The 72,089-nt window shown below is 38.8% G+C and overlaps 3 protein-coding genes and 1 pseudogene across 3 annotated transcripts; all 4 read left to right on the top strand.

Moving 5' to 3' along the window:
- The first annotated feature begins 17,550 nt into the window (after positions 1-17,550).
- On the top strand, positions 17,551-18,510 carry LOC140613461 (olfactory receptor 5A2-like). Its single transcript, XM_072791978.1, has one exon. It carries the CDS (start codon positions 17,551-17,553, stop codon positions 18,508-18,510), a length of 960 nt encoding a protein of 319 aa, XP_072648079.1.
- A 15,907-nt stretch (positions 18,511-34,417) lies between these two features.
- On the top strand, positions 34,418-35,356 carry LOC140613460 (olfactory receptor 5AN1-like). Its single transcript, XM_072791977.1, has one exon. The coding sequence runs from the start codon at positions 34,418-34,420 to the stop codon at positions 35,354-35,356; it is 939 nt and encodes a 312-aa protein (XP_072648078.1).
- A 23,806-nt stretch (positions 35,357-59,162) lies between these two features.
- Positions 59,163-60,101, top strand: LOC140613469 (olfactory receptor 5AN1-like). The gene has a single exon (XM_072791984.1). The coding sequence runs from the start codon at positions 59,163-59,165 to the stop codon at positions 60,099-60,101; it is 939 nt and encodes a 312-aa protein (XP_072648085.1).
- A 9,262-nt stretch (positions 60,102-69,363) lies between these two features.
- Positions 69,364-70,904, top strand: LOC140613459 (olfactory receptor 5AN6-like; annotated as a pseudogene).
- Positions 70,905-72,089: the final 1,185 nt, after the last annotated feature.

The raw sequence follows: 72,089 nt of genomic DNA, 5'->3' as shown, positions 1-72,089 counted from the left end.
TTCATTTTTGCTTTTGTTTCTTTTGCCTTCGTGGATGTATCTTGCAAGAAGTTACTGTGGCCGCGTTCAAAAGGGTGTTGCCTGTGTTCTCCTCTAGGATTTTGATGGAATCTTGTCTCACATTTAGATCTTTCATCCATTTTGAGTTTATCTTTGTGTATAGTGCAAGAGAGTGGTCTAGTTTCATTCTTCTGCATGTGGATGTCCAATTTTCCCAGCACCATTTATTGAAGAGACTGTCTTTCTTCCAATGGATAGTCTTTCCTCCTTTATCGAATATTAGTTGACCATAAAGTTCAGGGTCCACTTCTGGGTTGTCTATTCTGTTCCATTGATCTGTGTTGTTTTTGTGCCAGTACCACACTGTCTTGATGACCACAGCTTTGTAGTACAACTTGACATCTGGCATTGTGATGACCCCAGCTATGGTTTTCATTTTTCAAATTCCCCTGGCTATTCGGGGTCTTTTCTGATTCCACACATATCTTAAAATAATTTGTTCTACCTCTCTGAAGAAAGTCCATGGTATTTTGATAGGGATTGCATTAAACGTGTAAATTGCCCTGGGTAACATTGACATTTTCACAATATTAATTCTGCCAATCCATGAGCATGGAATATTTTTCCATCTCTTTGTGACTTCCTCAATTTCTTTCAGAAGTGTTCCATAGTTTTTAGGGTATAGATCCTTTACCTCTTTGGTTAGGCTTATTCTTAGGTATCTTATCCTTTTGGGTGCAATGGTAAATGGGATTGACTCCTTAATTTCTCTTTCTTCAGTCTCATTGTTAGTGTATAGAAATGCCACTGATTTCTGGGCATTGATTTTGTATCCTGCCACACTGCCAAATTGCTGTATGAGTTCTAGCAATCTTGGGGTGGAGGCTTTTGGGTTTTCGATGTAGAGTATCATGTCATCGGCGAAGAGGGAGAGTTTCACTTCTTCTTTGCCAGTTTGAATGCCTTTAATGTCTTTTTGTTGTCTGATTGCTGAGGCTAGGACTTTCAGTACTATGTTGAATATCAGTGGTGAGAGTGGACATTCGTGTCTTGTTCCTGATCTTAGGGGAAAGGATCCCAGTGCTTCCCCATTGAGAATGATATTTGCTGTGGGCTTTACGTAGATGGCTTTTAAGATGTCAAGGAATGTTCCCTCTATCCCTACACTCTAAAGAGTTTTGATCAGGAATGGAAGCTGTATTTTGCCAAATGCTTTCTTTGCATCTAATGAGAGGATCATATGGTTCTTGGTTTTTCTCTTGCTGATATGATGATTCACATTGATTGCTTTATGAGTGTTGAACCAGCCTTGCATCCTGGGGATAAATCCTACTTGGTCATGGTGAATATTTTCTTAATGTACTGTTGGATCCTATTGGCTAGTATCTTGTTGAAAATTTTTCATCCATGTTCATCAGGGATATTGGTCTGTAATTCTCCTTTTTGGTGGGGTCTTTGTCTCGTTTTGGAATTAAGGTGATCCTGGCCTCATAGAATGAATTTCCAAGTACTCCATCTCTTTCTGTCTTTCCAAACAGCTTTAGTAGAATAGGTATGGTTTCTTCTTTAAACGTTTGATAGAATTCCCTGGGAAGCCATCTGGCCCTGGACTTTTGTGTCTTGGGAGGTTTTTGATGACTGCTTCAATTTCCTCCCTGGTTATTGGCCTGGTCAGGTTTTCTATTTCTTCCTGTTTTGGTAGTTTGTGGCTTTCCAGAAATGCATCCATTTCTTCTAGATTGCCTAATTTATTGGCATATAGCTGTTCATAATGTTTTTAAAATCATTTGTATTTCCTTGGTGTTGGTAGTGATCTCTCCTTTCTCATTCATGATTTTATTAATTTGAGTCTTTTTTGTCTTCTTTTTTTTTTGTCTTCTTTTTAATAAGAATGTCTAATGGTTTTTCTATCTTATTAATTCTTTCAAGGAACCTACTCCTGGTTTTATTGATCTGTTCCACAGTTCTTCTGGTCTTGATTTCGTTGAGTTCTGCTCGAATCTTTATTAACTCTCTTCTGCTGGGTGTAGGATCTATTTGCTGATTTTTCTCCAGCTCCTTTAGGTGTAAGGTTAGGTTTTGTATTTGAGTTCTTTCCAGTTTTTGGATGGATGCTTGTATTGCGATGTATTTCCCCCTCAGGACTGCTTTTGTTGTATCCCAAAGATTTTGAATGGTTGTATCTTCATTCTCATCAATTTCCATGAATATTTTTAATTCTTCTCTAATTTCCTTATTCGCCTTTCATCTTTTAGGAGGATGGTCCTTAATCTCCACGTGTTTGAAATCCTTCCACATTTTTTCTTGCAATTAGTTCTAATTTCAAAAAATTTGGCCTGAAAATATGCAGGGAAGGATCCCAATCTTTTGGTATCGGTTAAGACCTGATATGTGACCCAGTATGTGGTCTATTCTGGAGAAAATTCCATGTGCACTTGAGAAGAATGTGTATTCAGTTGCGTTTCAATGTAAAGTTCTGTAAATATCTGTGAAATCCATCTGGTCCAGTGTATCATTTAAAGGTCTTATTTCTTTGGAGATACTGTGCTTAGAAGATCTATAGATTGTAGAAAGCACTACATTCAAGTCACCAAGTATAAGTGTATTATTATCTAAGTATGTCTTAACTTTTGTTATTAATTGATTGGTATACTTGGAAGCTCCCACATTCGGGGTATGAATACTGATGATTGTTAGGTCCTTTTGTTGGATAGATCCTTTAAGTATGGTATAGTTTCCCTCTTCATCTCTTAGTTCAGTCTTTGGGATAAACTTTTTTTTATCTGATATAAGGATGGCTACCCCTGCTTTCTTTTGAGGACCATTTGAATGGTAAATGGTTCTCCAACCTTTTAATTCAGGCTATAAGTGTCCTATGTCTAAAATGAGTCTTTTGTAGACAGAAAATAGATGGGTCTTGCTTTTTTATCCAGTCTGAAACCCTGTGCCTTTTGATGGTGTCATTAAGCCCATTCACGTTCAGAGTTACTATTGAAAGATATGAATTTAGTGTCATCATGATACTTGTTCAGTCCCTGTTTTTGTGGATTGTTCCCTTGGACTTCCTCTTTCTATTTCAGAATCCCCCTTAGTATTTCTTGTAGAGCTGGTTTGGTGGTCACATATTCTTTCAGTTTCTGCCTATCTTGGAAGCTCTTTATCTCTCCTTCTATTCTGAATGAGAGCCTTGCTGGATAAAGTATTCTTGGCTGCAGGTTCTTCTCATTTAGGACCCTGAATATATCCTGCCAGTCCTTTCTGGCCTGCCAGGTTTCTGTGGAGAGGTCTGCTGTTAATCTAATATTTCTCCCCATAAATGTTAGAGATTTCTTGTCTCTTGCTGCTTTATGGATCTTTTCTTTATCTTTGGAATTTTCTTTTTTTTTTTAATTTATTTTTTTATTGGTGTTCAATTTACTAACATACAGAATAACACCCAGTGCCCGTCACCCATTCACTCCCACCCCCCGCCCTCCTCCCCTTCTACCACCCCTAGTTCGTTTCCCAGAGTTAGCAGTCTTTACGTTCTGTCTCCCTTTCTGATATTTCCCACACATTTCTTCTCCCTTCCCTTATTTTCCCTTTCACTATTATTTATATTCCCCAAATGAATGAGAACATATAATGTTTGTCCTTCTCTGACTGACTTACTTCACTCAGCATAATACCCTCCAGTTCCATCCACGTTGAAGCAAATGGTGGGTATTTGTCATTTCTAATAGCTGAGTAATATTCCATTGTATACATAAACCACATCTTCTTTATCCATTCATCTTTCGTTGGACACCGAGGCTCCTTCCACAGTTTGGCTATCGTGGCCATTGCTGCTAGAAACATCGGGGTGCAGGTGTCCCGGCGTTTCATTGCATTTGTATCTTTGGGGTAAATCCCCAACAGTGCAATTGCTGGGTCGTAGGGCAGGTATATTTTTAACTGTTTGAGGAACCTCCACACAGTTTTCCAGAGTGGCTGCACCAGTTCACATTCCCACCAACAGTGTAAGAGGGTTCCCTTTTCTCCGCATCCTCTCCAACATTTGTTGTTTCCTGCCTTGTTAATTTTCCCCATTCTCACTGGTGTGAGGTGGTATCTCATTGTAGTTTTCATTTGTATTTCCCTGATGGCAAGTGATGCAGAGCATTTTCTCATATGCATGTTGGCCATGTCTATGTCTTCCTCTGTGAGATTTCTGTTCATGTCTTTTGCCCATTTCATGATTGGATTGTTTGTTTCTTTGGTGTTGTGTTTAATAAGTTCTTTATAGATCTTGGAAACTAGCCCTTTATCTGATATGTCATTTGCAAATATCTTCTCCCATTCTGTAGGTTGTCTTTGAGTTTTGTTGACTGTATCCTTTGCTGTGCAAAAGCTTCTTATCTTGATGAAGTCCCAATAGTTCATTTTTGCTTTTGTTTCTTTTGCCTTCGTGGATGTATCTTGCAAGAAGTTACTATGGCCGAGTTCAAAAAGGGTGTTGCCTGTGTTCTCCTCTAGGATTTTGATGGAATCTTGTCTCACATTTAGATCTTTCATCCATTTTGAGTTTATCTTTGTGTATGGTGAAAGGGAGTGGTCTAGTTTCATTCTTCTGCATGTGGATGTCCAATTTTCCCAGCACCATTTATTGAAGAGACTGTCTTTCTTCCAATGGATAGTCTTTCCTCCTTTATCGAATATTAGTTGCCCATAAAGTTCAGGGTCCACTTCTGGATTCTCTATTCTGTTCCACTGATCTATGTGTCTGTTTTTGTGCCAGTACCACACTGTCTTGATGACCACAGCTTTGTAGTACAACCTGAAATCTGGCATTGTGATGCCCCCAGATATGGTTTTCTTTTTTAAAATTCCCCTGGCTATTCGGGGTCTTCTCTGATTCCACACAAATCTTAAAATAATTTGTTCTAACTCTCTGAAGAAAGTCCATGGTATTTTGATAGGGATTGCATTAAACGTGTATATTGCCCTGGGTAACATTGACATTTTCACAATATTAATTCTGCCAATCCATGAGCATGGAATATTTTTCCATCTCTTTGTGTCTTCCTCAATTTCTTTCAGAAGTGTTCTATAGTTTTGAGGGTATAGATCCTTTACATCTTTGGTGAGGTTTATTCCTAGGTATCTTATGCTTTTGGGTGCAATTGTAAATGGGATTGACTCCTTAATTTCTCTTTCTTCAGTCTCATTGTTAGTGTATAGAAATGCCACTGACTTCTGGGCATTGATTTTGTATCCTGCCACGCTACCGAATTGCTGTATGAGTTCTAGCAATCTTGGGGTGGAGACTTTTGGGTTTTCTATGTAGAGTATCATGTCATCGGCGAAGAGGGAGAGTTTGACTTCTTCTTTGCCAATTTGAATGCCTTTAATGTCTTTTTGTTGTCTGATTGCTGAGGCTAGTACTTCCAGTACTATGTTGAATAGCAGTGGTGAGAGTGGACATCCCTGTCTTGTTCCTGATCTTAGGGGAAAGGCTCCCAGTGCTTCCCCATTGAGAATGATATTTGCTGTGGGCTTTTCATAGATGGCTTTTAAGATGTCGAGGAATGTTCCCTCTATCCCTACACTCTGAAGAGTTTTGATCAGGAATGGATGCTGTATTTTGTCAAATGCTTTCTCTGCATCCAATGAGAGGATCATATGGTTCTTGGTTTTTCTCTTGCTGATATGATGAATCACATTGATTGTTTTACGGGTGTTGAACCAGCCTTGTGTCCCAGGGATAAATCCTACTTGGTCATGGTGAATAATTTTCTTAATGTACTGTTGGATCCTATTGGCCAGTATCTTGTTGAGAATTTTTGCATCCATGTTCATCAGGGATATTGGTCTGTAATTCTCCTTTTTGGCGGGGTCTTTGTCTGGCTTTGGAATTAAGGTGATGCTGGCTTCATAGAACGAATTTGGAAGTACTCCATCTCTTTCTATCTTTCCAAACAGCTTTAGGAGAATAGGTATGATTTCTTCTTTAAACGTTTGATAAAATTCTCCTGGGAAGCCATCTGGCCCTGGACTCTTGTGTCTTGGGAGGTTTTTGATGACTGCTTCAATTTCCTCCCTGGTTATTGGCCTGTTCAGGTTTTCTATTTCTTCCTGTTCCAGTTTTGGTAGTTTGTGGCTTTCCAGGAATGCGTCCATTTCTTCTAGATTGCTTAATTTATTGGCGTATAGCTGTTCATAATATGTTTTTAAAATCGTTTGTATTTCCTTGGTGTTGGTAGTGATCTCTCCTTTCTCATTCATGATTTTATTAATTTGAGTCTTCTCTCTCTTCTTTTTAATAAGGCTGGCTAATGGTTTATCTATCTTATTAATTCTTTCAAAGAACCAACTCCTGGTTCTGTTGATCTGTTCCACAGTTCTTCTGGTCTCGATTTCGTTGAGTTCTGCTCGAATCTTTATTAACTCCCTTCTTCTCTTGGGTGTAGGATCTATTTGCTGTTTTTTCTCTAGCTCCTTTATGTGTAAGGTTAGCTTTTGTATTTGAGTTCTTTCCAGTTTTTGAATGGATGCTTGTATTGCGATGTATTTCCCCCTTAGGACTGCTTTTGCTGCATCCCAAAGATTTTGAACGGTTGTATCTTCATTCTCATTAGTTTCCATGAATCTTTTTAATTCTTCCTTAATTTCCTGGTTGACCCTTTTATCTTTTAGCAGGATGGTCCTTAACCTCCATGTGTTTGAGGTCCTTCCAAACTTCTTGTTGTGATTTAGTTCTAATTTCAAGGCATTATGGTCCGAGAATATGCAGGGGACAATCCCAATCTTTTGGTATCGGTTCAGACCCGATTTGTGACCCAATATGTGGTCTATTCTGGAGAAAGTTCCATGTGCGCTTGAGAAGAATGTGTATTCGGTTGAGTTTGGATGTAAAGTTCTGTAGATATCTGTGAAATCCATCTGGTCCAGTGTATCATTTAAAGCTCTCGTTTCTTTGGAGATGTTTTGCTTAGAAGACCTATCGAGTATAGAAAGAGCTAGATTGAAGTCACCGAGTATAAGTGTATTATTATCTAAGTATTTCTTCACTTTGGTTAATAATTGATTTATATATTTGGCAGCTCCCACATTCGGAGCATATATATTGAGGATTGTTAAGTCCTCTTGTTGAATAGATCCTTTAAGTATGATATAGTGTCCCTCTTCATCTCTCACTACAGTCTTTGGGGTAAATTTTAGTTTATCTGATATAAGGATGGCTACCCCTGCTTTCTTTTGAGGACCATTCGAATGGTAAATGGTTCTCCAACCTTTTATTTTCAGGCTGTAGGTGTCCTTCTGTCTAAAATGAGTCTCTTGTAGACAGCAAATAGATGGGTCCTGCTTTTTTATCCAGTCTGAAACCCTGCGCCTTTTGATGGGGTCATTAAGCCCGTTCACATTCAGAGTTACTATTGAGAGATATGAGTTTAGTGTCATCATGATATCTATTCAGTCTTTGTTTTTGTGGACTGTTCCACTGAACTTCCTCTTAAAGGGGAATTTTAAGAGGCCCCCTTAAAATTTCTTGCAGAGCTGGTTTGGAGGTCACATATTCTTTTAGTTGCTGCCTGTCTTGGAAGCTCTTTATCTCTCCTTCCATTTTGAATGAGAGCCTTGCTGGATAAAGTATTCTTGGTTGCATGTTCTTCTCATTTAGGACCCTGAATATGTCCTGCCAGCCCTTTCTGGCCTGCCAGGTCTCTGTGGAGAGGTCTGCTGTTACCCTAATACTCCTCCCCATAAAAGTCAGGGATTTCTTGTCTCTTGCTGCTTTAAGGATCTTCTCCTTATCTTTGGAATTTGCAAGCTTCACAATTAAATGTCGAGGTGTTGAACGGTTTTTATTGATTTTAGGGGGGGATCTCTCTATTTCCTGGATCTGAATGCCTGTTTCCCTTCCCAGATTAGGAAAGTTTTCAGCTAGAATTTGTTCAAATACATATTCTGGCCCTCTGTCCCTTTCGGCGCCCTCGGGAACCCCAATTAAACGTAGGTTTTTCTTCCTCAGGCTGTCGTTTATTTCCCTTAATCTATCTTCATGGTCTTTTAATTGTTTGTCTCTTTTTTCCTCAGTTTCCCTCTTTGCTATCAACTTGTCTTCTAGGTCACTCACTCGTTCTTCCACCTCGTTAACCCTCGTCGTTAGGACTTCTAGTTTGGATTGCATCTCATTCAATTGATTTTTAATTTCTGCCTGATTAGCTATAAATTCTGCAGTCATGAAGTCTCTTGAGTCCTTTATACTTTTTTCTAGAGCCACCAGTAGCTGTATAATACTGCTTCTGAATTGGCTTTCTGACATTGAATTGTAATCCAGATTTTATAACTCTGTGGGAGAGAGGACTGTTTCTGATTCTTTCTTTTGAGGTGAGGTTTTCCTTCTAGTCATTTTGCTCAGTGCAGAGTGGCCAAAAGCAAATTGTATTGGGAAAAAGAGAAAAAGAGAGGAGAGAAAGAAGGAAAGAAAAGAGAAAGAGAAAAAAAAGGGAAGAAAAGAAAAAAAACGAGAAAAAAAAAAGAAGAAAAAGAGAAAGAAAAAGAAAGGAGAAAAAAAAGGGGGTGGGGGAAGGAAACAAATCAAAAAGCAAAACAAAACAAAAACAAAAACAACAACAACAACAAAAAAAAAAAAAAAAAAAAAGAACCACAGGGGAGTATCTTCTGATTCTGTGTACTTTAAGTCCCTTGGCTTCTCCTGGAAGTTGTCAGTCTATCTTCTGGGGGAGGGGCCTGTTGTGCTGATTTTCAGGTGTTAGCAGTTGGGGGAGCTGCTGTGCCCCTGCCTGGTGCAGGGCTCAGTGGGGGTTGTTTACCCCGTGAGGCCGCAGGAGGAACAGCCCCAGTGGCGGGGCAGCTCTGGAAACCTGGATTCAGCTCCGGAGCTCTCCGTCTGCAGGGCCTGGAGGCTCCGGGGCGGGGCCGCTGATCTGCTCAGCTCGGGGCAGGAGCGTCCTTGCTGTCCTGGGCCCTCCCGGTCTCTGCCTGTCCCGGAGGAGGCGGGATCCTGGGCTGTGTCCCGGCGCCCTGTGCTCCGGAGCCTGCGCTGGTGGATTCGCGCTCCCGGGCCGCGCAGCCCCCTCCGCGGAGCCGCCGTCCGAGCCCCTCCGAGCTTCTCCTGGAACCGCGCAGCCCCCTCCGCACGGAGCCTCTTCCTCTGCCCGAGCCCCTCCGAGCTGCTCCCGGGGCCGCGCAACCCCCTCCGCGGAGCCGCCGCCTGAGCCCCTCCTGGCTGCTCCGGTCCCGCCGGGTCCCGCCGTGCGCGCTGCAGCCCTTGGGGAGCTCGGCGCACTCTCCTGGGCGCGCAGTTGCTCTGTTACTGTCCCAGGGAGCCCGAGGGCATCCCCGCCCTCCTGGGGTCCTGCTCCACCTCCCTGCGAGGCCTTTCTGCCCGGGCAGATTGGTGCAGCTCCTGATTCTTCTCTCCTGTCCTGGGGACACTCGCCCCGGCCTCAGCCCGGCTCCTCGCGGGGCCCCTCCCCCTTGGAGGCCTTTGTTTCTTTACTTCTTTTTCCCCGTCTTCCTACCTTGAGAGAAGCGCGAACTCTTCTCACTGTAGCATTCCAGTTGGTCTCTCTTTAAATCTCAGGCCGAATTCGTAGATTTTCAGGATAATTTGAAGGTTTTCTAGGTAGTTTGGTGGAGACAGGTGATTTGGAGACCCTGGTCTTCCGCCATCTTGCTCCTCCTCCCCTATCTTTGGAATTTTCAAGTTTCACTATTAAATGTCAAGGTGTTGAGTGGTTTTTATTGATTTTAGGGGGGAAGAATCTCTCTATTTCCTGGATCTGAATGACTGTTTCCCTTCCCAAGTTAGGAAAGTTCTCAGCTATGATTTGTTCAAATACATATTCTGGCCCTCTTTCCCTTTCGGCGCCCTCGGGAACCCCAATTAAACGTAGATTTTTCCTTCTGAGGCTGTCATTTATTTCTCCTAACCTATCCTCATGATCTTTTAATTGTTTTTCTCTTTTTTCCTCAGTTCCCTCCTTGCCATCAACTTGTCTTCTATGTCACTCACTCGTTCTTCTACCTTGTTAATCCTTTTCATTAGGACCTCTTGTTTGAATTGCATCTAATTTAATTGATTTTTAAATTTCTAAATTCTGCTGTCATAAAGTCTCTTGAGTCCTTTATGCTTTTTTCTAGAGCCACCAGTAGCTTTATAATTGTGCTTCTGAATTGGCTTTCTGACATTGAATTGTAATCCAAATTTTGTAACTCTGTGGGAGAGAGGACTGTTTCTGATTCTTTCTTTTGAGGTGAGTTGTTCCTTCTAGTCATTTTGCTCAGTGCAGAGTGGCCAAAAACAAGTTGTACTTGATAGAAGCATGAACTCTTCTCACTGTAGCATTTCAGCTGCTCTCTCTTTAAGTCTCAGACTGAATTTGTAGGTTTTCAGATTGATTTGAAAGTTATCTAGGTAATTTGGTGGGGACAGGTGACTTGGGGACCCTATTTTTCCGCCAACTTGCCCCCTCCCCGATATATTCATTTTAAAAGATTTATTTATTTATTTGAGAGAGAGAGCAAGCACAGTGGGGGTGGTTTGCAGAGGAAGAGGGTGAGAGAAACTCAAGACAGACGTGGGGCTAGATCTCATGACACTGAAATCACAACCGTGAACCAGAACCAAGAGTCAGATGCTCAATCAATTGCACCACCCAGGCACCCCTAGGATTCAACATTTATGATCTCCTAATGATTCATTTTGAGTTTAAGTCTTACCTAGCAATTCCAAGAGAGTCTAATATATTCAAGTATTTTCTAGAAGTATAACATTACATCATTCAGGAAAAGTGTTCATAGTAATACTAAGCTCAAAATAATAAAAAAATGACAGTGATAGCAATGACTGTTTATAAAAAAATATTGTGTCCAGATTTGCTAAACATGAAAGTCTCTTAAAAACTATGTCCGAATTAGTTGGCTTTTAATTAAAATGTGTACAGTAGTTAGTTGGTATTTAATGAAAGCTTAGAGTTAGCTGGGCACAATAATAGCATGGATTACTGGGTGCCTGGGTGGCTCAGTCAGTTAAGCAACTGCCTGCCTTTGGCTCAGGTCATGATTCCAGGGTCCTGGGATTGAACCCTGGGTTGGGCTCTCTGGTCAGCAGGATGTTTGCTTCTCCCTTTCCCTCTGTCCTTCTGTCTACCTCTACTTGTGCTCTCTCTCTCTCTCTCACTTGTGCTCTCTTTCAAATAAAGAAATAGAATCTTAAAAAAATAATATGGATTACCATGCATTTCTAATAAGCTGATATCAAACTACTATAGCTAGAGATGTTTCCTCTGAGACACATTGGTAATTTAAAAGTCAGAACAATAACTCATCCCATTTGAATAGTTTTTACCTAATGGTTTTCATATAGGTTTCACATATAATCCAACAGTCATAAATGCTGGTACACTCGGATGAATCTCACAGATGAAGGAAGAGGCGATATGAAGTCAATGGAGGTGTGCAAGACCACACAGATGGAAATAGGCAGAATGCAGACCTCTGTGCCATGTGTTAACACCACCATTTTTAATGCTTTTAACCAGCGATGGCTGTTCTTTTAGGCTATTCTTTTGTTATGTTATGATGCCCCTTTTTAAGAACTTAAAAATCTGATTTGTTTAAAATGTTACCATGAATGTGAATTTGTGCCTTGCCTATATTATACATCACTCTTATCTAAACATATTTGTTTTTTAGTGTTATTCACCATTTTCAATATGCTTAGTAAGTTGTCCATCTCCCTGCTCTGCTTTCCTCCCAGAATTTAACTGCGTGAGAGTGTTGAGTTAAGGTACTTGAGGGGCACATGGTACAGTGCATAGAGCATGGTGGGTGTATAATGTGCTTGAGGATAATCAGTTGTTATTGCTGTGGTAGCTTCTCAAGTGGATTTTGGTGCCCAAAGATCACCGAAGACTGACCCTACAGTTCAGACATACTTCCACTAGGTGGCAGCTACATTCCATGGGAGGGTCTGCAAGTAGTCCTCCCCTGTGCTGATCATGATTTGCTAATATAGTTATCTCAGTTGTAATCTTGCTGTTTGGGTTCTTAGAGGCCTTCCACTTTAGTTTTTTGTTTTGCAGTAAAAAACTGAGTCCCAGAGAGGTCAAGAACCTAATTTCCCACAGCAGAATGGGAATTGGAACACAAGTTGTATAAGTTCCAGTCTTTCCTTTCCTTTCCCATATGAAAGGAAAGACCACTAAAACCTCTACATGTGCATTTGTCTTGTATCATATCTTTGTTTGGAATGTCTGGTGGAAAGACTCTGGATCTACAAAAGGTTGACATTTATACTCCACACTAGTAGAAGATACACAAACCAAAATAACTTTTCAGACTCCAATTTGAGAATCAAGATTGTGTTTTATTGCCAAGGACCTTTGGATTTTTCTCTGGGCTTTCTTTGAAACAGTTAAAATAACCTTATTAAAATAGCTATGCTAAACTATTAAATAAACATGAAACCAAAGTATTTTAGGAGAAGCTGTCAGCAAACAAATATCCTAGTGAGTTAAATGTTGAGTTGACTCTTAAAGAGTTACCTCCTAAACATTTGTAATTCTATATGAAGCTTATTTTCTTTTATGTGCTATTTGCTTTCATACTTTTTAATGATCACTTTATCTTTCCAGTTTGAATTCTCAAATTTAATCATACATGAAATCTGATATTTTATTTTATTTTTTTGAAGATTTTATTTATTTATTCATGAGAGACACAGAAATAGAGGCAGAGACACAGGCAGAGGGAGAAGCAGACTCCTTACAGGGAGCCCGATGCCGGACTTGATTCTAAGACCCTGGGATCTTGACCTGAGTCAGAGGCAGATGCCCAACCATTGCGCCACCCAGGCATCCCGAAATCTGATATTTTAAAGTAAGGGTAATAAGAGTTTATGCATATATACAAGTGAATTTAATATGGCATTAATAAGGCAAGTTTCTTTCTTGTTCTTAAGTTCTTATAGAATAGGTTGACAAATACATCAAATGTCCCGACCCTACATTTTCCTCTCCAATGCAGATATTACTAATTTATAATTTGCTCTTTATTCTTGAGTTTCCCCGTCTTATTTTGCAGATAACCATTGTCACTATAATCAGAGTTGTCATGATGGATAACATCTACTACTATCCCTTATTATCAACTTTTCTAACTCCAAGAAAATGTATAGAGCATAATTAGGGACTACTTTCTAAATTATGAGATTTTAATTAAGTATTACTAAAACACTTTCATAGTTAGGCTTGATTCTCCTAGCCTCAGGATCTTCTGGGCCAGTATGCCTCCAATCCTAGCCCAAAATGCTTCTGTTAATAAAGAACTCACATAAAAGAAATAAAGATCTCACTTCACTTTTCTCCTTCACAGTCTATTTTTGGAGTCACTCATCTCTTTTTCTTTCAATGTCAGTTGCTAGATTTCTTTCCCTAAATTCAGCCTATTACCTTATGTGTCAAGAGTCTCAGTAATTATACTCTTTCAAATGGAGTTTATTTTTGTCATTTAATTAATTTTTATTCTCAGACTAGGGTTCTCTAACTTGATATCCATGAAACAGATTAATTCCTTTTTGGGCACTTTATTCTCATACAAAAAGCTTCAAAAAACAGAAAATTAGTGTCTCAAAATAGTAGACTTTCAGAGCTTGAGGTATCTTTGGAAAGTAAGCAAGCACTGTCCTGAAGCACCGTCCTGCAAGGTGGGGGAAGTGTTAATTGACTCACCCACAGCCACATATCTAGGTCATGGCAGTGGTGGAAATAGAACTCAAAATATTAAAGAGTAAAGAAACTGTTTTCATCACAATGAAATGTCAGATAGAAAGGAGCTCTTGGCCACAACCCTAGAGACAGAATTAATGATGTTATTACTCAACATTCATTGAGTAGTTTATATTCATCAGGCACTGTGCTAAGACCTTCCTATTCACATCTCATTGCATTATCACAAAAGCCCTTTTGAGATTGGTATTATAATTATTATACCAGAGCTATAAATGAGGAAATTGATATTTCAGAGATTAAAAAAAATTGTATATGTTTATACAGATAAAATGACAGAGCCAGAATTTGAACCCAACTCTCTTGTGTGTGGTTATTTCCAATGAAAGGTCTCGAAGTGGAAAGCCCTCACCAATGCCAAAAGAAGTCTTCCTGGAGCCATGTCAGGGAAAGCTCAGAGGAGAATAAGGCAGGGGACTGTAAATAAGACTTTGGCAATGGGTGGTTATCCCTATCCTTATCACCCCAGAGAACAATTACTGCTCAGAAATGTTTAGTTCTAATGATTTCTGGTCTTTTACTTTGGACCCAAGAGTGAATGACAGGACAACCACGTGGAGGAAAAGTGTGGCTACTCCTGCCCATTAAAATAGTGAACTCCCTAAGGCCATTTTGAAGACTTAGTAATAATGGAGCAGGGATTACAGAAGTGGATATTACTATTTGCATGAGGTCAGACTATAAAAAATTGACTGAGCCAGAAACCAGGCATAGAACAAAGGAAATGCAGATGAACTGAAGTTTGTAAAAAATGTTAGTGGAGCAAAGCAACCAATAATTGTTCTTCTGTAGGATGAGATCTCAGAACACTTCTGCCTGAAGTAATTCAGTAAGTTCAGCTCCTTCCTTTCCATCTCATTCATCCAACAACTGACAATTATAATTTACAGCCTATTCCACATTTCATCTATCAAAGGGGCAGAGTTAGTCTACCCACTTCCAGGGAGGATTAAATGAGTTAATATAAATCAAATCCTTAATAAAGTGCCTGGTACTCAATAAGCCTTGAATAAGTGTTCATGATTATACTATATATTTCATATTATATTACTATAATTGTTCAATATAAGCCAAACACATTGTGACACTCTGTAGATAGGTAGTGAAAAAATTCATTCATCCAACTATACTTACTGTGCCTATGTTCCAATCACTGTTGTAGATTAGTAATAGAATAAATCAATAAATAGATCAATAAACAGAACTCCCAGCCTGCCTTTGAATGCCTTACATTCTGATAGGGAAGATTTCATTAAGATAAGAGACACGAACCTCACATTATTTCCTCTTTGATAGGTTCATAGATTGATGTCATAGTGAAGAGCAGCCTTGGCTCTTCTCAATTTTGGTTGCTCAGTTGGTGACTTACTGTGAGGAGATTTAAAATTTTAGAAAACACAATACTAGGAGTAGTATGTATTTGTTTTAACAACTTTATTGAGAAATATCTTTAACATATAGAAATTATATATATTTAAGGTGTGCAACTTGATAGTTTTATATATACATATATGTTGTGAATGTCACCACAAATGAAGCTAAATAACTTCTCTGTCTCCTCTACATACTTATCCTGTGTGTGTGTGTATGTTGTGTATATGTGTGTGTTGAGATTTAAGATCTATCTTCTTAGAAAACTTCAAAAATATAATACAGTAGTGTCAGCTGTTGTGACCATGCTGTTCATTAGATATCCAAAACTTATTTATTCTCAATAACTGAAACTTTGCACCTTCTAACCAACATTTCCCCATTCCTGCCCAGCCCCCCAACCTCCATTTTACTCTCTACTTTTATGAGTTTGACTCTTTTATTCCACATATAAGTGAGATAATGCAGAGTTTATCCTTCTGTGTCTGGCTTATTTCACTTAGCATAAAGTCCTTCAGGTTCATCCACGTCTTGGCAAATGACAAGATTTCCTACTTTTTTATGGCTGAATACTATTCCATCCCCCCTCCTCTCTCTCATCAATGGTCTGTCATCATTGTCATCACCACCTCTATCATCATCATCACCATCATCTGTCTGAAATTTTCTTTACCCATTCACCTATCAATGGACATTTAGGTTAGAAACAATCTGGACTATTGTGAATAATGCCACAATAAACGTGGAAGTGAAACTATCTCTTCAAGATATTGACTTCATTTTCTTTGGATAAATACCCAGAAGTAGGATTGCTGAATCACACAGTAGTTCTATTTTTAATTTTTTGAGGAATCTCCATAGTGTTTGTCATAATGAGTGCACCAATTTACATTCCCACCAAGAGAGTACAACACTCTTCTCTGTAACCTCGCCAACACTTATCTTTTGTCTTTTTATTAATAGCCATCCTGACAGATCTGAGGTGATAACTCATTGTGGTTTTGATTTGTATTTCCTCGATGATTAGTGCTGTTGTGCACCTCTTCATGTAGAACAGTTTTTAATATGATGAATGATAGAGAAAGACTATCTGATAGTAGCAATTGGTTGCAAACATGCATGGGTAGTCAAATTCCATAAAATGATAAAATGTTAGCAACTTTAATTACATCAGTGTCAGCCTGTCTTTTTTTTATGATCTTATTTATTTATTTGAGAGAGAGAGAGAGAGAGAGAGCAGGGGGAGATGCAGAGGGAGAAGCAGACTCTCTGCTGAGCAGGGAGCCTGATGTGGAGCTCGATCCCAGGACTCTGGGATCATGACCTGAGCCGAAGGGAGATGCTCAACCAATGGAGCCACCTACGTGCCCCAGCCACCTTGTCTTTCTTAATGAAAAATGCACATGGTCTTCTCTCTTAAAAATGATAACCTGGTCTGGCCTGATGATATCAAGGTTGTCCAAGGTCATCCGTAAATATTATCCTTAAATATCTAATGGACCCTTTCCAGGTTTCCTTGCTCAGAAAATACTGGTTTCTGCTTGTTCTTGACTACCACGGTTCATCCAATTTCAGTCAACGTTGGTATTGTTCTACCATTCCCCCAACCATGGAGATATTATTCCCAGCTCTTCTATCCCATAATAATGCTGATTGTGATCATGCAAGTTTTTATCTTTTTATGCATTTTATGCAATTCCTACATAAAAACTTATTACATAATTAGAAAAATTTTCTAGTTCTAAGCATGTATGTCTATGTGTGTGTGTATATATATATATATATATATATATATATATATTCTGTATATTTTTTCTTTTAGTTTTGTAACCTGATAGTATGGATTATTTTATTATGAGTTGGTCAAAATGCAATATGTCAAATATTGTAGCTTGTTGTGTTTTGCTCCTTTCCCAGATTCTTATACTAAAGAGATATAAAATATAAGATTCCTTGTGTTTGTTAACCTGGGTTTATATTTTCAAGTCATAAAGTCTAAAAAGCCATAAACCTAAAGCAACCTGGATACTCAGCTGATTTAACCTTCCCATTTTTTCAGTTGAGAAAATGAGAATCTGGAGAGGCAAAGTCAGTTTTCCACAGTCCCCAGGGAGTCAGGAATGGAGCTGAGGACAAAACCCGATTATTGGCTACCAGTTACTCTTTACTACCTTAGAGAGACCTTCTCCTAATCAACAAAATCTATGGCATAGAGATTTTAAATAGTGCCAAGAGATTATCATGGGCAGACTTCCTCAAAGAAGAAGAAACAGCTAGCAGGTGGCTGTGATGTTGACTTGGTGTTAATTGTTTATATGATTTTCCAGGAAATATCCACTCATAATAACAAACACAATCTAACTGATCACAGGATTGTTTCTTCCTTAATGCAGGAAGTAGGTCTATGGTTGCAGGAAAGAACAACACAATTGTGATGAAATTCAGCCTCCTGGGATTTTCAGATCATCCTCAAATGAAGCTTTTCCTTTTCGAGTTGCTTCTGGGGATTTATCTCTTGACACTAGCCTGGAACCTGAGTCTCATTGTCCTCATCAGGATGGACTGCCACCTGCACACGCCCATGTACTTCTTCCTCAGTAACCTATCCTTCCTAGATATCTGCTATGTGTCCTCCACAACTCCCAAGATGCTCTCTGACATCATCACAGGGCAGAAAACCATTTCCTTTGTTGGCTGTGCCACTCAGTACTTTGTGTTCTGTGGAATGGGGCTGACTGAATGCTTTCTTTTGGCAGCCATGGCATATGACCGCTATGCTGCAATCTGCAACCCATTGCTCTACACAGCCCTCATTTCCCACACCCTTTGTTTAAAGATGGTGGTTGGTGCCTATGCAGGTGGATTCCTCAGTTCTTTGATTGAAACATACTCTGTCTACAAGCATGATTTCTGTGAGCCCAACATGATTGCCCACTTCTTCTGTGACCTTCCTCCCGTTCTGGTTCTATCATGCTCTGATATCTTTACCAGCCAGGTGGTGAACTTCATTGTGGGTGTTGTTGTTGGAATGGTGTCTGTCCTTGTGATCCTCATCTCTTATGGTTATATTGTTGCTGCTGTCCTAAAGACCAGCTCAGCTAAAGGTAGGACCAAAGCCTTCAGCACCTGTGCCTCTCACCTGACTTCTGTGACTCTTTTCTATGGTTCTGGTCTCTTTATGTACATGCGACCTAGTTCTAGCTACTCCCTAAACCGGGACAAGGTGGTGTCCATATTCTATGCTCTGGTGATCCCTATGGTGAATCCTATCATCTACAGTTTTAGGAATAAGGAGATTAAAAATGCCATGAAGAAAGCTATGCAGAAGGATCACGTGCTTTCTCACGGGCCTTTGTTTTTCTGATCCTGAGGTAATGTTTACAAAGAGGCTGTGAGATGGGTCAGTTGTGCAGATTTTCATGCAGTTTTGGACTAGTTGATCTACACAATGATTTGTGTTGACTAGACTTTTCTCTCCTTTCCAATATTCCCCTAACTAGTTTACTTATTGGTTATCTAGAAAACAGTTTGGCTATTATTGGTTTCTAGAATGAATAGCATTGCATATACTGAGATTATAAATGCTCAACTTAGCGGACTTCACCATAACAAAGACTGAATGACCAGGAACAACAAAGTAGAGTTTGTGTCTGTAGGAAGAAAACATTGAAAAAAAAAGTTAGTAGAGCATTCGTGATAATGATTTTTAAGATAGGTAGGAATATATAGCATAATAACCTGAGGAGGGGGACACTTTTTCTAAAAAACAGTTGCTTTTCCCTCTTATGAAGTTCTAACATGGCACATGAACACCACAAGGCAGACACCCTCTCCTATTTGGGAATCTAACTCTCAGTGAGCCACTGTGACTGATGAGGGGAGAGTACTGATTCTTTAAATATGGTAGGGCAAGAAAGAGATAAAAAACTTCTGATTAGGGCCTTAATGACTAAACAATCTTATGGCTAATTCAATCAGCTACAGAAAAGAGTCACTACAATGAGTTAAATAAAACCAGGGATTTGTCATTTAATCTGAAGTAACTGCTCTCTAGCCAATTCTCAAAGTTTCTCAGGAATCTATAGAAGAGGAGTGTATCTTCATTTGGGGGAAAGTTTCTATGTTTTCACCAATTTTGTGATAAGTTCTAGAATGGAATTTAGCCTAGAATTGAAGAGAGTGATTTTTTTTCTCTTCCCTACTATCACAGAACTTGTTATAAGTCCTTAAACCAGCAGTAAACAACTGGGATACTTTTATTCAGCTTTGACTGCTCTTGGTTGGCCATAAATGAATAAATAAAGTATCTACCTGTGTGTCCTTGGACAAGTTATTTGGGCTCTGTGTGCCTTAGTGCCTTATCTGTAAAATAGAAATAATAATAGTAATTCTCTAATAGGCTTATTGTGAAAAATTAAATGACTCAATATATACATGCACTGAGAATAGTGCTGGTGAATAGCAAAGGTTCAAGAAGTGAGTATTATTATTATTATTATTATTATTATATATTTATTTATCACTATTTGACAAAGAAATAGAAGACATTTCCTTCGTTTGGTAAAAAAAAATATATATATATATGATCTTGTAATATCTTTGATGCATTGGAAAGTGGGATGGCAGAGACTAGAGCAAAAGCTGTTAAAGAGTATTCATTAGCTATTCTTAAGTCATTAGAGCTGCAGTTATTAATCTCATGTCTGCCTCTTTGTAGGTAGGTGGCCTTATGGAAGTTACTTACAAGCTCCATTTTTCTCACTTGTACATTGAAGGTAATACTTGTATTTACCTCATGGAATTGATACAACCATTAAGTGAGGATATGCATGAAAAGAGCTTAGCTTAGTGCCTGTTATATGGTACTACTTAATAAATAAATGTTGGCTCATATTACTAGTCAATTTCATATAAATCAAGAGAAATCCAGGTTAATGTGCAAAAAGAGGCAAATCAGGTAGCTTTGGGATAGCCACTCAACCTGGGACATAATCGTTTCAATAAAAAGACATGCCTGTTCCTCTCACCTAAGAGTCATTAGGAAAATATTACATTCACAGAAGTGGCCGCACATAGAAATGCTACAATTATGCCAACTCTATCAGCCACCTGGACACCCCGCCTTTCCTTGTAGCCCGTTTTCCACGTCCCCCTTTCCTTATCTGTACTCCAGTTCACCAAGCTCTTATCTTTCTATTTACTTTTGGTAGCTAATCTTAAATTCTCCTAATGCTAAAAGTCATTGAAACAAAACAAAGCAAACAAACAAACAAATAAAGGAAAATATTCTTCATGCTTTGGACTTACAAGGAGCTGTCATTGGTCTATTATCATTTCTATATTTTATGGAACACACATTTTGGATATAAGAACTTTGGGAAAATATGTCTTGTTCAACCATATACATGTTCACTGCTAGTAGAAATTTTTTCCTTGCATTGAGAAAATATAATATACCTTTTTAGTTTATCCAACTCCCAAAGAGAAAGTAATGCTCGTTAATAATTGTTAAATATAGTGCATATGGTGGGATTTGCTCATGAGGCTTGAATAAAGCAAAAATGATCTGGGATTTATAATAAGCCACATCTTAAATAAAATTTCCTAAATAACTGCATTTATTATGGGGCATATAAATAGATATACATTAAACAATATTCTTGACGCTAAAAGAATCATATGTTTTATAGTTCTTTGAAGGAAAAAAAGGTACAGCTGTCCTGGGGAGGTGGGCAGCTAGCTAGCTGGAGAGGAATTCATTTTAGTAAAATTAGGACAATCCAGGGTGTGTCACTCATCTTCACAACCTCTGAAGATTTTTTTCAGTTGGACTGAAGTTACCAAGCTCAGAATAGCTAATGGCATAAGCCAGATGCCATTTTTAGTTTTCATGGAAGAATAAAACTGCCAAGCTTGTATTTGTGCTAGTGGCACGATTCTCTGACTTGCTGAGGAAACCACATCGAAATACAAATTACAATTGAAAATCTATTTGGAGAGAAAGTGGGCAATGTGTGTCAGTGCCTGTTGTGCCCAACTGCAGAGTCCAGACAGCTGAGGCACTGGGCCAGGGCACTGACACTTTTTCTCCCCAAGTATTTGTCTTCCTCTCTTCTAAGGGACCATCTTCGCATCTAATCACTACATTCACAGATCAATTAATAGACAGATTTTCCTTCTTTGGTTGTAAGAAACATTTTGGTCTCTAAAATACCTCCGTTACACATTTTATTGAACATGATCTGATTTTGTGGTTTAATTTTTAGAGTTTTCAGAAACCTGGTTATTGTCCATATATACCACCCACATTCCCCTAATTTTTTGGTAGGTTTATATGATTAAATGCTCTCTTTCTCACTCATTTACATACTTAGGAATTAGTGACTGATGCATTAAATGGGTTCTTTTTTTTTTAAGTTTCCTTTATTTATTCATAGAGACACAGAGAAGAGAGGCAGAGATGAGGCAGAGGGAGAAGCAGGCTCCCTATGGGGAGCCCAAGCAGGACTTAATCCCAGGACCCTGGGATCACGACCTAGCCAAAGGCAGACACTTAACCACTGAGTTACCCAGGTGTTCCCATTAAATGGGTTCTGATGAGATTTAAAATTTTTTCCCTAAAGATGAATAGTTTCATGTTTCTAGTCATAAATCTAGAGAAACCCAGAGCTTACCTATTCTGTGATCATCCACATAAATGAGGAAACACTTGCAATTAATTTCCCTGCGTGCTCAGATAACTGATTCGGATCTCTCTGACCTACAACTGATCAGGGAAAGCCTAAATGCCTTGCATATATGAAGATATGCCATGTGTTCCAGCATTCTCCTATAGGCCTGATCTGCGATGATCATCTTTGAATTCTTGGTGGGTCTCCTTGTCTGTAACATCTCCTAAATAACTGGGGAAGATAAACCAACTGTTGCTATGTGACCTTTGCTGCTTTTATTCCATCCTCACTCTTCTCATGCTTTTCTTTTCCCATCTAATGCTGGCCAAGATATTCTATGTGCAATACTTCTGTGCATCTGTCCAAGGATGAAATTCCCCACCTTCCCCCAAGTAAAGAAATAGCCATAGTAAGCTCTTGTACTCATGGCTCACAACTTTTATTGAATGGATATCGTACCATCTTCCTTCAGTGTTGCCATCCTAGATGAAAGACAGACCAACCTCCCACTTTAGTGGGACCACACTCTAGAAATAGGCAGGCATCGTGGACCCAGGGAGACACCATGGAAAAACAGGCTTCATTTCTCTCTCTGAAAACAAAATTTTTCTGAAATAGTGTCAGGTGTAAGATGGGACTTAAATGCAACATAGGTAGAAAAACTGGCATGTGTAAAAATATCACATTGATATTGTATGAAATATTCTTGTTCTAATAAAACCTCTTTCTTATGCAAAGGAAGGCTGGGTGGTTTTCATCTTAAGAAATGCTTAAGGAACAAAATTATTGATGTACATGGACCAGAGGGAGGAATCCCTATATTAGACATTCACTGAAACTCACAGATCATTTTTGAGCACCCCAAAGCTAAGCAAGAACCCTGGCAGGAATCATCTCACTCTTCCATTTGACCCTCAGTCTAGAATGCAATTGGAAATAAGTCCTGTGGCTGAGTTACAGCTGAGAGTTGTCCATAAACCTTATCAAAAAGAGGTAGGTTCTGAGAAGTCCTGCATCTCAGGGCATTTACCTGTCCAATCTTTCCTTTAATCATTTCATGCATCCTGTTGCAGATACTCTTTATGATTTGCTGTATTATCTGTACTGTCTGGTCTAGATGCCACTTTTTTCTTGCATTCCCTCTTTGTACCAGAAGGTAAACCAGAGGGTTTAACACTTATCACGTCTGTAGGTTTCAGATCTATGAAGGTTCTTGAATTGTTTTTCATATTGTCATCTCTGGCAGGTTTTCAACAGAAGGCCATGCATGAGATTTTCCAGTATTAGCTAGTTAAGCATCTTTGATGAAGACACTGGTCTTCTTTTCTTAAAGATTTTATTTATTTGAGAGAGAAAGAGTGAGCAAGCCATCAAGTCACGTCAAGTGGCAAGATTTCCTTCTTTCTCATGGCTAAATTATTATATTAATAGGACCCTCCACGTTCCATCATGTGAATAATGCCTGACACACTGTATGTGCTTAATATTGTTCAGACAGTTAACCTTAGTATGTTAGTATGTTAGTACAAATCTTTTTGGTTCTTTTTATCCTGCCCCCCACTGCGTTATTCCGTTTGGGAGTCTTATCACACTTTAATATAAGAGAGGCATTCATCGAAATCCTAGGGACTTCAAATTTGGCCTAACTCAAGAGGATGCCAGGGGATTTCTAGTTCACCATTAAAGTGGCGCAGTCCTGTGGTCACAGCTGAGACGTTGATTTCTGGCCACTCTTACCCAGTTTTAACTGCATTTGCATTCTGTTAAGGTTGTATTCTCAAGGTGACATCATATTAAATACTCTTAGCCTATCCATGCCTTGGATAGCAACATACATTTACTTGTTTCTTTTAGAAAGAATTGGTCTCATCGTGCAATTAAAATTGAGACTCAGTAGGTCTTGTTCTACAAATCAATTAAAACGTAGTGAAATGATTTCTTTTGGATCTTGTGTGTGGGATACAGAATTCCTGTTTTTCGGTCAACTCTGACATACTGACATTTTAAAAATTATGGTCTAATTATAGTTTTGGAATGAAAGCAAAATGTGATTTTACCGTATCTTCCCTATACATATATATTTATATATTTTGGTTGCTCAGATATAAGGCCTTAACATTAAGGCCTATAATGTTGACATTAAAAAAATGTGGTTGTAACAGTAGGCTGTAGACATTAGTAAAGCAACAGTATAAGCTAATTACCTTTTTATGAGTAGAGGTGCTGAATAGAAATTATGATAAAAATGAATATAATTAAAAATATATAAACATATAAACAAAAATTTCACATCAAAGGTAATAAAGGAAAATTAAAACAATTTTTTTACCTAGTGAAATATCAGTAAAAAACCAAATATCAGTAAAAAACCTAATGAAATATCAGTAAAAAATCAAATATTAAAATAATTTTTAAATTACATTATCTGAATCCTAGGGATAATGCAATGAACAATGGTATAGAGTCAATTGTTTCTATTAAAAATGCAAAATTGCTTAAGAAATTTGGGGCACCTGGCTGGCTCAGTCAGTGGTGTCCGACTCTTGATTTCAGCTCAGGTCTTCATCTCAGGATGGTGAGCTCAAGCCTGGCACTGGGTGCCAGGACTGGAGTCTACTAAAGAAAAAAAGAAAAGAAATTTGAAAACACAGCTGATATATGTGGGTAAACATAATGGGCTGAATCTGTACATTTGCCTTTACTCCTTAGAGCCTTCCTAAAATGACAAAAAAGTTTTTTTTTTTTAACCCATAAAATCACTATAATATGAATACCAGGAGAGAGGACAACAGAAGGTGGAACCTGGAAAGTAGATATATGAGGAATAAACAACTCAGATTCAGGAAATCAGGAAGCGGGTGGCTCAGTCAGTGAAGCTTCTGACTTTGGCACAGGTCATGATCCCAGGGTCCTGGGATCAAGAGCTGGGCTCCCTGCTTAGTGAGGAATTTGCTTCTTCCTCTGCCCCTCCCCCTGCTTGGGCTCTCTCTGTCACATGTTCTCTGTTTCAAATAAATAAAATCTTAAAAAGAGAGAGAGAAACAGGAAGTTATCTGTCCTGGATAGATGGGGCAGGAAAGCCAAGAAGCAAATTGATTTCAATTGCACAACCCTCCTACCATCAAGAATTGTAGGCACTAGGCATCTGTATAGTGGGTGGGGCTTAAAACTGGAGATTTGATTGAAAATCTATTAGGGGTAACTAGACTTCTAGACCAACCCATCCCTTTCCTCTTGCATACAAGAAACTCCACCATCCCCATCATTCCTCCTTCCCTGTAGTAGGATATTGGAAGAATGTTTTTTCTCTGGAGAATTGAACCAAGATATATGGGCCCAGGGCCATCACATATATCTGTGGGAGAATGATAAAAATAGAGGGATGAAATAATATCTACATGGTGAAGATTCTTCATTATGTTTTTTTTCACTACTAATATCTACATAAGGAGACTCTTCCTCCACTGCACACCTCCTCCATTCAGTTACTCAACTCTCAAAATACTCCGAGCTAGGTTTCTACCTTCCTGGGCAGGAAACTGGAGAATTCTGTATAGAGAAAAACCTGTCCATAGTTATAGCAGAGGTTCATTAGAGCAACTGAGAAGAGACCCCCAGATTGCCTAGCAAGAAACCCAACAGAGGACAGTCTCTAGTCATAAACACCAAGCCTCAAATCTTGCTCTATAGTGCTTTTCCCTGCAATGTGAAAAGACAGCCTAAAATAAACAAATAAGCAACAAAAGAACTCAGATGGTGAAAAGACAATGAATGGAGCATAAGACCATGTAAAAAATAAAACTCCAAAATTAGTTCACTCAGATTAAAGTAGATATTGTGTGTTTAAAAGAAGATACTGCATCCTTATGTGGCATATTAAACAGAAGAGAAGAAACTGGACATTTGAAATATTGTTTGAGCCAATGGATCAAATTTTCTCTGACTCCTTCAGTTTTATGAGCTAATAGATTCACTTTATTGTTATGCCCAGTTGCAGTTCTTTTTTTCTGTTGTTAAAATGAAAGATTCCTTTTTTTTTTTTTTTAAATTTATTTATTATAGTCACACACACACACACACAGAGAGAGAGAGAGAGAAGCAGAGACACAGGCAGAGGGAGAAGCAGGCTCCATGCACTGGGAGCCCGACGTGGGATTCGATCCCAGGTCTCCAGGATCGCGCCCTGGGCCAAAGGCAGGCGCCAAACCGCTGCGCCACCCAGGGATCCCAAAATGAAAGATTCCTGATTCTGGGATAGTTTTATGATATATACCAACATCACAAAAATGCAATTCCTTTTGAGTATAAGTGGTCTCTCCTCATAGTATATTAGTTACCTGTTATTGCTCAAAACATCACTACAAAACTTCATGACTTCAAATGTAAATATTTACTATACGGTTTCTGTGGATCAGGAATTCAGGGTCAACTTGGTTATGTGGTTCTGATGTCTCTCATGAGGTTGCACTCCAGTAAGTAGTTGGTTAGGGCTGTAGTCCTCTGAAGCCGGATTGAGCCTGGAGTACCCACTTCTAAAATAGACTGGCAAGTTTGTGCTGGCTGATGGTGGAGGCCAATGATCTTGGTTACATGAGTTAGCCCTATTAGCTATAGGAGGGAGTCTACAAAAACCTGTGAACACTAGAGGACCAGGATCATTGGGGACCATCTTGGAAGCTGCCTATTACACTTAGATGTTAGGAATGCTTCAGAGTCAAAATATTAACAAGCATTCATTGAAAGTTTGGAAACAACCTACTCCTTGGGCCTCCTTGTGAAGTGAATTGTGAAAAGGAGATGGGAGAGAAAAGTGGAAGAAGAGGCACACTTAAAATCAAGGTTGTATTTCTTGCTTCTTGAGGTAGGCTTGTATTAGTATAATATTCTCTGTTAGAGGGGATCCCTGGGTGGCTCAATGGTTGGCACCTGCCTTCGGTCCAGAGCATGATCCTGGATCAAGTCCCACGTCAGGCTCCCTGCATGGAGCCTGCTTTTCCCTCTGCCTGTGTCTCTGCCTTTCTCTCTCTCTCTGTCTTATGAATAAATAAAACCTGAAAAAAAATTCTCTCTTAGAAAAGCTTTTGCTTCATCCCAAAGATTTTAGACTGTGGTGTTTTCATTTTCATTTTTCCCCATGTATCTTTAGATTTCCTCTTTGATTTCTGGTTGGGCCATTCATTATATCATACGCTGGAAACTAATAACATTGTATATTAATTATACTTGAAAAGTAGAATCAAGGTTGGGGAGATTCTCAGAGGCTATAAAGCAGTAAGAGTCATCCATTTCTGGGTAAAAGCAAACCTGGAATATGTTTCATGGGGAAACTTGGAACATAGCTTCCCAGGACCCTGCAGGATCTCAGAAATGTTGGCTATTATGATGTGTGTAGGGTGGTTGGGCCCAAGGCCCAGAGGTCTGAGCCTCTTGGGGATTCTAGGACAATAAGATGACCAGGGAGCAGAAGAGCCACCAGACTTGCGGTACCGTGGAGACTAAGCCGAGAGAATTTAAAGATAATTTTAAAGAGATATTATTTTTCATATCTTCATGGACTAATTTAATGCATATTATATTACTATTTATACAATATTTTCTGCTTCATGCAGTTACATCACATAGATTTGATTTTCTTATGAAGATGTCACCATATGAAGATGGCAGGTGAGAAATTGTATTGCAAATATTACAGATAAAACCTTTGGGCACATAGATGTCTGCCACGTTCTTCCCAGTGGAGCAACAATTTGTTTGGATCTCATAAAGTGTGATTTGTGGAACATACATGGTTCTTATAGACCAGAAGTATGTCCTCTATTACTTGGCCATGGTGCTCACATTCCATACTTTTGGTGTTATACTTTTAAAACTCTCTTAAGAACTTGTTTTGTTAAAAAAAAAAAAAACTTGTTAAGGATTAAGTTCTTACAGTTCTTATCAGGGAATATATACTAACCTATCAGCAAGAGTTAAATAATTAACACATTGCTCACCCACCCCTTTCTCCCTAGAAGTGAGAATAGTTGAAATAGGTCAAACCAAGAATGGGACCTTATCTAAAACATCCCTGTATCCCTAGTAACTGGCAGGGTAGATGAGTTTCATTTCTAAACAAATGAGCAAAAATGTTTGTGGGAATGATGCTAAGTAGATATTTTTAGTGAAGGATTAGTAATGCAGCATAAAATGTTGGCAAGAACTCCAAGTCAGAACATAGAAAGTACACCTACTATTAACAGAAGGTGTGCTAGTACTATACCCCCTGGTAAGTGCTTTAAAAGCATTATCCAGTTTGTTTCTCTCTGTGAAGACCTACTCTATGAAGTAGCTACTACTGTCACCCCATTTGATGATAATCCTGAGGCTGGGAGAGGTTAATTTGTTCAAGGTCACACACAAGTCACCAAGTGGAAGGGTCAGAATTGTACCCAGAATGGTGCTACCAATGCCTCAGGTTGTAGCCATGATAAATCATGGCTCTGTCATGAATTCGTTTTATTGTTGTCCCTTATTGCCTCAACTTCCTCACTTATGCATAGGAAATACTGCGATGTCTGCCTCACAGGCAGCTGTGATGATTGGATCTGGTCACATATTTGAGAAAATGTATGTATGTGTGTATATACTTAAAATGCAAGTGCTTTGTACACAGGGAATTGTTCACATATCTATTTTAATTAAGGTATTTTACCAGCTAGTGTTTTACCAGGGTCATCTTGACCAAATCTTTTAGCTCCCCTGCTTTAGGTTCCTCACCTGGTAATTGAAGATGTTGGACTAGATGATCCCTAGGTCCTTTCCAGCCCTAAAGACTTTTAAGTTTCTAATAGAAAAGCTATAATTATGAAAACATGATTGGACTATAGAGAAAGTGCAGAATGGATCCTGAAGGGACATGGCAAAGTGGGGCATGAAATTAGCAGGACAAATACTCCATGACAACCATGACTCAAGAGGATAAGTATCTAGAGGGTTTTCTTCCTCTAATTGTCTTTTCTCCTCTTACCTGTGCCCTCAACAATAACACATTTAAGAGGATCTCAGTTGTGGGCATCTCTCTTGCTCTGAGTGGATAGCCAGTTTGATGGCCAAAGGCTCCCATCTTGGAGAGCAATAGGGCCTACCTGGAAAATTCGTTTGGAAAACAAAGAAGCAATTTCAGCCTTTGGCAAGACCTCTGTCTTCTTGGGGAATCTGGGTCAGGTGAGAGGGCAAGATTTAGTGAGAACAGTGGATTCTGTTATCTTAAAGCGATGTGATTCTTCCAGTAGGACCTGTGAGCAGCAAGGTTTATGGTCCACAGTCTCTCTCATTCTTCACCTCTTTCTCACCCCCACACTCTCCACTGTGGGCTCTTCCTTGGGTTCTCTTGCTCCTTACCCAAGTTCTCTGACCTTCATTGAGAAGATGATCCCTAATCTAAAATTTCAGGGATTATTCTGGGGTGAGGGATGCATGTTGAGTTCTAGTTCTGTAATTTCCTAAGGGTGTGTGATCTTGAGCTCCATTACCTTCTTTTTTTTTTTCACCTGTAAAATGAGGGATAATGGGATTATTTAGAATCTAATAAGACAATGTTTATAATGCCTAACAAATTTTAAAATTGAATGATTGAGCACTGAATTAAAAATAATGATTTACTTACTTTCAGAGGAATTTCCTAAGATCCCACATTCTAGTCTTGATTTTCCAACTTTATCCATCCCAAGACTCTGAATTTTTTGTTTAGGAGTCTGTTGTTATAATGTCATTAGTTAATTTGATTTCCACGTCAATATATAGCTTTGATTGATAATTTCTGAGCGGCAGAAGGCAAGCAGGCCACTAAATGTTGATATAACAGAGTACTCATGTACAGTTTCATTGGTCTTTTGAAGTACTTTGAGTAATTATCCATGGTCATCTTTGGAGACTCTGTGGATCCGGGAGCACTAGTGTGGGTCTACTGTGAGTGAGGTATCTCACTGCCAACATTGGTAGTTGTTCTGTCTCTTTAACTTCATCTTCTTCTTCTTTTTTTTTTTTTTTTACTTACACTGTTCTTCATTGCCACATCTTGGTTTTCTCTATTTGATTTTATTCCCTGAACAACCTTACAAACTGACTATGTCTTTAGTTGGTCAGATTGGAAAAGCTTTGATTAGCTTTAACTTCATCTGTAACCAGTATGTATGTCAGTCTCCATTTCTTCTCAAACTATTTGGGAGATGGTGAACAGATACTGTCTTAAAACTTAAAACTCTCACCTCATCACCTTCAGAATCATTTTGTACCCTCAACACATAACCACCTTAAAACTTAACCAAAGAGACTGAATATATTCAGAATTTTTCTGTCTTACTCTGTGTTACCAAATTTCAACAAGTAAATTTTCAGGATCAATTTTATCATGAATTAATAAACAATACATAATTGTTTATTTTTCTGGTGGGGGGAAATGATGAGTTACATAAAGTACTTTTAGCTCTGGCTGCCTCTGTCACCAGAATATAATATGAAACTGAAGAGTTTTACTACAGTGATTGATCAGAAGTTTGGCTTATTTTTGCTGAACTGATTGATTATGTTGGTATATTGGATGTTGGATGTTGGAGGCTGTGCACGAGAGTTTATATTTTCACCATGTTTTCATTGACTCCAACTCATCTTGAGAAAACAAGAGAGATATTATATTGGCAACACTATAGGAGTCAACAGAAAGATTTCCAAGTTCATAAAACCATAATTGAAATAAGATCATTTTAGTTTTGCATCCAAAAGTGGGTGAAAGAACTATTTGTTCAACATTTATTTATTTGGCAACACAGATATTTGTATGCAAGATGTTTTCATTAAGTAGTGGACCTCCCCACTAGACCATGTCTGTGTATAGCATCATTGGCTCAAGGTGGTGGTGGTGACACATAAAAAGGGGCATCAGGGCTTTACACTCCAGCTGACTGGGAGATAACAGAATAATACAAGACAGAAATAGTCATTGATTAACTATATTTTTGCCTCTAGGCTTAGAGACCATCTAATTTTGAAGATAATTATGTGCAGAGCTCTTTGATATTTCCGCATTAGTTTGCCTTATTTTTCTTGAAAGAGAGGAATAATAATGGGGATGATAAAGGCTAACATTTACTGAGCCCTTACTGTTTTAAGCTTTTTACATCATTCAATTCTTGCAGCCACATTCTGATAGTAGTAAGCACTATCATCCCTGTTTATAGATGAGGCAACTGAGGCACAGAGGGGCTAATGACTTGCTAAGGGTGATAGAGACACTGGTAGAAGCCAGGAAATTCTGAGAGCCTCTTTGGTCTGTTAGTGTCTCTCTTCTTTATTTCCCCTTCCCTCTCCCCTTCCATCTCACTCTGTGCTTACTATGGAGGATTTATATATCTTAACAACTTTTTCTTCCTATAAATACAGGAGTTGTCAGAAATTGATCAAATATGGAGATGTTTGAAGAAGGAAATCAAAGGCATGCCAGTCATTACACTTGACATTTGTAATTGTCTTGTGTGTGAGAGAGAGTGAGAGACAGAGAAAGATACTATAAAAAGCAAAACAATTTTTCCTTCAGAAAAGTAGAATCATTTTGTACCCTCCTTAGTAGTAAATGTGAGCACTGTATCCCTTGATCTATGCCTTTTGTATTAAAGGCATTACTATGTTGCCTTTTTTATGCTTTGTGACTATTTTTCCCTCATCAATCGCATTTCAAAAGTATTTTACATATGTGGGCTTTTTTGGCATAATAACCAAGTTTTAAATTGTTATATTTTTCTTTTATGGTTTCTGTTTTGGTGTTATAATCAGACATTTCCCCCACATATCAAGATTATATAATGCACATCAAGAATTGAATCTTTCTCTATCAATTTAAAATACTAATTTTTATCATATTTAAATTTTTACTGATATTTAAATTTCTCTAAAATTTCTATGGTCTTTTGGCATCTATTTTTATAAGAATAGTGAATTTTCAGTGTTTATAATGCTTTTTAATATCTAAAAGAATAATACTAACATGTGTTTTTAATTCATAATATTTTTTCAAAAATTTCTTAGCTGTTCTCAGTCATTTCCTCTCTTATCTCAAGGAAGGGCAGTTGATTATGAACCATAGGCCATAGTTGCAATCTATTATGAATTATGAATCTGTTAGTAAGCTCTAACATGATGACTGTATCAACAAAACTGATGAGCCATACCTATGTAGTACTTGGTAATTGAAATTATTTACTTTTTATTTGCCTCAAGGTCATCATGGTTTGATGCTGGTTGTCAAGCAAGTATACTCAAACTCAAGCAAACTAAATAGAACATTGTTTATGTGGTTTATGTCTTCATGGCCCTGGGTGGTTTGATTTGCTTCTACATGAGGTCTGAATCTACATCTGCCTAGAGGTAATGATTCCTCACTGTCTATAAGGTCAATGATGTCTCAGGAAATTCCTCAAATTAACCCCTACAACTGGGGACATTCCTAACCATGGGTACAGCTGTCATTCATGGTTATCTGTAAGCAATCCATGATAATAATAGCCAACCCCTAGTGGACAATTACCATGTACAGAGTTGTGTGCTGAGCATCCCTATGAATTTTACTGTAACCATCCTAGTAATCTTACAGTCCAGGAGCTCTTAATGATCTCACTTTATTTTGAGTAAATCAGTCTTAAAGTGTTTAAGCTACTGTTCATAAAGTGAGAGGGTATCAGACAAAACTCCAAAGTCTGAACCTTTAACTACAGTACCATGCTGTTTCTCAGGTAGTAAAATACTCTAAAATTAAAAAAAATGTTGGGGTCAATAGTGAGCTATCCTACTCTTGCATTGGTATATTTAGTATGAAGACTTCTTTTTTTTTTATTGGTGTTCAATTTGCCAACATACGGAATAACACCCAGTGCTCATCCCGTCAAGTGCCCCCCTCAGTGCCCGTCACCCATTCACCCCCACCCCCCACTCTCCTCCCCTTCTACCACCCCTAGTTCGTTTCCCAGAGTTAAGAGTCTTTATGTTCTGTTTCCCTTTCTGATATTTCCCACACACTTCTTCTCCCTTCCCTTATATTCCCTTTCACTATTATTTATATTCCCCAAATGAATGAGAACATATAATGTTTGTCCTTCTCTGTTCTTATCAGTACGAAGACTTCTGTGAGACGACTTGTTCCATAACTTTATTGGGCACATATGCTGTCATAAGTTATGATATAGTTTTCCAGGCCAGTTAGAAGATGATATATTAACTACATTCATATAAAAGTTTGTGAAATTATTACAAACAGGGTAAATAACTTTTCCTAAGGATAAAGGAAGAAATTTAAAAAATTTATCTAAATGAGGACACCTGAGTGACTCAGTAGTTGAGCATCTGCGTTTGGCTCAGGGCATGATCCTGGGGTCCTGGGACTGAGTCCCACATTGGACTCCCCATGGGGAGCCTGCTTCTCCCTCTGCCTATGTTTCTGCCCCTCTCTCAGACTCTCTCATGAATAAATAAATAAAACCTTAAAAAATGTATCTAGATGACCATCTTGATAGGCTATTTCAGTTTTAATCTGGAGTGATGCCACTTATGCTTTTTTAAAAAAATATTTTATTTATTTATTCACTCATGAGAGAGAGAGAGAGAGAGAGAGAGAGGGAGAGAGAGAGAGAGGCAGAGACACAGGCAGAGGGAGAAGCAGGCTCCATGCAAGAAGTCCAACACTTGATCCCAGGACTCGATCCCAGGACCCCAGGACCAAGCACTGGACCAAAGGCAGGAGCTAAATCGCCGAGCCAACCCCTCGGGAAAAATAGTACACATTTTTTTTTAATTAGTGGGTATGTGTGGCTTTCTCTTTTCTTGACATTCCCAGCAAATTGTTGCTGCCGAGACTCACTGTTAAATTGACAATTACAGGGACACAAGTGATGCGTGTGCCATAACTGCCAATGTGATTATCTCCTTCATATCACTTATGCTTAGAAACCTGCTGGTCTCCATTTTAATTATGTATTGATACAAAAGAGCCTGTTTTTTTTTCCTGTGGCCCCGTCATCAGGCCCAGGGCACAAGGTCCTGGGGACAGGATCCGTCCCTGCCTCAGGCGCGGACAGCTTTCCTCTCTCCGGCCTTGGACCCCTGCCAGAGGACAGGTGCAGGTCCCTCCCTCAGTGTGATTAAGCCACATCTGAAACCATTTGGGAGAATTATTGGCTGAAGAGTGTTAAACAGGCAAGAGGAGCTGAGCACTTATGACATCCAGGTGACAGCAATCAACAGGTCGTCTGATGTGTTGTTTAGTAGCAGATTGTAATTCTACACACGAGGTCTAATAATCATAGCCTTTCTGTTGTTTTAGTTCTCAAATTTGAAAAAATCTCTTTAATTTTCATGACACTTCATTAAATAGGTGAGAACATGAGACACTAAAAAGTCACTTCTTGCCAATTGGAGATGAAAAACTGGATCTTTTCATCAGGTCAGTGAGGCATTGCTTCTATCCCCACACTCCATGGAGGGAAACTATGGCACATATGAGATTTGTAATGCTGCCATTTCTCCTGGATCAGCAGTGCCTTCTCTTCTCTTTTCTGATTTTAGAAGCACCGAGCAATGACTGGGGGAGGAAATACTACAGAGATCACTTATTTCATCCTTTTGGGATTCTCTGATTTCCCCAGAATCCTAGCAGTGCTCTTTGCTGTATTCCTGCTGATTTACATTTTGACTCTGACTTGGAACCTGGGCCTCATCATCTTAATAAGGATGGACTCTCACCTCCACACACCCATGTACTTCTTCCTCAGTAATCTGTCCTTCATAGATGTCTGCTATGTGACCTCTACAGCTCCCAAGATGCTCTCCAACTTTTTCCAAGAGCAGCAAACCATCACCTTTGTGGGTTGTGCCGTTCAGTACTTTGTCTTTTCAACCATGGGACTGAGTGAGTCTTGTCTCATGACAGCCATGGCTTATGACCGATACACTGCCATTTGTAATCCACTTCTCTATTCATCAGTCATGTCACCCACGCTCTGTATTCAGATGGTGCTGGGATCCTATCTGGCTGCACTCTCTGCTAGTATATCCCAGTTGTGTGCCATGTTTCAGCTTCATTTCTGTGGGCCTAATGTCATCAATCACTTCTTCTGTGACATGCCCCAACTATTAATCCTGTCCTGCACTGACACTTTCTTTGTACATCTGTTGATTGCTATACTAGCAACGATCTTTGGGATGATAAATGCCTTTATTATTATGATATCCTATGGCTATATTGTCATGTCCATCATGAAAATCACTTCAGCTAAAGGCAGATCCAAAGCTTTCAACACCTGTGCTTCTCATCTGACAGCAGTTTCTCTCTTCTATACCTCAAGTGTCTTTGTTTATTTGAGTTCCAGCTCTGGTGGTTCCTCCAGCTTTGACAGATTTGCATCAGTATTCTACACTGTGGTTATTCCCATGTTGAATCCCTTGATTTACAGTCTGAGGAACAAGGAAATAAAAGATGCCTTGAAGAGGTTACCAAAGAAGACATGGTATTGCTGAGGTCCTGTCCAGAGTTATCCTCTCGAAACTTTAACCCCTAATAATGTGTACATGAATGGATTCTAACAAAATTCATACTGCTTTTGAATAAAGATACTTTAAATTGTAACAGATAATATGCCAAATGGACTTACAGCTGAATTGATTCCATATAAACACAATATCATTAGGTCCTAGAGGTTCATACTTTCACCCTACATGAAGAGTGGCCTCATCATTTATTAATAATCTGCAAGTATTTTTAAACGGTAAGGTTTAGAAACTCTTTGCTTCTTTTGGCTTCAGAGATTGAGGCCTGTTTATCTCAGACCTCTGATTGTAAAGAAGCAATACCTGGCAGAGGCACCCAGGAGTGTAGAGACCTTGTCTCCCAAATATTTTGATGCAGCATAATCCAGACATGAGGGTGATCAATGTTTGTTTTGGAATTCTGACCATAATGGGAATAAGTAGGGGGGATGTGCCTTTGAACAGAAACAAAGCTATACAATTGGCTTGGCAACAGCAGTCTGAGATAGCTAATGTTTGTTGAAGGCCTCTTTCCAGCCTAGTCATCTAATAAGTTTGGTCACTTTCCAGTCTCCACCAACTGTAATCTAAGGAAGCAGGAGGTGATTTGAACCATAAAGGAGAATGGAATGAAGAATGTTTTTCCTTCAGTACCATTTACTTATGAGTCTGATGACTTCATTTCTCACTTCTAGTGTTCAGTGGAGATTTCTGATGGGAGTGATGTTGAAAATCCATATCCCAGCCAATAGCTATTTCTTACATTGTGGGACTCAAACCTCTCTCTCCCATTAAATCAAGAAAAATTATCCTGATGTAGCCAGCGTTTCACACTATCAAATCATTTCTAGTATTTCAAGCATTGTTATTTCCTTTCTTCTAATAACTTTGGCTATGTTTGTACTTTTCCTCATTCCATGAGGTAAAAAGTTAGGTTGTTTATTTGAAATCTTTATATTTGCCTAGTATATGTCATTATCCTTGTAAACTTCCTTTTTAGAACTGCTTTTGTAGTATCTCATTGGTTTTCCTGTATTGTATTGGCATATCCATTGGTCTTAAGATATTTTTTTATTCTTCTTTTGATTTCTTCTTAGACCCTTTGGTTGTTTAGGAACGTGTTGTTTAGTTTTCACATGCTTGTCAATTTTCCAGTTTTCCTTTTGTTGATTTCTAGTTTCATAACAATGTGGTTGGTAAAGATACTTGGCATGATTTCAGTCTTCTTGAATTTGTTAAGACTTGGTTTGTGTCCTATCATATGATTTATTCTGAAGAATTTTCAGTATGCACTTAAGGAGAATGTATTTTGTTGCCATTGGATAGAATGTTCTATAAATGTCTATTAGCGACCTCTGGTCTGGTGTTTGGTTTTGTCCAACATTTTCATGTAGATTTTCTGCCGGGATGATCCATCTATTGCTGATAGTGGGGTACTGAAGTCTCCTACTATTATTGTATTGCTGTCTGTTTTTCCCTTCAGATCTGTTAGTATTTCCTTAATCTGTATTGGCACTCTGATATTGGATACATATATTTTTGGTTGTTATGTCTTCTTGATGAATTGACCCCTTTATTATTATTTAATGACCTTCTTTGTCTATTATTCCCAATTTTGGCTAAAAGTCTATTTTGTCTGATATAAGTATAGCTGCCCTGCTTTCTTTTAGTTTCCACTTTTTCCATCTCACCTTTAGCTTGTGTGTCCTTAAAGCTGAAGTGAGTTTCTTCTAGGCAGCGTATAGTTAGGGTTATTTGTTTGTTTGTCTTTAGTTGTGCCTTTGGTTGGTGAATTCAGTGTATTTACACTTAGGATACTTATAATATGTTATCTTACTAATGTAAACTTATTAATTGATTTCTGGCTATTTTGTTGTTCAATTGTTTGTTTTGCCTGTTTCCTCTTAACTTTGTGAATTGGTTATTTTTCCTGATGGTATGCTTTGATTCCCCTTTCTCTTCTGTGAACCTAATATAAGTTTTTGTTTGTGGTTACCACAAAGTTTACATAAAACATAGACTTAAAAATCCATTTTAAGCTGATAGCAATTTAACTTTGGTGTCATACAAAACAGCTATCCTTTTACTTCATTCTTTTATATTTTTGATATCACAGTTTACTTTTTATGTGATGTGTGTGTGTGTTTTTAAAGATTTATTTATTTATTTTGACACAGAGAGAGCACGAGAGAGCACAAGCAGGGAGAGAAGAAGGGGGAGAGGGAGAAGCAGGCTCCTTGCTGAGCAGGGAGCCCAACAACTACATGAGGCTCAATCCCAGGATGCCTGGATCATGACCTGAGCTGAAGGCAGACACTTAACTGACTGAGCAACCCAGGTGCTCCTATGTTGTGTGTTTGTTCACAAACTACAGTAGTTATACTACAGTTATACTATAATTAATTGGTTAAAACTCTATCCTATACAGAAATAGCCTTCTAAATCTGATTGTATATTTACCTCTACCAGTGTGTGGTCTATTTTCATGTTTTCATGTTACATCTTTTCAGTTCAGCTCGAGGATCTCCTTTCATTATTTCTTGATGGGAGGGTCTAATGGTGATTAATACCCACTTCCTCAAATCTTTACTAGCTATCTTTGGATGGGAGATATTTTTCATTGGTTTTACTATAGCTGGTATCTTATTCAGCTTTGTTAGGATATGCCTACTTCAGATTTCTTGCCATGGCTAAATTGTTAAGCTTGTTTGTGTGTACCAGTTCTTACAACTCACCAGACTGGCTCCTGGAAAGTTCTGTTTTGTTTCTTAGAAGAAGGTGGAGCTACAGTTTAAGTTGTGGTTCCTTCCTTGAACGGAAGTTTTTCTTAGCATATTCATTCTTAACTGGAGCTCACTTTTGCCTCTGACTTGAGAAAATGCACAGTGAGCTGTCACAAGGTGGGTAGATTTAGCACATAGGGTGTTGCGGGTGACTGGTGGCCAGTTGGGGGGATCTATTGCATCCTTTTAATGCCCTTTGATATTCTTATCTGCTTCTTTCATGATATCCACACCCCTCCTTCCCAGTAATGAACGTCCTACCTTAGTACTGCTGGACAGAAATGGGTTTCTGGGTTTCTCCATTATTTTCCACACAGCTGTAGCAGCCGGGCACTCACTCACCACTTTCTTTTTGCCACACGGACTAGTTAGGATTGGTTAGTTCATTCCTGCACTGTGTTGCCTTGGGGAAAGGATGGTACTAGCAATGGCACTCAAACTTGTATTTATTTTTTGCTCCAGTGGAGATCTGAACTTTTTCCTCAGGAAAGCTGGACTTGAACAAAATCTTCCTTTTCCGTGGTTGTTCACACAAACTAGCACTCCAGGTTTTCCCTGACTGTGGCTGAGAGTGTCAGGCTGGTTTGCTAGCTTCCACTAGATCCACAGCACATACTGAGATTTGTTACCTGTTACCTACTGCACAAGGGAGAAAATTCCTACTTGGCCCTGGCCATGTGGTGCTAGAGCTCACAGCTCCCACAGATGTACTTTTGTTGATGGCTAGGTGCTAATTTATAGTTGTTAATGGAGAGAGAAAGAGGGATTTTAGTTCAAGATAGTAACATAGGAGGCTCTTGAACTTATTTTCTCTTATGAACGCACCAAATCTACAGCTCCATATGGAGCAATATGCTGTGAGAGAAATTCATAAACTAGCCAAATGACTCCTGTACCTTGTTCAAACAAGAACAATTCTACATTGAAACAAATGGGAGATGTGGAGATACAGCCTTGCCAATAACCCCACCCCTGGCACAGTCACATAGATTGGGAGGGAACTCACAACTTCTAGCTTCCTCCCAAGTTGTGAAGGGTTTGGACCCAATGCCTAGCACCTTAATTTTTGAGACTTCCTCCTGGGATATTGGCTCCCAAAACACCTATCTCTGAAAGCCAACTGGACTTATATCCGTGAGATTCACAAAATGATAGCAAACAAAGAAACTGTTCTGAACTGGCTATCACCCAGGACTTAATTCAGAGAGCAGCCAGAAACACTCAACTCCCAGTCTTTTATAGAAAGAGGCCCATATACATATTATAAAAGCTACAGTCTGAGGTAAGCCTTCTAATTTAACACACACCTATGGGTGGACTGCTATCTTCTCTGGAGACTGGGGAGGACTGCAGGCACTATCTCTGTACTTTCCCTCTGCGCTACCCCAGGTTACCAGTATCTCCTAGAAAGGATTGTGCTCATGCCTGATGCCCTGGATTGTGTGTGCTGCCTGGGGGACATCCCTTGATAGCCCAGCTCTTTTGGCCAGTGAGGCTTGTATTCATGGATCCCACAGGATTGTACCAGACAAAGAAACGTTCCTTAATAGGCTGTACCCCTCAGGGATTAGTGCAGAGGCATAGATAGAAACACCTGTTTCCAGGATTTCCCTGAAAGAGTCTCACATGCATACTTTAAAAATACTTCTTGAGTATCTGACTTCCAATTACCCTGCATTTAGATGTTGACTGGGATCCTCCCTTTTGAGACATTGACAGATTGTGGCACAACCTCAACTATGAGGAGCCACTAAGAACAAAGAAAGCTGTTTGAATAATCATGAGATAGGGCCCATCTGAACAATAAGTTTCATCTCCTAAATGATATTACTCCTTTAAGTTGGGAGAGGTGTCTATTTATCTAATGCACAGAAACCAACACAGAGAAGGAAAATAAGGAAACAAAGAAATATGTTTCAAACAAAGAACAAGATAAAGCTCCAGAAACAGATCTTAATGAAACAGAGATGAGTGATTTATCTGATAAAGAATACAAATTATGGTCATAAACATGCTCAGCTCATCAGGAAAGCAATGCATGAAAAAGTGAGAATTTCAACAGAGATAGAAAAATAAGGGGTTACCAAACAGAAATCTCAGAGCTGAAGAATACAATAAGTTTACTGAAAAATTCAATAAAAAGGGCCAGCCACATACTAGATCAATGAAGTTGAAGACAGAGCAGTGAAATTTATCCAGTCAGTGGAGCAATCAGATAAAGAATGAAGTAGAGTGAGGTTGGCTTAAGAGATTTATAGGCCACTGTCAAACAGACCAGTATTTGCATTATAGAGGTTCCAGAAGGTAGAGAGAGAGAGAGAGAGAGAGAGAGAGAGAGAGGCAAAAAGCTTATTTCAGGAAATAATGACTCAAAATCTCCCTAACCTAGGAAAAGAAACAGACATCTATATGCAAGAAGCCCCAAGAATTCTAAGTAACATGAATCCAAAGAGAACCACATGAGATATATTATGAATAAAATGTCAAAAATTAAAAGGAGATAATCTTAAAAGCAGCCAGAGAAAAACAACTTTTATGTTCAAGGAAACCTCTATAAAATTATCAGTAGATTTTTCAGCAGAAACTTTGCAGGCCTAAGAGTATGGCACAATATATTCAAAGTGCTGAAAGAAGAAAACCTGCCAATCAAGAATAGTCTACCTGGATAAATTGTCCTTCAGAATTGAAGGAGGGATAAAGAGTTTCTAGATAAGCAAACCTGAACAATTCATTGCCACTAGATTGTCTTTACAAAAAGTTTAAAGGGGACTTCTTCAAGCAGAAACAAGATGTCATTAATTAGTATAGTAAGAAAACATATGAAAATGAAATCATTGGAAAGGTAAATTCAGAGCATTCTTATGTGGTGATCATGGTGATATATCACTTACAAATGTAGCAGAAGGTTTAAAAGACAAAAGTAAAAATAAAGTGACAACTACAATAATTTGTTAATGGATACACAATAAAAAGATATAAATTGTTGCATCAAAAAATAAAATGTAGCAATGTACTTTTAATATATACTTGAACTTAAGTTGCTGTCAGTTTAAAGTAGACTGTTACAATATGTTTGATGTAAACTTCATGATAACCACAGAGCCAGTATTTATAGTAAATCCGTGGAAGATAAAGTGAAAGGACTCTAAATATACTAATACAGAAAATCATCAAATACAAAGGGAGAGAGCAAGAGATGAAGAAACAAATGAGTTATAAAACATTCAGAAAACAACAAAATGCAAAAAAAACAACAAAATGTAATATTAAGTCCACACTTATCAATAGTACTTTAGATACCAAAGAACTAAATTTTCCAGCCAAATACACCGAGTGAGTGAATGGATTGAAAAACACACAGAGACACACGCAACGAGATCCCACTATCTGCTGTCTAGAAGAGACTTACTTATTAGAGCTTTAAACACACACACACAGAGACTAAAAATTAAGGGGTAGAAAAAGAAATTCCATGTAGATGTAAATCAAAAGAAAGCAGGTTTAGCTGTATTAATATCAGGAATAAATAGATCTTAAGACATAGATTTTAATGAGACAAAGGTCATTATATAACAATAAAAGATCAACTCAACAAGAAGATATAACATTTACAAGTATTTATGCATGCAACATAGAAACATCTAAATTTATAAACGAAATATTAATAGACTCAAAGGGAGAAATAGATAGCAATATGATAATAGTTGGGAAACCCCACGACCCCATTTTCAACAACGGATAGATCATCCAGACAGAATATTAGTATCAAAACATTGGACTTAAACTACATGTTAGGACAGATGGGCTTAATAGACATTTTCAGAACATTACATCCAAAGGTAGCAGAATATATACTTCTCTCGAGTGTAAGTGAAACATGCTCCAAGGTAGTTCATATGTTAAGCCACAAAATAAGTCTTATTAAATTTAAGGGGATTAAATATGTATTAAGTAATTTTCCAGTAGTATGAAATTAGAAATCAAGTACAAGAAAAAACTGGAACATTCACCGGTATATGGAATGAAAGCAATATGTTACTGAACACCAAGAAGAAATCAAAACAGAAATTTAAAACGTATTTTGAAACAAATGAAGTGGAAATACAACATATCAAAATTTAGGGATACAGTAAAAGCAGTTCTAAGAGGAGAAGTAGATAGCAATGAATGCTTTCATTTAGAAGGAAGAAATGTAATTTCAACAACTTAACTTTACAATTCAAGGAATGGTAGAGAAAGAGGAATAAACTAAGCCCAAAGTTAGTAGAAAGAAGGCAATAACAAGAATCAGAGTGGAGATAAATGAAAAAAGAAACTAAAAAACAATAGAAAAGGTTAATGAAACTAAGATTTGCTTTTAAAAAGCTTATAAACAAAACAGAAAAATCTTTAGACTCACCAAGAAAAAAGAGAATGAAATAAATAAAATTAGAAATGAAAGAAGAGGTGTTACAACTGGTACTGCAGAAATACTACAGATTATGAGACTACTAAGAACAATTACAAGACAAAAAATTGGATAACCTAGAATAAATGGACATATTCCTATAAACATATAGATGGCCAAGACTGAATCATGAAGAAATAGAAAATATGAATAGACCAATTGCTAGTAAGGAGATTGAATCAGTAATCAAAACCCTCCCAAGAAACAAAAGTGCAGAACTAGATGGCTTCTCTGATGAATTTTACCAAGTAAAGAAGAATTAGTACCAATCATCCTCAAACATTCCAAGAAGCAGAAGAGGAAGAAATATCATGGTTTTTTTTTATCATGTCTAGATGTTGAATTTTGTCAAATATTTTTCCTGCCTCTATTGGAATGATCATATTTTTACCCTTCATTTTGTTATTGTGCTATATCGCACTGTTTTGTTGATGTTGAACCATCCTTGCATAACTGAAATAAATCCCATTTGATTATGGTATATGGTCTTTTCTAAACTCATTTTATGAGGGCAACATTACTCTAATACCAAAACAGACAAGGACACCAAAAGAAAATTATAGCTCATTATACCTGATGAACATAGATGCAAAAATCCTCAAAATATTGCACAGTGAATTCAATAATATATTAAAAAGACCATATACCATAATCAAATGGGATTTATTTCAGTTATGCAAGGATGGTTCAACATCAACAAAACAGTGCGATATAGCACAATAACAAAATGAAGGGTAAAAATATGATCATTCCAATAGAGGCAAGAAAAATATTTGACAAGATTCAACATCCAGACATGATAAAAAAAAAACCTGTCAACTCATTTGGCCTAGATAGAACATACTTCAACATAATAATGCCATATAAAACAATCCTACTGTTAACATTATAGTCAGTCGTGAAAAGTTGAATAAATTGCCTGCAAAATCAGTAACAGACAGGAAGGCCCCCTCTTACTGCTTTTATTCTCTATAGCACTGGAAGTTGTAGCCAGAGTTATTAGATAAGAAAAAGAAATAAAATGCATTCAAGTAGGAAAAGATGATGTAAAATTTTCCCTCTTTAGAGATAACATGATAGTGTATATAGAAAACCCTGAAGGCTTTACAAAAAAACTGTTAGAATTAATAACAAATTTGATAAAGTTACAGGGTAAAAATGAACATTTAGAGACCTTTGACATTTCTGTACACTAATAATGAACTAGCAGGGGGAGAAATTAAGAAATAAATCTTAAAAAAAGAGAAATAAATCTCATTTACAATTGTATCAAAAATAAAAAAAAACTTAGGAATGAGTTTAACCAAGGAAGTGAAAGACCTGTATAAGACAATGACAAAAGAAGTTGAAGAAGAGTAATATTCCATTGTGTGTGTGTATATATATATATATATATATATATATATATATATATATATATTTATAGGCAAGTTGAACACCAATAAAAAATAAATTTATAAAGAAAAAGAAGTTGAAGAAGACACAAATAAATGGAAAGATTTATAATGTTCATGGATTAGAAGAATTAATATTATTAAAATGTCCATACTTTCCAAAGCAATCTACAAACTAAATGAAATCCATATCACATCCAAACTCAACTGAATACACATTCTTCTCAAGTGCACACGGAACTTTCTCCAGAATAGACATGTACTGGGTCACAAATTGGGTCTGAACCGATACCAAAAGATTGGGATCCTCCCCTGCATATTCTCAGACCATAATGCCATGAAATTAGAACTAAATCACAGCAAGAAGTTTGAAAGGACTTCAAACACGTGGAGGTTAAGGACCATCCTCCTAAAAGATGAAAGGGTCAACCAGGAAATTAAGGAAGAATTAAAAAGATTCATGGAAACTAATGAGAATGAAGATACAACCATTCAAAATATTTGGGATGCAGCAAAAGCAGTCCTGAGGGGGAAATACATCGCAATACAAGCATCCATTCAAAAACTGGAGAGAACTCAAATACAAAAGCTAACCTTACACATAAAAGAGCTAGAGAAAAAACAGCAAATAGATCCTACACGCAGCAGAAAAAGAGAGTTAATAAAGATTTGAGCAGAACTAAATGAAATCGAGACCAGAAGAACTGTGGAACAGATCAACAAAACCAGGAGCTGGTTCTTTGAAAGAATAAATAAGATAGATAAACCATTAGCCAGCCCTATTAAAAAGAAGAGAGAGGAGACTCAAATTAATAAAATCATGAATGAGAAAGAAGAGATCACTACCAACACCAAGGAAATACAAATGATTTTAAAAACATTACGAACAACTATACACCAATAAATTAGGCAATCTGGAAGAAATGGATACATTTCTGGAAAGCCACAAACTACCAAAACTGGAACAGGAAGAAATAGAAAAAATGAACAGGCCAATAACCAGGGAGGAAATTGAAGCAGTCATCAAAAACCTCCCAAGACACAAAAGTCCAGGGCCAGATGGCTTCCCAGGGGAATTCTGTCAAACATTTAAAGGAGAAACCATACCTATTCTACTAAAGCTGTTTGGAAAGATAGAAAGAGATGGAGGACTTCCAAATTCGTTCTATGAAGCCAGCATCACCTTAATTCCAAAACCAGACAAAGACCCCACCAAAAAGGAGAATTACAGACCAATATCCCTGATGAACATGGATGCAAAAATTCTCACCAAGATACTAGCCAATAGGATCCAACAGTACATTAAGAAAATTATTCACCATGACCAAGTAGGATTTATCCCCGGGACACAAGGCTGGTTCAACACTCGTAAAACAATCAATGTGAATCATCATATCAGCAAGAGAAAAACCAAGAACCATAGGATCCTCTCATTAGATGCAGAGAAAGGATTTGACAAAATACAGCATCCATTCCTGATCAAAACTCTTCAGAGTGTAGGGATAGAGGGAACATTCCTCGACATCTTAAAAGCCATCTACCAAAAGCCCACAGCAAATATCATTCTCAATGGGGAAGCACTGGGATCCTTTCCCCTAAGATCAGGAACAAGACAGGGATGTCCACTCTCACCACTGCTATTCAATATAGTACTGGAAGTCCTAGCCTCAGCAATCAGACAACAAAAAGACATTAAAGGTATTCAAATTGGCAAAGAAGAAGTCAAACTCTCCCTCTTTGCACATGACATGATGCTCTACGTAGAAAACCCAAAAGCCTCCACCCCAAGATTGCTAGAACTCATACAGCAATTTGGAAGCTGGCAGGATACAAAGTCAATGCCCAGAAGTCACTGGCATTTCTATACACTAACAATGAGACTGAAGAAAGAGAAATTAAGGAGTCAATCCCATTTACAATTGCACCAAAAAGCATAAGATATCTAGGAATAAACCTAACCAAAGATGTAAAGGATCTATACCCTAGAAACAATACAACACTTCTGAAAGAAATTTAGGAAGACACAAAGAGATGGAAAAATATTCCATGCTCACGGATTGGCAGAATTAATATTGTGAAAATGTCAATGTTACTCAGGGCAATTTATACATTTAATGCAATCCCTATCAAAATACCATGGACTTTCTTCAGAGAGGTAGAATAAATTATTTTAAGATTTGTGTGGAATCAGAAAAGACCCCAAATAGCCAGGGAAATTTTAAAAAAGAAAACCATAGCTGGGGGCATCACAATGCCAGATGTCAGGTTGTACTACAAAGCTGTGGTCATCAAGACAGTGTGGTACTGGCACAAAAACAGACACATAGATCAATGGAACAGAATAGAGAACCCAGAAGTGGACCCTGAACTTTATGGGCAACTAATATTCGATAAAGGAGGAAAGACTATCCATTGGAAGAAAGACAGTCTCTTCAATAAATGGTGCTGGGAAAATTGGACATCCACATGCAGAAGAATGAAACTAGACCAGTCTCTTGCACCATACACAAAGATAAACTCAAAATGGATGAAAGATGTAAATGTGAGACAGGATCCCATCAAAATCCTAGAGGAGAACACAGGCAACACCCTTTTTGAACTCAGCCACAGTAACTTCTTGCCAGATACATCCACGAAGGCAAAAGAAACAAAAGCAAAAATGAACTATTGGGACTTCATCAAGATAAGAAGCTTTTGCACAGCAAAGGATACAGTCAACAAAACTAAAAGACAACCTACAGAATGGGAGAAGATATTTGCAAATGATATATCAGATAAAGGGCTAGTTTCCAAGATCTATAAAGAACTTATGAAACTCAACACCAAAGAAACAAACAATCCAATCATGAAATGGGCAAAAGACATGAACAGAAATCTCACAGAGGAAGACATAGACATGGCCAACACACACATGAGAAAATGCTCTGCATCACTTGCCATCAGGGAAATACAAATCAAAACCACAATGAGATCCCACCTCACACCAGTGAGAATGGGGAAAATTAACAAGGCAGGAAACCACAAATGTTGGAGAGGGTGTGGAGAAAGGGGAGCCCTCCTGCACTGTTGGTGGGAATGTGAACTGGTGCAGCCACTCTGGAAAACTGTGTGGAGGTTCCTCAAAGAGTTAAAAATAGACCTGCCCTACGACCCAGCAATTGCACTGTTGGGGATTTACCCCAAAGATACAGATGCAATGAAATGCAGGGACACCTGCACCCCGATGTCTCTAGCAGCAATGTCCACAATAGCCAAACTGTGGAAGGAGACTTGGTGTCCATCGAAAGATGAGTGGATAAAGAAGATGTGGTTTATGTATACAATGGAATATTCCTCAGCCATTAGAAACGACAAATACCCACCATTTGCTTCAACGTGGATGGAACTGGAGGGTATTATGCTGAGTGAAGTAAGTCAATCGGAGAAGGACAAACAGTGTATGTTCTCATTCATTTGGGGAATATAAATAATAGTGAAAGGGAATATAAGGGAAGGGAGAAGAAATGTGTGGGAAATATCAGAAAGGGTGACAAAACATAAAGACTCCTAACTCTGGGAAACGAACTAGGGGTGATGGAAGGGGAGGAGGGCGGGGCTTGGGGGTGAATGGGTGATGGGCACTGAGGGGGGGCACTTGACGGGATAAGCACTGGGTGTTATTCTGTATGTTGGTAAGTTGAACACCAATAAAAAATAAATTTATTTAAAAAATAAAAAATATACCTGATTACAAATAAAGATGGTAATAACCTTGGGAAAAAAAAGCTTGTGAAGGAAAAATAGTGAAGGAAACCATCATCAAAATGAAAAGGCAGCTAACTGAATGGCAGAAAGTATTTGCAAATGATATATCTGACAAGAGGATTAATATGTAAAATATATAAAGAACTCATAGAACTCAGTAACAAAAAAAACTAAACAATCTAATTTAAAAATGGGCAGAAATCCTGGAGACATATTTCCAAAGAAGACATATGGCCAACAGATATACGAAAAGATGCTCAACATCACTATTCATCAGGGAAATGCAAATCACAAGAACAATGAGATACCGCCTTACAGCAGTCAGAATGGTATCAAAAGATAAGAAATAATACCTGTTGGAGAGAATGTGGAGAATATGGAACCCTTATGCAGTGTTAGTAGAAATATAAGTTGATTTAGCCATTTTGGAAAATAGTATGGAGGTTCCTCAAAAATTATGAGTAGATCTACCATATGATCCAGCTATTCTATTTCTGGGTATTTCAAAGAAATAAAAAACATGAATTCAAAAAGATATTCACTCCTATGTTAACTGCAGCATTATTTGTAATAGCTAACATTTGGAAACATCTTTAGTATTCACCAGTGGATGAATGGATAAAAAGGATGTGTGGGCACCTGGTGGCTCAGTTGGGTGTCCAACTCTTGATTTTGGCTCCAGTCATGATCTCAGAGTCTTGGGATCAAGCCATATGTTGGGCTCCATGTTCAGTGTGGAGTTTGCTTGGGGTTCTGTCTCACCTTCTTCTTCTCCTTCTGCCCACACACACACACACACACACACACACACACACTCTCTCATAAATATATAAAATCTTTAAAAAATGAAGGTGATATATATATACATATATATTGATATATATGTGTGTATAGATAGATATAGATATATAGATATAGATATACTGGAATACTACTGGACCATTAAGAAGAATGAACATTTTCTCTTTGTAAACAACATGGTTGGACCTTGAAGGTATTTTTCCATGTGAAATGAGACAGATGGAGAAAGAAAATTATTACATGATTTCCCTCATATCTGGAACCTAAAGACACAAGATAAACAAACATAATAATACAAAAATAAACTCATAGATCCAGAGAACAACTGATGGTTACCAGAGGAAGGAGACTGCGGAGTGGGTAAAATGGTAATGAAGGTCAATTAAAGGTGATGACTGGTAGCTAGCCTTTTGGTGGTATATGTAGTGTATGGAGATGTTGCTTATAATGTACATCTGTAACTTATATAATGTTATCAGTTTCTTGGCACAGTCAGGCCTGGAGCATGCTGCTTGGTATCTCCCCAGAGAATGTGCAACCTTAGATATGATGACTGTCATGACGTGTTTAGGGTGCAGGAAGTGAGTTCCTAATGTGAGCATCCTAGGGATTCCAGGACTTTAGGTTGATCAAGAACAGAAGAGCCAGCAGACTTGGGGGTTACATGAAGACAGAGTCCAACTAAGAGAATTTCAAGAAAACTTTTAAAGACATTTTTTTTCTATTCAAGAGTTTATGGACTAATTTCATACATATTACATTACTATTTATACAGTACATTTATATAGTTACATCACAGATTTTATTTTTTTCGATCACCATATGAAGATGGCAGGAGAGAAATTGTATTGCAAATATTTCAGATAGAACCTTCGGGCACATAGATGTCTGCCACATTCTTCCCAGTGGAGCAACAATTCATTTGAATCTCATAATGTGTGATTTGTGAAACATACAGGTTTTTATATACCAGATGTATGTCCTCTATTGCTTGGCCATGGTGCCCACATTCTACACTTTGGTATTTTACCTTTAAAACTATTTTAAGATGATTACCATATGGTTTCACTCATATACGGAATATAAGAAACAGCACTGAAGATCATAGGGGAAGGGAGGGAAAACTGGGAAGAAATGAGAGAGAGAGACAAGCATGAGAGACTCTTAACTATAGGAAACAAACTGAGGGTCACAGGAGGGGAGGTGGATGGAGGGACGAGGTAACTGGGTGATGGGCATTATGGAGGGCATGTCATGTGACGAACACTGGGTGTCATATGCAACTGATAAATATTGAACACTAGATCTGAAACTAATACACTATATGTTGGCTAACTGAATTTAAATTAAAAAAACTATCTTAAGAACTTGTTCAGTTTAAGGATTTTAAAAAATATATCATTTATTTATTCATAAGAGACACAGACAGAAAGAGAGAGGCAGAGACATAGGCAGAGGGAGAAGCAGGCTCCCCACGAGGAGCCAAAAGTGGAACTCGATCCCGGATCCTGAAATCATGCCCTGAGAACAAGGCAGACACTCAACCGTTGAGCCACCCAGACATCCCAGTTTAAGGATTAAGTTACTACAGTTCTTATCAGGGGATATATACTAACCTATCAGCAAGAGTTAAATAATTAACACATTGCCCACCCACCCCTTTCTCCCTAGAAGTGAGAATAGTTGAAATAGGTCAAACCAAGAATGAGACCTTATCTAAAACATCCCTGTATCCCTAGTAACTGGCAGGGTAGATGAGTTTCATTTCTAAAGAACAAGAAACAGATGAGCAAAAATGTTTGTGGGAATGATGCTAAGTAGATATTTTTAGTGAAGGATTAGTAATGCAGCATAAAATGTTGGCAAGAACTCCAAATCAGAACATAGAAAGTACACCTACTATTAACAGAAGGTGTGCTTGTACTATATCCCCTGGTAAGTGCTTTAAAAGCATTATCCAGTTTGTTTCTCTCTGTGAAGACCTACTCTATGAAGTAGCTACTACTGTCACCCCATTTGAATGATAATCCTGAGGCTGGGAGAGGTTAATTTGTTCAAGGTCACACGCAAGTCACCAAGTGGAAGGGTCACAATTGTACCCAGAATGGTGCTACCAATGCCTCAGGTTGTAGCCATAATAAATCATGGCTCTGTCATGAATTCGTTTTATTGTCCCTTATTGCCTCAACTTCCTCACTTATGCATAGGAAATACTGCGATGTCTGCCTAACAGGCAGCTGTGATGATTGGATCTGGTCACATATTTGAGAAAATGTATGTAAGTATATACCTATAATGCAAGTGCTTTGCACATGGGGAAATGTTCAGATATCTAATTTATTTTAATTAAGGTATTTTACCAGCTAGTGTTTTTTACCAGTGTCATCTCGGGCAAATCTTTTAGCAACCCTGGCTTTAGGTTCCTCACCTGGTAATTGAAGATGTTGGACTAGATGATCCCTAGGTCCTTTCCAGCCCTAAAGACTTTTAAGTTTCTAATAGAAAAGCTATAATTATGAAAACATGATTGGACTATAGAGAAAGTGCAGAATGGATCCTGAAGGGACATGGCAAAGTGGAGCATGAAATTAGCAGGACAAATACTCCATGACAACCATGACTCAAGAGGATAAGTATCTAGAGGGTTTTCTTCATCTAACTGTCTTTTCTCCTCTTACCTGTGCCCTCAACAATAACACATTTAAGAGGATCTCAGTTGTGGGCATCTCTCTTGCTCTGAGTGGATAGCCAGTTTGATGGCCAAAGGCTCCCATCTTGGAGAGCAATAGGGCCTACCTGGAAAATTCATTTGGAAAACAATTTGAATTGCCAGAAGCAATTTCAGCTTTTGGCAAGAGGTCTTTCTTCTTGGGGAATCTGGGTCAGGTGAGAGGGCAAGATTTAGTGAGAACAGTGGATTCTGTTATCTTAAAGCGATGTGATTCTTCCAGTAGGACCTGTGTGCAGCAAGGTTTATGGTCCACAGTCTCTCTCATTCTTCACCTCTTTCTCACTCCCACACTCTCCACTGTGGGCTCTTCCTTGGGTTCTCTTGCTCCTTACCCAAGTTCTCTGACCTTCATTGAGAAGATGAATCTCTAAAATTTCAGGGATTATTCTGGGGTGAGGGATGAATGTTGAATTCTAGTTCTGCAATTACTTAAGGGTGTGGTCTTGAGCTCCATTACTTTCTGTTTTTTTTTTTCACTTGTAAAATGAAGGATAATGGGATTATTTAGAACCTATTGAGACAATGTTTATAAAGCCTAACAAATTTTAGAATTGAATGATTGAGCACTGAATTAAAAATAATGATTTACTAACTTAAGGGGCATTTCCTAAGATACCACATTCTTGTCTAGATTTTCTAACTGTATCCATCCCAAAGACTTTTCTGAATTTTCTTTTGTTTAAAGAGTCTGTTGTTATAATAATTAATTAATTGATTTGATTTCCATGTTAATATATAGTCTTGATTAATAATTTCTGAGCAGCAAAGGGCATGTTGGTTACTAAATAATGATATTAGAAAGTACTCACGTACAATTCCATTGGCCTTTTTAAATACTTCAAATAATTTTCCATGGTTCTCTCTGGAGACTCTGTGGGTCTAGAGGTACTAGTGTGCATAACACAGATATTGGAGATACCTCACTTCAAGGCATTGCCGGTCTGCCTCTTTTAACATTTTCTTTACTCACATTGTTCTTCATTGAAACATCTTGGCTTTTCTTTACCTGATTTTTTACTCTGTTCAACCTTACTAACTGGCCATATCCTTGGTAGTCAGAATTGGAAAGGTTTTGATTAGCTAGATGCAAATAGTAAATTCTCCAATTAATATTTACATCAGTCACTTTTTCTTTAAATTGTCTTGGAAAATGGTCAACACATGCAAAAACTTAACCAAGGAATGAATTTTTCCCCCTTTCCTGTAGCTTACCAAAGTTTAACAGATATATTTTATCATGAATTAGTAAAACAATCCCCAATTCCTTAATTTTTGGGAGTGATGAGTTATATAAAATACCTTTACTTCTGCCTGCTTCTGTCACCAGAATATAATAAGAAACTGAAGAGTTTTACTGCAAGTGATCAATTAGACTCTTGGCTTATATTCACTGAATTGACTGATTATTTTGGGGATGTTTTTGTTAAGTAGTGAAACCGTTCCACTAGACCATGTCTGTATATAGCATCATTGACTCAAGGTAGTTGTTGGTGACACATAAAAAGGGGCATCAGGGCTTTACACTCCAGCTGACTGGGAGATAACAGAATAATACAACACAGAAATAGTCATTGATTAACTATATTTTTGCCTCTAGGCTTAGAGACTATCTAATTTAGAAGATAATTATGTGCAGAGCTCTTTGATATTTCCGCATTAGTTTGCCTTATTTTTCTTGAAAGAGAGGAATAATAATGGGGATGATAAAGGCTAACATTTACTGAGCCCTTACTGTTTTAAGCTTTTTACATCATTCAATCCTTGCAGCCACCTTCTGATAGTAGTAAGCACTATCAGCCCCGTTTATAGATGAGGCAACTGAGGCACAGAGGGGCTAATGACTTGCTAAGGGTGATAGAGACACTGGTAGAAGCCAGGAAATTCTGAGAGCCTCTTTGGTCTGTTAGTGTCTCTCTTCTTTATTTCCCCTTCCCTCTCCCTTTCCATCTCACTCTGTGCTTACTATGGAGGATTTATATATCTTAACAACTTTTTCTTCCTATAAATACAGGAGTTGTCAGAAATTGATCAAATATGGAGATGTTTGAAGAAGGAAATCAAAGGCATGCCAGTCATTACACTTGACATTTATAATTGTCTTACGTGTGTGAGAGTGAGAGACAGAGACAAAGATATTATATAAAGCGATTTCTTTTCTACAGAATGGTAGAACTATTTTGTGCACATTCATCAGCCATATATGTGAATGCCCATCCCTCCTATTAATGTTTTTTTATGGTGAAGGCATATGCATATTGTCTTTTTCATATTTTCTGAATGTTTTTCTCAGTTTATCAGTTGTATTTGAAAAGTATTTTATGTAATGGGTTTTCAACCATATGCAAGTTCTAAGTTGCCATATTTTTTTCTCAGAGTTTTTGGTTTTGGTGTTAGATTTCAAAAATTTCTCTCCCATACCAAGATTATATGAATATTTACTCATTCATTCATTCATTCATTGATTCTTTTTATGTATAATGAGCCAGGTCTCACAGATCATTAATGGTAGAGTTTATCCTTTCTCTATCAATTTAACATATTAATTTTGTGGGGCACCAGGCTTGCTCATTAGTAGACTGTGCAACTCTTGGTGTTGGGGTTGTGTGTCTGAGTTGCATGTTAGGTGTAGAGATTACTTAATAAAATAGGAGATAAATAAAAATAAATGTTAGTTTAAAAACAGAAAAAGAAAACCTACTTTCCAAATTTGAAAAAATACTAATTTGGTCATATGTTAAATTTTTACCAATATTTAAATTTATTCTTTTTTTTAAAGATTTTAATTTATTCATAAGAGATACAGAGAGAGGGATAGAAACATAGACAGAAGGAGAAGCAGGCTCCCTGTAGGGAGCCTGATGCAGGACTCCATCCCAGGACCCCGGGATCACGACTTGAGCCAATGGCAGATGCTCAACCACTGAGTCACCCAGGTGCCCCTATTTAAATTTATTCTTAAATATTTATTTGTTCTTTTGATATGTCTGTTTTTATAAGAATAATGAATTATCCATGTTTATAATACTTTTTAGTATCTGAAAGTTCAAGTCCTTTTTAATTCTTGATTTTTACCCACAATTTTTGGCTGTTCTTAACTTATTATTTCATCTCAAGCAAGGACAGTTTGGGTATGTAGTGCAGCCAGTAGGTGGTATCCATTACAAATCTGTTAGTTCTAGCATGCTAACCATATCATCCAAAAATACGAAATATACCTTTGTAGCAGTTAGTTACTGAAAAGATACACTTTGACACATTCTTGACATCAAGGCCCATAATAATAGCTTGATGCTAGTTGTCATTTGACCAAATCTATTTGAACTCAATAAAACTAAATAGAAAATAATTTACCTGGTTTAACTCAAGAAAATGTAATAATTAACCCAGGTGCTCTGACTTGCTTCTACATAAGGTCTGAGTCTATATTGCCTAGAGGCAAGGATGCCTGACTGTCTGCAGGACTGATGAGGTCTCAGAAATTTTCCCAAATTAACCCATAAAACTCTAGTATCCCTGGCATGCCCCTCCACAGGCACAGCTGCCATTCATGGTTATGTTAAGCAATCAATGATAGTAATACCCAATATGTATCGAACAATTAATGTGTATTTGATTGCATGCTCAACATGTGCATGAATTTCCTCAGATAACTGTCTTATAAAGCTTATAGTTCGGGGGTCCTTACTGTCCTCCCTTTATGAGTAAATAATATCTAATGTGTTTAAGCCACTGGAACAAGTTCTTAGAGTGAGATGGTATTAGAATTAAAACTCTTTTTTCCACTTTATTGAGATAGAATTGACATAATACATTGTATACATTTGAGGAGTACAGTATAATGATCTGATATATGTATATATTTACAAAATGATTACCACAGAAGATTAGTTAACATTCATCACTTTGCAGTTTCTTTCTTGTGATATGAACTTTTGAGATCTACTCTCTCAGCAACTTTCAAACACACAATATAGTATTGTTAACTCTAGTCATCGTGTTGCACATTACACTTCCAGAGCTTATTTCTTATAACTGGAAGTGTTGACCACACCCAATTCCCCCATCCCCTGCCCTCTGCCTCAGGCAACCATAAATCTGATCTCTGTTTCAATGAGTTCAGTTTTTTTAGATTTCACATATCTCATAGTGAGATCATATGATGTTTGTCTTTCTTGATCTAACTGATCTCACTTAGCATAGTGCTCGCAAGGATTATTCAGGTTGCACAGATGCCAGAATTTCCTTTTTTTTCATGCCTAAATTATATTCATCTATATAATATTGAATATATATATTTAAATTTTTTTTGCAGTTCAATTTGCCAACATATAGCATAACACCTAGTGCTCATCCTGCCAAGCCTCCCTCATTGCCTGTCACCAGTCACCCCAACCCACCACCCAGTTCCCCTTCCACCACCCCTTGTTCATTTCCCAGAGTTAGGTGTCTCTCATGTTTTCTCACCCTCACTGATATTTTCACTCATTTTCTCTCCTTTCCCTTTATTCCCTTTCACTAATTTTTATATTCCCCAAATGAATGAGACCATATAATATTTGTCCTTTTCCAATTGACTTCTTTCACTCAGCATAATACCCTCCAGTTCCATCCACGTCGAAGCAAATATTTTTTATAAAATCTTTTTAAAAAATATTTTATTTATTTATTTATGAGAGACACAGAGAGGGAGAGAGAGAGAGAGAGAGGCAGAAACACAGGCAGAGGGAGAAGCAGGCTCCCTGAGGGGAGCCTGATGTGGGACTCCATCCCAAGACCCTGGGATTACACCCTGAGCCAAAGGCAGACACTCAACCACTCAACCACCCAGGTGTCCCTCCTATGCCCAATTTTTAATTGGACCATTTATTTTCTTACTATTAAGTTGTTTGGGTTTGTTTTGTATTTTGGATATTAACCTCTTTTTAAAATTTTTTAAAAAAACTTACTTATTTGAGAGGGAGGGAGACATAGAGAGTGGGGGGATGAAAAGAGGGGGAAGGAGAGGAAGAGGGATATCATCCCAAGAATCCCAAGTCAGCTCTGTGCTGAGTGCAGAACCCAATAAAGGACTTGATCCCAAGACCCTGAGATCATGACCTGAGCTGAAAACCAAGAGTCAGGTGCTTAACCATTGAGCTACCCAGGCCATGGATATTAACTTCTTATCAGATATGTGATTTGAAAATATTTTCTCCCATTCCATAGGTTAACTTTTCACTTTGCTTATCACTTCTTTTGCTGTGTGGAAGCTTTTTAGTTTGATATAATCTCTCTTGTTTATTTTGAATATCAAATTTTCCCAACACCATTTATGAAAGAGACTGTCCTTTCCCCGTTAAGTATTTTAGACTCTCTTATCAAATATTTGTTGACTCTATATGCATGATTCTGTTTCTGGGCTGTGTCTAAATGTATAAAGCCACTGACTGGACTCTCTGCTAGAGTGCTCCTGGGTTTGATAGCTTCCCAGGAGCTCTGGCCAGGCTTCTTATCTGGGTGGTGCTGGGGGATATACTCAGCAGTTGGTGGGGCTGTGGATTGGTTTTCCCTGGCGTGGATAGGGTGGAGACAGGCTCTGAAGTCAACAAGGCTCATTGTTTGAGGTTCTCAGGCAGGACTGTGTGCTGAGTTCTCCGGACCAATGAGGCCAGTGTCCTGGCTCTGCAGCTGAGCAGCACTGCTGGCTAATGGACTATGTTCCTTTCTAGGTGCTCTGGCCAGGGTTCCTGGTTGGGCTGGGCTTCAGGGGATACGCTCACAGTGGATGGGTGTATGAATGAGTTTCCTGCCTGTGCGGAGTGACAGACAGGCTCCAAGTGAGAAAGCTTGCCATCTCAGATCCTAAGTTGGGCAGAACTGCCCACTAAATTCCCTGGTGGTCAGATGGGGTCACCATCCAGGCTCTGCAGATGGACAGAACCTCTGGTTGGGATTTCTACTTGGGGCCAATGCAAGTAGGAATGCTGTTGGCTAAGATCTGAACATTGGTTGCCATAAGTCCTGCCCCTTCTCCATCCCAGTGGTCAAACCCCACAGATTCTCCTGTGACTCCCAAGAGGCGAGACCAGATTGGACATCCCAAGAAGTAACCTACAATTCTCAGGGAACTGGATATCCACCTTGGGAGGAACTCTTTTTTTCTACTGTGGAAACCACAGGCGAAAGGGACCCTACACTGTTGGTGTGGCATTGTGCCAGCGTGGGAGAGTGGCAATACAATCAGAGTGTGGCTGACATCCACCCTTCTGTGTGGTCCTTCTTGGTTCCTGTAGTCCAAGGTAAGTCTTTCTGCCTCATTTCTATGTTCTACAATTTTCACAATGTTGTCTTGTCTATGAATAGTTTCTACTTATTCTTCTGGGGAGGGGATTGATGTCAGGAATGACCTATCGTGCCATGTTGATGATGTTGCTCAGAACTAAAATTCTGAGGTCTAAACCCCTAACCACAATACTAGGCTGTTTCCTAAGAAACAAAATACTTTAAGATCGAGACAATAATTGGGGGCAATAGTGAGTTGTGTTAGCCCTCTGTATAGAAGAGTTCTTATGAAGGATTCCCTAAGAAAACTTATACTAAAGTTTATTGAGCACACATGATGTGCCCCAGGAGAATAGTAGCAGAATTACATACTATGATGTAATTTTCCAGGCCATTTTGGAGATGTATGTTTAAAAGTTTTTGTTAAAATTTTGAGAAGTTATTATAAACAGGGTAATTTTTCTTATGGGTAAGATAAGAAATTTAAGATATCTATCTAGATGATCATCTGGTAGAGAAGAGGTATTCTATATTTATTCTATAATTATGTCACTTATGCTTTGCTATTATAGAACTCCAGGTATATATTGAATTATCAGAGGTCTTTTAAAAATGTATTATTTTAGGGATGGCAGGGTGGCTGAGCAGTTGAGCATCTGCCTTTGGCTCAGAGCATGATCCTGCGGTCCCGGGATCAAATTCTGAATCAGGTTCCCCATGGGGAGCCTGCTTCTCCCTCTGCTTCTGCTTCTGCCTCTCTGTCTCTCATGAATAAATAAATAAAATCTTTTTTTTAAATGTATAATTTAAGGGATCCCTGGGTGGCTTAGTGGTTGAGTGTCTGCCTTTGGCTCAGATTGTGATCCTAGGGTCCTGGGATTGAGTCCTGCATCAGTCTTCCCATGAGGAGCCTGCTTCTCCCTCTACCTATGTCTCTGCCTCTCTCTGTGTCTCTTGTGAATAAATAAATAAAACGTTTTAAAAAATTAAATAAATTAATTAAAAATATATTATTTTACAAATGATGTACTATATGTTGGCTAATTGAATTTAAAATAAAAAAACATTTTTAATCAATGATTTATACTTTATACATAAGAACCACAGGATTTCTATAGCTTTTTTAAAAAACTTGTCAATCAATTTTTAAATATCTCTTAATTTTCAGAGACCTCATGAAAAAATTGGGCCTGAAGCACTTTTAAGAGGCACTTTTCGGGGTGCCTGGGTGACTCGTTGGTTGAGTGTCTGAATCTCTGTTTTGACTCAAGTCATGATCTCCTGGTTGCGGGATCAAATCCCACATGGGCTCTGTACTCAGTGTGGAGTCTGCTGCAGATTCTCTCACTCCCTTTCACCCACACTCTCAGTCTCTGTCTCTCAAATAAATAAATAAATAAATAAATAAATAAATAAATAAATAAACAAATATCTTAAAAAAATAAAAAACAAAGAGGCACTTCCTGACAATTTGAGATGAAAAACTGGATCTTTTGTCAGGTCAGTGAGGCATTGCTTCTTTCCCTGCATGCCATGGAGGGAAACTACGGCACATATGAGATTTGTAATGCTGTCATTTCACCTGGGTCAGCAGTGCCTTCTCTTCTTTCTTTTCTGATTTTAGAAGCACCAAGCAATGACTGGAGGAGGAAATACTACAGAGATCACTTATTTCATCCTTTTGGGCTTCTCTGATTTCCCCAGAATCCTAGCAGTGCTCTTTGCTGTATTCCTGCTGATTTACATTTTGACTCTGACTTGGAACCTGGGCCTCATCATCTTAATAAGGATGGACTCTCACCTCCACACGCCCATGTACTTCTTCCCCAGTAATCTGTCCTTCATAGATGTCTGCTATGTGACCTCTACAGCTCCCAAGATGCTCTCCAACTTTTTCCAAGAGCAACAAACCATCACCTTTGTGGGTTGTGCCGTTCAGTACTTTGTCTTTTCAACCATGGGACTGAGTGAGTCTTGTCTCATGACAACCATGGCTTATGACCGATACACTGCCATTTGTAATCCACTTCTCTATTCATCAGTCATGTCACCCACGCTCTGTATTCAGATGGTGCTGGGATCCTATCTGGCTGCACTTTCTGCTTCTATATCTGAGTTGTGTGCCTTGTTTCAGCTTCATTTCTGTGGGCTTAACGTCATCGACCACTTCTTCTGTGACATGCCCCAACTGTTAGTCCTGTCCTGCACTGACACTTTGTTTGTAAATCTCTTGACTGCTATATTAACAATGATCTTTGGGATAATAAATGCCTTTATTATTGTGATATCTTATGGCTTTATTGTCATGTCCATCATGAAAATCACTTCAGCTAAAGGCAGATCCAAAGCTTTCAACACCTGTGCTTCTCATCTGACAGCAGTTTCTCTCTTCTATACCTCAGGTATCTTTGTCTATTTGAGTTCCAGCTCTGGTGGTTCCTCCAGCTTTGACAGATTTGCATCAGTATTCTACACTGTGGTTATTCCCATGTTGAATCCCTTGATTTATAGTCTGAGGAACAAGGAAATCAAAGATGCCTTGAAGAGGTTACAAAAGAAGAGATGGTATTGCTGAGGTCCTGTCCAGAGTTGTCCTCTCGAAACCTTAACCCCTAATAATGTGCAGAAGAATGGATCTAACAAAATTCATACTGCCTTTGGATAAAGAAGCTTTTTCATTTCAAAGATTTTATTTATTCAGGTGAGACACAGAGATGCAGAGATATAGGCAGAGGGAGAAGTGGCTCCCTGTGGAGAGAAAACATGAGCAAACATTTCTCCAGAGAAGATATACACGTGGCCAACAGACATATGAAAAAATGCCCCACATCACTTGCCATCAGGGAAATACAAATCAAAACCACAATGAGATACCATCTCACACCAGTCAGAATGGCTAAAGTTGACAAGACAGGAAACAACAAATGTTGGCAAGGAGACGGAGAGAGGGGAACTGTCTTACCCTGTTGGTGGGAATGAAAGATGGTGCAGCACTCTGGAAAACAGTATGGGACTTCCTCAAGAAGTTAAAATAGAGCTACCCTATGACCCAGCAATGCACTACTGGGCATTTTCCCCAAAGACAGGATGTAGAGATCCAAAGGGGCGCCTACACCCTAATGTTCATAGTAGCAGTGTCCACAATAGCCAAACCGTGGAGAGAGCTGAGATGTCCATGGAAAAATAAATGAATAAAAAAGATGTGGTCTATATATACAATGGAACATTGCTTAGTCATCAGAAAGGATGACTACCATTTACATCGATGTGAATGGAACTATAGGGCATTACGCTAAGTGAATAAGTCAATCAGAGAAAGACAATTATCATACAGTTTCACTCATATGTGGAATATAAGAAACAGCACAGAGGATCATAGGGGAAGGGAGAGAAACCTGAATGGGAAGCCATCAGAGAAGGAGAAAAATCATGAGAAACTCTTATCTATAGGAAACAAACTGAGGTTTGCTGGAGGGCAAGTTGGTGGGGGTGATGGAGTAACTAGGTGATGGGCATTAAGGAGGGCATGTGATATGATGAGCACTGGGTTTTATACGCAACTGATAAATTACTGAACACTACATCTAAAACTAATGATATACTATATGTTGGCTAATTGATTTTAAATAAAAAAAGAAGTAGTTACCTCCTTCAGTCTTTACTGACTGGCTTTGGGAGAGAAATATCTTTTGTCAGCCCTGGTAGGGATTCTGAGATTTCTTTGATTTTTTTTACATGCATAGTCTTGTTCCACACTTTTTGTTCCCTCTTAAGAGAAGAGTCATAAAATTGTATGCCTTCTCTTTATCCTTCAAAGCCACACTGGGTATGGAAACCTGCCCATTTCGCTTCCTGAGAGCATTGCTAACCACTAAGATTTGTGGGACTTCTCCTAGACCCACAGTCAGGCAGTTCTCTTTGTGTTCTCACTAGCCATCTGTGAGCCTGCTTGCTCTTTACTTATATGTACAGATGTTCGTGTTTCTTAAAATTTGTGCAACTTATTTTTTATTCTGAGTCTTTTTTTTTAATTTATTTTTTTATTGGTGTTCAATTTACTAACATACAGAATAATCCCCAGTGCCCGTCACCCATTCACTCCCACCCCCCGCCCTCCTCCCCTTCTACCACCCCTAGTTCATTTCCCAGAGTTAGCAGTCTTTACGTTCTGTCTCCCTTTCTGATATTTCCCACACATTTCTTCTCCCTTCCCTTATATTCCCTTTCACTATTATTTATATTCCCCAAATGAATGAGAACATATAATGTTTGTCCTTCTCCGACTGACTTACTTCACTCAGCATAATACCCTCCAGTTCCATCCACGTTGAAGCAAATGGTGGGTATTTGTCATTTCTAATAGCTGAGTAATATTCCATTGTATACATAAACCACGTCTTCTTTATCCATTCCTCTTTCGTTGGACACCGAGGCTCCTTCCACAGTTTGGCTATCGTGGCCATTGCTGCTATAAACATCGGGGTGCAGGTGTCCCGGCGTTTCATTGCATTTGTATCTTTGGGGTAAATCCCCAACAGTGCAATTGCTGGGTCGTAGGGCAGGTCTGTTTTTAACTCTTTGAGGAACCTCCACACAGTTTTCCAGAGTGGCTGCACCAGTTCACATTCCCACCAACAGTGTAAGAGAGTTCCCTTTTCTCCGCATCCTCTCCAACATTTGTTGTTTCCTGCCTTGTTAATTTTCCCCATTCTCACTGGTGTGAGGTGGGATCTCATTGTGGTTTTGATTTGTATTTCCCTGATGGCAAGTGATGCAGAGCATTTTCTCATATGCATGTTGGCCATGTCTATGTCTTCCTCTGTGAGATTTCTCTTCATGTCTTTTGCCCATTTCATGATTGGATTGTTTGTTTCTTTGGTGTTGAGTTTCATAAGTTCTTTATAGATCTTGGAAACTAGCCCTTTATCTGATATGTCATTTGCAAATATCTTCTCCCATTCTGTAGGTTGTCTTTTAGTTTTGTTGACTGTATCCTTTGCTGTGCAAAAGCTTCTTATCTTGATGAAGTCCCAATAGTTCATTTTTGCTTTTGTTTCTTTTGCCTTCGTGGATGTATCTTGCAAGAAGTTACTGTGGCCGAGTTCAAAAAGGGTGTTGCCTGTGTTCTTCTCTAGGATTTTGATGGAATCTTGTCTCACATTTAGATCTTTCATCCATTTTGAGTTTATCTTTGTGTATAGTGCAAGAGAGTGGTCTAGTTTCATTCTTCTGCATGTGGATGTCCAATTTTCCGAGCACCATTTATTGAAGAGACTGTCTTTCTTCCAATGGATAGTCTTTCCTCCTTTATCGAATATTAGTTGACCATAAAATTCAGGGTCCACTTCTGGATTCTCTATTCTGTTCCACTGATCTATGTGTCTGTTTTTGTGCCAGTACCACACTGTCTTGATGACCACAGCTTTGTAGTACAACCTGAAATCTGGCATTGTGATGCCCCCAGATATGGTTTTCTTTTTTAAAATTCCCCTGACTATTCGGGGTCTTTTCTGATTCCACACAATTCTTAAAATAATTTGTTCTAACTCTCTGAAGAAAGTCCATGGTATTTTGATAGGGATTGCATTAAACGTGTATATTGCCCTGGGTAACATTGACATTTTCACAATGTTAATTCTGCCAATCCATGAGCATGGAATATTTTTCCATCTCTTTGTGTCTTCCTCAATTTCTTTCAGAAGTGTTCTATAGTTTTGAGGGTATAGATCCTTTACATCTTTGGTTAGGTTTATTCCTAGGTATCTTATGCTTTTGGGTGCAATTGTAAATGGGATTGACTCCTTAATTTCTCTTTCTTCAGTCTCATTGTTAGTGTATAGAAATGCCACTGATTTCTGGGCATTGATTTTGTATCCTGCCACGCTACCGAATTGCTTTATGAGTTCTAGCAATCTTGGGGTGGAGACTTTTGGGTTTTCTATGTAGAGTATCATGTCATCGGCGAAGAGGGAGAGTTTGACTTCTTCTTTGCCAATTTGAATGCCTTTAATGTTTTTTTGTTGTCTGATTGCTGAGGCTAGGACTTCCAGTACTATGTTGAACAGCAGTGGTGAGAGTGGACATCCCTGTCTTGTTCCTGATCTTAGGGGAAAGGCTCCCAGTGCTTCCCCATTGAGAATGATATTTGCTGTGGGCTTTTCATAGATGGCTTTTAAGATGTCGAGGAATGTTCCCTCTATCCCTACACTCTGAAGAGTTTTGATCAGGAATGGATGCTGTATTTTGTCAAATGCTTTCTCTGCATCTAATGAGAGGATCATATGGTTCTTGGTTTTTCTCTTGCTGATATGATGAATCACATTGATTGTTTTACGGGTGTTGAACCAGCCTTGTGTCCCAGGGATAAATCCTACTTGGTCATGGTGAATAATTTTCTTAATGTACTGTTGGATCCTATTGGCCAGTATCTTGTTGAGAATTTTTGCATCCATGTTCATCAGAGATATTGGTCTGTAATTCTCCTTTTTGGTGGGGTCTTTGTCTGGTTTTGGAATTAAGGTGATGCTGGCCTCATAGAACAAATTTGGAAGTACTCCATCTCTTTCTATCTTTCCAAACAGCTTTAGGAGAATAGGTATGGTTTCTTCTTTAAACGTTTGATAGAATTCCCCTGGGAAGCCATCTGGCCCTGGACTCTTGTTTCTTGGGAGGTTTTTGATGACTGCTTCAATTTCCTCCCTGGTTATTGGCCTGTTAAGGTTTTCTATTTCTTCCTGTTCCAGTTTTGGTAGTTTGTGGCTTTCCAGGAATGCGTCCATTTCTCCTAGATTGCCTAATTTATTGGCGTATAGCTGTTCATAATATGTTTTTAAAATCGTTTGTATTTCCTTGGTGTTGGTAGTGATCTCTCCTTTCTCATTCATGATTTTATTAATTTGAGTCTTCTCTCTCTTCTTTTTAATAAGGCTGGCTAATGGTTTATCTATCTTATTAATTCTTTCAAAGAACCAACTCCTGGTTCTGTTGATCTGTTCTACAGTTCTTCTGGTCTCGATTTCGTTGAGTTCTGCTCGAATCTTTATTAACTCTCTTCTTCTCTTGGGTGTAGGATCTATTTGTTGTTTTTTCTCTAGCTCCTTTATGTGTAAGGTTAGCTTTTGTATTTGAGTTCTTTCCAGTTTTTGAATGGATGCTTGTATTGCGATGTATTTCCCCCTTAGGACTGCTTTTGCTGCATCCCAAAGATTTTGGATGGTTGTATCTTCATTCTCATTAGTTTCCATGAATCTTTTTAATTCTTCCTTAATTTCCTGGTTGACCCTTTCATCTTTTAGCAGGATGGTCCTTAACCTCCACGTGTTGAGGTCCTTCCAAACTTCTTGTTGTGATTTAGTTCTAATTTCAAGGCATTATGGTCTGAGATTATGCAGGGGACAATCCCAATCTTTTGGTATCGGTTCAGACCTGATTTGTGACCCAACATGTGGTCTATTCTGGAGAAAGTTCCATGTGCGCTTGAGAAGAATATGTATTCAGTTGAGTTTGGATGTAAAGTTCTGTAGATATCTGTGAAATCCATCTGGTCCAGTGTATCATTTAAAGCTCTCGTTTCTTTGGAGATGTTTTGCTTAGAAGACCTATCGAGTATAGAAAGAGCTAGATTGAAGTCACCAAGTATAAGTGTATTATTATCTAAGTATTTCTTCACTTTGGTTAATAATTGATTTATATATTTGGCAGTTCCCACATTCGGGGCATATATATTGAGTATTGTTAAGTCCTCTTGTTGAATAGATCCTTTAAGTATGATATAGTGTCCCTCTTCATCTCTCACTACAGTCTTTGGGGTAAATTTTAGTTTATCTGATATAAGGATGGCTACCCCTGCTTTCTTTTGAGGACCATTCGAATGGTAAATGGTTCTCCAACCTTTTATTTTCAGGCTGTAGGTGTCCTTCTGTCTAAAATGAGTCTCTTGTAGACAGCAAATAGATGGGTCCTGCTTTTTTATCCAGTCTGAAACCCTGCACCTTTTGATGGGGTCATTAAGCCCGTTCACATTCAGAGTTACTATTGAGAGATATGAATTTAGTGTCATCATGATAACTATTCAGTCCTTGTTTTTGTGGAATGTTCCACTGAACTTCTTCTTAAAGGGGAATTTTAAGAGTCCCCCTTAAAATTTCTTGCAGAGCTGGTTTGGAGGTCACATATTCTTTTAGTTACTGCCTGTCTTGGAAGCTCTTTATCTCTCCTTCCATTTTGAATGAGAGCCTTGCTGGATAAAGTATTCTTGGTTGCATGTTCTTCTCATTGAGGACCCTGAATATATCCTGCCAGCCCTTTCTGGCCTGCCAGGTCTCTGTGGAGAGGTCTGCTGTTACCCTAATACTCCTACCCATAAAAGTCAGGGATTTCTTGTCTCTTGCTGCTTTAAGGATCTTCTCTTTATCTTTGGATTTGCAAGCTTCACTATTAAATGTCGAGGTGTTGAACGGTTTTTATTGATTTTAGGGGGGGATCTCTCTATTTCCTGGATCTGAATGCCTGTTTCCCTTCCAGATTAAGAAAGTTTTCAGCTAGAATTTGTTCAAATACATATTCTGGCCCTCTGTCCCTTTTGGCGCCCTCGGGAACACCAATTAAACGTAGGTTTTTCTTCCTCAGGCTGTCGTTTATTTCCCTTAATCTATCTTCATGGTCTTTTAATTGTTTGTCTCTTTTTTCCTCAGTTTCCCTCTTTGCTATCAACTTGTCTTCTATGTCACTCACTCGTTCTTCCACCTCGTTAACCCTCGTCGTTAGGACTTCTAGTTTGGATTGCATCTCCTTCAATTGATTTTTAATTTCTGCCTGATTAGCTCTAAATTCTGCAGTCATGAAGTCTCTTGAGTCCTTTATGCTTTTTTCTAGAGCCACCAGTAGCTGTATAATAGTGCTTCTGAATTGGCTTTCTGACATTGAATTGTAATCCAGATTTTGTAACTCTGTGGGAGAGAGGACTGTTTCTGATTCTTTCTTTTGAGGTGAGGTTTTCCTTCTAGTCATTTTGATCAGTGCAGAGTGGCCAAAAGCAAGTTGTATTGGGAAAAGGAGAAAAAGAGAGGAGAGAAAGAAGGAAAGGAAAGAGAAAGAGAAAAAAAAGGAAGAAAAAAAAAGGAAAAAAAAAGAAGAAAAAGAGAAAGAAAAAGAAAGGAGAAAAAAGGGGGGTGGGGGAAGGAAACAAATCAAAAAGAAAAAAAAAAAAACAACAACAACACGAAGGAGTATCTTCTGATTCTGTGTACTATAAGTCCCTTGGCTTCCCCTGGAAGTTGTCAGTCAGTCTAGCTGGTGTTCTGTGGGAGGGGCCTGTTGTGCTGATTTTCAGGTGTTAGCAGTTGGGGGAGCTGCTGTGCCCCTGCCTGGTGCAGGGCTCAGTGGGGGTTGTTTACCCCGTGAGGCCCCAGGAGCAACAGCCCTAGTGGCGGGGCCAGCTCTGGAGCCCTGGATCAGCCCCCGCAGTAACTCCAGAGCTCTCGGTCTGCAGGGCCTGGAGGCTCCGGGGCGGGGCAGCTGATCTGCTCAGCTTGGGGCAGGAGCGTCCTTGCTGTCCTGGGCCCTCCCGGCCTCTGCCTGTCCCGGGGGAGGCGGGATCCTGGGCTGTGTCCCGGCGCCCTGTGCTCCGGAGCCTGCGCTGGTGGATTCTCGCTCCCGGGCCGCGCAGCCCCCTCCGCGGAGCCACCCCCGAGCCCCACCCCCCGCCGAGCAGCTCCCGCCCCACCCCCCCTCCGCGGAGCCGCCGCCCGAGCCCCTCCGAGCTGCTCCGGTCCCGCCGTGCGCGCTGCAGCCCTTAGGGAGCTCGGCGCACTCTCCTGGGCGCGCAGTTGCTGTTACTGTCCCAGGGAGCCCGAGGGCATCCCCTCCCTCCTGGGTCCTGCTCCAACTCCCCGCGAGCCCCTTTCCGCCCGGGAAGGTCGGTGCAGCTCCTGCTCCTCCGGGACGGGGCTCTCCTGTCCTGGGGACACTCGCCCCGGCCTCAGCCCGGCTCCTCGCGGGCCCCTCCCCCTTGGAGGCCTTTGTTTCTTTATTTCTTTTTCCCCGTCTTCCTACCTTGATAGATGCGCGAACTCTTCTCACTGTAGCATTCCAGCTGGTCTCTCTTTAATTCTCAGGCCGAATTCATAGATTTTCAGGATAATTTGAAGGTTTTCTAGGTGATTTGGTGGAGACAGGTGATTTGGGGACCCTACTCTTCAGCTATCTTGCCCCTCCCCTCCATTCTGAGTCTTATAAGTTCAACCATCTAAGGTTCTTTTTCTTTGGTATGCTTCTGCTAATTGTTATTTTTGTTAACTCTCAGTGCCATCGTGCTTCTGTACTTAGTGATTTTTGATTTTGAGCTGTTCATTCTTTTAGAATTCCATCTATGAAAATACTTTGAAGTCTGAGATGAAGGTGAGTTTCTCCAGAGAATACTTTCATCTACTTCTGTCAAGTACTGAGAACATTGCTATTAAAGTTGAGGTCCATGGACTGGTGCCAGTCTGCAAATGACAACAGGAGAAGATTTCCCCAGAATGTAAATCAACTATAGCACTGTTTACTTCAGCTATCATGTATTTCATAGCAATACTTTGACTGAAGGTGTGAATTGAGTTATAATATGCCACAAACTGCTTATCTCATGCCTGACTTATAAAAATGATTTATGGACTGACTATATTGAATTTTACTAGCCTATTGAATTGACTGTATCAAATATTGGTATCTCTTGAAATTCAATTCTCATTTGAGCTTTTTCAGGCATTTCAAGTTGTGTGAAATTGGACTGCACTAGGCATTCCAAAGTGTTAAATGTATTGTAGTTACAAATTTCCTTGGAGAGATTAAAACAACTTCATCCTTTCTACTCAATGTCAAGTTTTAGACATAAAACTTTCTTTGCATTGAGGGATGATGATTATTTGAGCTTCTACTTTTGAACTAATGGTATATTTCTTTGGGGACCACAGACTTATATGGAAATCTCCTGTTAGAATCTCCAAGTTGTATGGGTCCTTATTACAGATCCCAGAATCTCATGAAGCTAAAAAACATCTATGCACATGTGTCTCACCCTGATAAATATCTTCAATACCAAACCAGTTTCACTGTTCTGCTACCTCTCTGGGTTCTCTTTTACGTAGTATTTGTTTTGAATAGTACTTAACCTTTAAAAAAAAAACCAACTAACTGATGCATTTGAACAAATTTCTAAAATATTTATCCAGAATTTTTAGTTCCTACTTTGGGCAATGAGACCTCCATGTATGATCTCAAGATAATATTTAGTTTCTCTTTTGAATTCTTGCCTGAGGTTCATTTGGTCCACTGCCACCTATTCATCTGTCATCAATGGGGTTTGTGTTTTTAGATATACTGTTTTTTTTCTAGAGATTTATTTAAGATAGAGAGAGCAGGAGGAGGGACAGAGGGAGAGGGAGTGAGTCTCAAGCCGACTCCCTACTGAGTTCTGAACCTAATGCAGGGCTTGATCTCACAACTCCAAGATCATGACCTGAGCCAAAATCAAGAGTTAGAGGCTTAACTGACTGAGCCACACAGACACCCCACTAGAATACATTGTTTTCTTATCATAGGTGAAGATCTACTCTTGTATGAATTTTTTTGCAGATGTAGGTTAATAAAAATATTCCTAAAAACAAATAAAAATAGAATACCTGTGGGAAGTTTCTTTTTTTTTTCTTTGTTATATTATTTACAGGGCACTCATTTAAGCTAGGGGGCTGAATAGAGAAATAACATCATGCATGTAATTTTAATAGCCTGAGGATACTGGAATAATAAGAGATTTCTTTTACTAGTCTCCTTCATATCTCAGAAGTACTATGGCAATGACGGAAGGAAGAAACAGCACTATAGTTACCAGGTTTATCTTATTGAGATTCTCTGAATTTCCAAGATGTGACGTCATCGTCTTTTCAATATTCCTAGGCATCCACCTCATGACAGTGTCCTGGAGTGTGGATCTCATCACCCTGATCAAGATGGAATCCTACCTGCACACCCCTGTGGATTTCTTTATCAATAAGCTTGCCTTCTTAGGCATTTGTTACGTTTCCTCCACAAGTTCCAAGATGCTCTCTGATTTCTTGAAGAAGCAGAAATCCATCTCCTGTCTGGGGTGGACCACGCAGCACTTCTTCTCTAGCCTGGGTCTGACTGAGTGCTGTCTCCTGGCAGCTATGGGTTATGACCGATGTGCTACCATTTGTAATCCTCTGCTCTGTACTGCCATCATGTCACCCACCCTCTGTGTGCAGATGGTGGCAGGATCTTGTATAACTGGATTCTTAGGCTCATTTATCCAACTGTATGCCCTACTTCAGCTCCATTTCTGTGGGCCAAATGTCATCAATCATTTCTTCTGTGATCTTCCCCAACCGCCGATCCTACCCTGCTCTGACACATTTTTCTTTCAACTCATGACCTCTGTGCTCACAGTGATCTTTGGACTCACATCTGTCTTGGTTATCATGATATCCTATGGTTATATTGTTGCTACCATTTTGGAGATCACATCAGCTGAAGCAGATCCAAGGCCTTCAACAATCATGCTTCTCACTGACAGCTGTGACTCTTTTTTATGGCTCCAGCACCTTTGTCTATTTGTGCCCTAGTTCTGATGATTTTCTGAGCCAAAATAAGCTTTAATCTGTTGTATATGCTTGGTGATTCCTATGTTAAATCTATTGATCTACAGTTTAAGGAGTAAGGAAATCGAAAATGCCTCAAGCAGATGGAAGAAGAGAATATTTTCATAGAATTATTGATTACGGGGTACCTTTTAGGGCTTAGGACACAAAAAATACAGAACGGTGTATGAAAAATTGCTTTAACAGTACTTAATAATCCTTGTAATAGATTGTATAGGTTTTCACAAATATTTGCTTCCCCTCTATTCCCTGAGAGAGGATTTAACTTCCTCCCTTTGGAGTCTGGCTTGGGCATGTGACTTGTTATGGCAAATGAAGTGTGAGTAGATGTGACATATCCCACATCTAGGTAGAGGCTATATATATGAGTGTGATTTTTTTACCTTTTTATTTCCCAGTGCTTTCATTAGTGGTTGGCTTGTAAGGAATAAGATGATGATGCAGGATGAGAACCCCTAGCTGACACAAGATGAATATGTAATGTTAACAAGAAATAAATTTGTTTTGGATTGTTTGCATATACTCAGTGCATCATAATGTCATAGAAATTTGTACAGGCAGTAGTATGCTATTAAAAAAATTAAGAATTAACATTTGTAAGTTTCTTCAGGGCCAAGCAGTAATTATCAAGCAGTATGTTATTGACAACTGGAAGGATAGCAATTTATGTTTGGCACAATAAAACATTTGATATGACTGTCACCTGTGATAACTTGGAAGGGAGGGGAAACCTGGGTGGCTCAACGGTTGAGTGTCTACCTTTGGCTTGGAGAGTGATCCTGGGATCTGGGATTGAGTCCCACATGGGGCTTCTTGAGAGGAGCCTGCTTCTCCCTCTGCCTATGTTTCTGTCTATTTTTCTCTGTGTCTATCATGAATAAATAATAAATCTTTAAAAAACCTTGGAAGGGAGATTATGTGGATAAATGGAATTCTTGTAGCATGAGTTAGTTGTTGTTCTACACAAATGAGATGAGCTCACAAAACAACTGGCCAGTTTGCATGGAAGAATGAAAGAGAATAGACAGAGTCAATAAATTTAGAGACTTGAGAGGAGCTAAGATGGCAGGATAGTAGGAGGATCCTAGGCTTGTCTCATCCCTTAAACACAGCCAGATAAGTATCAAGTCATTCTGAACAACCAAGAAATTGACCTGAGGACTGACAGGACAAACTGCACAACTTGAAGGAGAGAAGAGGTCACATTGAGGATGGTAGGAAGTACAGATATGTGGTTGGAGGGAGAAATGGATTGTGGGAGCTACAGAGGGGAGGGAGCCCTGGTCACAAAGGGAAGAGAGAGAGAGGGAGAGAGATAGAGAGTGAGAGACAGAGACAGAGAGAGAAGCACATGGGAATGTACAAGGAGAACACTTCTACAAAACCATGACTGGGAAAATGAGAGGGGTTGATTTTCATGAGGTTTGCAACCAGTGGGGCTCAGTCTCTGAGGATCATTTAAGGTGCATGGGGAAGCACTGTTTGCTCTTCCTGGAGTGCATCTGTGAGAGGTGGCATTTGCAGAGATGTCTCTTCAGGGACAAAAGAGCCAACGTGTGCCATTTACCTCCCTCGCCTCTCAGTATGGGTGCAGAAACAGCTGCTGGGGCCACTAACCCGAACACTAGCTCTTTAGGCTGCTTTGCTCTAAATCCCATGCTGCTGCACTCTGGGTCAACTACCCTGCTGGGTCAAACTTACATCAGTTCCAGCATGTTGAGACCCTCCCCCAGAAGACCAGCACAGGTCCCTGCTATACCAGGTCCCTAAAATTTGGAGTTTTAAAAGTCAGCAAGCTAAGCTGGGATAGAGCCCAGGCATATAATCCTGGAGATGGACAGTGTGAAAACAGCAATCTGAAGAATGCCTGGGATACATGAGAAGAAATTATTCACTCTTTTGGG

The sequence above is a fragment of the Canis lupus genome, chromosome 21 (assembly GCF_048164855.1).
Source record: "Canis lupus baileyi chromosome 21, mCanLup2.hap1, whole genome shotgun sequence".
In the NCBI taxonomy this organism is placed as follows: domain Eukaryota; kingdom Metazoa; phylum Chordata; class Mammalia; order Carnivora; family Canidae; genus Canis; species Canis lupus.
The sequence above is the reverse complement of the archived record's forward strand: the minus strand, read 5'-3'. Positions and strand labels throughout refer to the sequence as shown.

What these genes read in the sequence shown, in the direction of transcription:
- LOC140613469 (XM_072791984.1), top strand. Translation starts at nt 59,163, where the DNA reads ATGACTGGAGGAGGAAATACTACAGAGATCACTTATTTCATCCTTTTG.
- LOC140613460 (XM_072791977.1), top strand. Translation starts at nt 34,418, where the DNA reads ATGACTGGGGGAGGAAATACTACAGAGATCACTTATTTCATCCTTTTG.
- LOC140613461 (XM_072791978.1), top strand. Translation starts at nt 17,551, where the DNA reads ATGGTTGCAGGAAAGAACAACACAATTGTGATGAAATTCAGCCTCCTG.